Source organism: Myzus persicae, unplaced genomic scaffold, assembly GCF_001856785.1.
Source record: "Myzus persicae strain clone G006 unplaced genomic scaffold, MPER_G0061.0, whole genome shotgun sequence".
NCBI lineage: Eukaryota > Metazoa > Arthropoda > Insecta > Hemiptera > Aphididae > Myzus > Myzus persicae.
The window spans coordinates 102780-165320 of record NW_019104066.1 but is presented as its reverse complement, the minus strand read 5'-3'; the positions used below and the strand labels follow the sequence as shown (position 1 = coordinate 165320).

Sequence of the window (62541 nt, the reverse complement as noted above, 5' to 3'; positions counted from 1 at the left end):
CTATTTTTTCATTATTATCAACCTAAATATTACAAATTACGATCTCAGATCTATTGATAATCGACTCAATGTCATAAGACCCTTAATAGCAAATACACCAGAGTTTTTCACAATTTATTATTAGACCTATTTAAATTTTTAATTAGGATTAAAAAAAAATTTTATTTTAATTAGGATTTAGAAAGTAGCAAGTTGGTATTTACTATTTTTATTAATAAAAAAGGAATTTTTATGTTTGTATATGTACGCAATTCATAGCCAAGTCTAACGCCATGTGGTTTTGAAATAAAAAGTCAAAGGTGTTTATTTTATTGATTTTTCTAATCAATTAATATTTTTTATGTTAGTATATATAAAGAACTGTAGAAATTCTGGCTCATTAGCACATAGTATTGTTATACATTATACATAATACATTTAATATTTATTACAACAGTCAACAACAAATAAAATAATAATAAATTATATATAAATTATAATTTAGCATTATGTGAAAGAAATATTAACCATTTGGCTGTTTCACCGGCTAGACAATTTCTTTTTGAAGTTATAATGTTTCCTGCAGTGGAAAAAGCTCTTTCAGACGGAGTAGATGTTGATGGTATACATAAATATTTTTTGGCAAGTTTTGAAATCATTGGGTATCTTTTACCATTTTCAGCCCACCATGTTAATGGACAAGCATTTTTGTTGATACAGTTTTCCTTTAAATATTTTTCAAGCTCATTTTGTTGATTTACATCTTCACCATTTTCATTTTGGGGAAATAAAATATCTAACGCAGATACCATAGAGTTTGACTGATTAATAGAATCATTAACTGAAGAATCTTCATAATTTAATTGATGCATAATAAAATCTTTTAAGGTAATTAAAATATCACTATCATCATCAAAAACATTTTTATAACGTGGGTCTAAAAGTGAAGCAATATTTAAAAGAAATATAGAATCACTGTGCATTTGACTAAAAAATCTTACTTTAAATTCTTGTGACAGTGTTTCTTTTAATATTTTAATTTTATGTAGGTCAGATTCGTTGGGAGTCAAATAGTGTTGAGCAATGCTTTTTAAGATAGGATGTACAATTGATATTGTTGGGGTTGTTGCAGATGATAAGACTTTAGTAACAAGATCGAAAGGCTTGAGCACTTTAACTAACTGCTCCAATAGCTCCCATTTACTTTCGCCGAGTTCCAGTGATATTGCTGTTGTTCTAGTTGTGGTATTACGATCATTTAAAACTATGCTTACACATTGCCGAGACTCAATAAGTCGTTCAACCATTGCATAAATTGAATTCCATCTAGATTTATGTTATTTATGTATATTATGTATAAGTTAAGAGTTTAAAAAAATGTCAAAATTGATCATTTAAAAGCAATAAACAATAATTAATTAACTTCAAAATAGGTGCAACGTGCAAATGGTAATTAATATTTATTAAATGAAATAATTAAAAGTCATATACCTATTATAGATATTTAAAATATTGTTTTAGATTTCTAGAATAAAATCTTTTCATTTTTATTATACCTATTACATATTATTATGTTATTAACTTATTATAGTTTACCTGTACTGCCTGAAGTTTTGAATGATTTTCCACAGGCATTGCAAAATACTAAGTGTTTGTTATGTTCTTCATTACCTTTGGTAAAACTTGTCCAAATCTGAGACATTTTTTATAGGTAAAGGGTAAACTATCAACAGTTTAGTAACAAAATATAAATGATATAATATAAATTACGATAGGATACGTCGATATGTAATACGTATTACGACTATTACGTACTAAGTAGTAAGTACTAATGTAATGACAAAATACTGAGCTGTAACTTGTAAGAAGTAACTAGACTATCGAGTACAGACTACAACAAACTACAGAGTACAGACTACAGAACAGTGATTACTGAAAATAAATAATATTGTCTCATGCCTGTTATTAAATATTAATAAAAGTACAATTGACATCTGATAATACGTTGTAGAACGCAACACAATATTTATTTATAGCACTTCTGAACAATAACAATACACGCTACACGCGATATAATCATGAAGAGAAGATAACAAGATTAAATACTTGAAATTTTTATATAAGTGTTATTTATAATTTATATATACACTATCATAATCCGGATTGGTATTTTAATCCGGATTAAACGGATTGTTACTTTTGTTTCAATCCGGATCAATCCGGATCGGTAATCCGGATATGGATTGATCCGGATTTTGTGTTTAGATTTATAAATTTTATAGTACTACTCGTCCAAAATTTGGTTTTTATACATCGAGATATTTTAAAAAAATATTCCATTTTGAAAGAAGGAATTCAAAATGCATGTTATTAAATAAAAATAAATTCTGTTATAGATAATCATTTATCATACTAAAATCTACAAATTAAATTAAATATTCGATATTGACTTATTCATATAGGTCACATTTTGGGGATTAATTTTATCAAATCTGATCCAAGAAACTGACTAACAGATGAAAATACTGATGAGTATACTTTATTAAAATTACAAATTATTAACCCAATATAAATTAAATGCCATCAAGCGTCAAAAAAAAATCGTACCCAGAAAATTATTAAAATAGATTTTTTATTTATATTTATTTATAGATCTATTAAATCCCTTGTTTGCTAATTTGATAAATACATTTAAATGAATATTTTTTTCCGTTATTTAATTTCCGGTATACTTTGCTCTCTTGATCACACAAACCTGCGGATAATCAAATAATTCATCCGATATACTTGCTCCACTCTCCAGCATATCCGTTGCAATTGACTCGGTTTTCGGCTCTTCTATAATTGGTTATCGGACTTTCAGTAAGGTGATATGTACACACAACACACGGTATCTTTGACTATCCCCAAAAAGAATTATAGTCATGCACGGCGTGAGTCAAAAGGTCCGGTGACCCTGGAGGCCAGCAGCCGATGTAAAGCATCGGATGAATTATTTTGAATAACGAATAACCCTGCATGTATATAAATATGTTATAATAATATAAATAACATGGTATGATGCCAAATACTACAGACATTGGTGTGATTTAATATGCGGTTGTAAATATTTTTCTTTTCAAATAATATTATACTCTTGACTTGACCATTCAAATGCTTTTTGTATTTACGTAGGTATTTAATATTTACTTATTCTTACACTTTACTTCGGGTTGGTAAGTTTTCCAATATCAAATGTGGTGATGTATAACGCGAAAAAGCCAGCTTGGTGAGTTTCGTATTCAACATGACACTAAATTATTCTGTAATTTCATTTTTCTATATGTTTACAATAAATAAGCTTACAATTAAAACGTAACATTTTGAAATTCTTAAAATACATGTCTTGTTATAATTTATAGTATATGCGTTTAATTTTATTATGTATAGAGGATTCTGTTTCAATGTTTATGTAGGTAGGCGTTTTAATTAAAGATTCACCACTGTGGCCTTCTTCATTCATAAAATATATTTTGTACCTACCTTATATAGGTACGCATTATTTATTGCTAAATATTTGCGTTCTATACCTACGTTTATTACAATTTATAATTGCAGTAATCGAAATTAATTATTGTAGTTTCATGTATTATAGGTAGATTGTAATTATTAGTGTTTAATAATATTTTTCTTTCAGTTTGCATTATAATCGATATCGGTTCAATTTAGGTATAGCATTTGTTATAACTATCTCAAACCATAATTGACAGACAACAGTTAGCCTTTCGTAATTGTAGCAAAGACCTTCCTTTGATGTACGTATAGCCAGTAGCTGCTTAGAATCTGGGAGGGTCTAAGGGGACTATAGCAGCCCCCCTAACACGTACATATTTTTAGTTTAATTTTTAGCAAATATGTCGTGTACCAGAATCATAATAGGCTAGCTAAGCCACTCTTTATAAATTCATACTTATTAAAAATTATAGTTCATAAATAGAAAATTGAAAACTGATACCTACACTATCATAACTCGTAAATAAAAAGTATGTTCGGAAACGAGAATTTATGAATCATCAGTGAATATTTTACATGCTGAATCTATATATATAGGTACCTAACTTAATTGTAGCCTTGTAGGCATTTAAATAGATACGTTATTGGTGTCATAAGTACCTATATATATAGATATAAATTAAATTATAAAATATAAGTAAAATACTATACATTTTGTTTCGTTGTTATATGTTTTATAATTGTTTGGTTTAGTTTGTTTAAACTCAAAATTAGTGCAAGTAGTATTTTAAACTATGGTATTTCAATACCTAATTAAAATAACACTTAATTGTTTATTTAAAACTTAAACATATTTAAATTAAAAACAATAGGTATTAATAAGTATACAAATTTTTTTTTAAAAAATCAACAAAAGTCTTAACAATATTACTGCATAATTAAATATTAACTAATTGATTAGAGATTTGATTTTAGCATTTTCTTCTTTGTGTGGTTCATCTTCTTTTAGCTTGTTTATACTTTTTGCTTAAAATCAAAAATCATTAAAATTAATTCGTGCATTATAAATAGTCTTATTTTAATTCTATTATTTTACTAACCAGTCAACAATGTAGTTTTATCGACGTATTCTTTGACGGAACCAGCTTCGAAACCACGAGACAGTTTGTATATGGGAATAGATTCGACGGTTGATGATATCGGCTCCAAAACTGTAGCAATTATAAAATTAAAATCTAATTACCCACCCAAAATGCACTGTGGTTTTTATTTTTACGAATACATTTATAAATTGTTCTTTAATAAAAAAAAGGATCTAAGGTTATAAAGTACTGCTATAGCTACATATTATTTGTCTAACTATTAAAATAATACCAAAATTACCTGGTTCCAAATATTGACCATGTTTCATGTACATAGTAGATCCGGTCGACTCAAGTATCACGACGATGAGGAAAAATGACAATGTTCTAACGGCGATTTGCATTGTTATTATTATTATTTGCAAAATTGAAATAAAGTACAATCAACAATCCTATAAAACGTGCACACTGGTCAGGCGATCATTCATAACTTCTGCGAGACTATAACATTACTCTAAATTAAAAGTGAAAGGAAGTAGCGGTACTAGTAACTAAACTAGTTCATTCATATTATTGCATTATGCCATATTATTACATGTACCTACCTATATCTATAGTTGCCCATATTTGTAGGTGTCTGCTTAAAAAATATTGTAGTGTGGGTTTTCATATATATATAAAATATCATATTTTGTTTTGCCATCATTCAAAATAATAACCATAACAAATATAATAAACATTGCTGTTATAGGAAAATTATTTATTACACAACTTGATTTTAATTTTACTTTCTAGGTTTCAAAATCAAGAAAATATTGTAATCTGAATCAAAAATGTTTATAAAATGTTCTGATGAATGACAAATTAATTGGATTCATCAGAAGTGCTTAGAATAGGCTCTGATTTCAACAATAGGTGTATTAAAAAAAAAAATTAAAACTCGAAATTGGTATTAAATGAATTCAAGATGAAAAATCTAACTATACGTACTACATTATATTATTTTAAGCCGTTATTGCAATTAATAAGATCAATTTAATCATGTAAATATTTTTGTTCATTGATCATTGGCTTCACATATATGCATTATACACAGCAATTTGCCAGTAATTATATGCGCACTGCCTGTTGACTGTTTACCTGCTAAAAAATATCGTACATCGTTTGTTCATTTAATATAGATCAAACGGGACGAAGGGTACAACAAATATTGAAAAACACATAAGTTGTTGATACAACACATATCAAAAGAATTTATAATACCAAATGTCCAAATGGTGGTTGAACTTGAAAATTCAACAGGTTTTATAGGTAATTCACATAGTGTAATAAGTTGATACTATATAATATACATACTATAAGCTATATAATATATATGTATACAATTAAAAATATATTGGCGTATTAACAATTTAATTTTAAATAATAGTCATAATAATTATAATACAAAATGCGTCACATAGGTATATTGTGATAAAAATCTATCGGTTTGTCATAGTCCCCCTACACTTTCGTTGCTTAATACGGTCGTAAAATAAGTTTATGTTTTCAAACAGAAATAACTATTCAATATTTGAAAATTGAATATTACTAGCTTTAAGCAGTACGTCAGTATAAACAACTTGCGCCTTTGAATAAACCCAATATATAGTCCGTTTTTCTTGTTAAAATGTACACTGGTGTGTGCAAATGATGAATAATAATTTGACTTAAAGTTAACGGGTGATACGGAAACGATGCATAACCCAAAAATCGAACGATGCGGAACGTCTTACAAAAATGGTCGAAAAGAACAATAGTGATGCACAAACGATGTACCTATTAAGTACGCCCCTATTACTCAAACAAGGCACCTGATACAATTATTTTTTAACTATAAACTCTGAACTCATTCAACTATATTATAATTTATAATATATGGTTATAATTTATAATGTACCTATTATTGTGCCCATTATGTACCCAAACTTACAATGTATAAGTAAACGTATCATTGTTTTAATAAAAAATCAATGTATTCAAAAATAAATTTAATTTTAACACTAACTTGTAATATGTAGATATAGACTAGTATAGCCGTGTATCAGACACAGTTTTATCAATATATATAACACTAACTCGTTAACTACAAATCGAATACATTTAACTCTATAAATGAAATGGCAGGTGCCAGGTATTTAGTAGAAACTGGAAGTCCGGCTTAAATTCAATCAACATAATTATAGTATGCAGGTACCTTACACATAGGTGTGCTCACAGGTGTCTTGTGCCTTTACACAAAGGCCTAACTATTAATTAAACACCCCAATAGCCAATGGATTGATTGGTTTTCGATATTTTTTCGTTTGTACTATTCGTATTCTGTATGTGTGAATAATTGTATTACCTAAAGTATTTAGTTTTTAAAGCTTCACTCGAAATAAGTTCTTCAAGTATATATAACCAAATATTAAAAGTTCAAAGGTAATGATAATTAGCTTTAATGAAATTCTCAATAATCCAAATCTACAAAATGTATGTTTTCTATCAAAAAATACCCGGTTGTGTACAAGTCGTTCACCGAAAATTTGAATAATTTCTCAAAAAAAGGCATGTTACCAATTATTTGTACTGGTAATTAATTTTTATATTGTATTCTACATAACTCAGTTTATCTATACATACACTCTTATTTTTATTTAGATCAAGTTTTCACTGTAAGAATTTTCTGTACTTAATGGCTTTCAAAATTCTTGCGGGTCCTATAATTTTTAATGTGCGCCTCCGGAACCAGAAGTCTGCGCATGCCTATAGGTATCTATTATTTGATAGTAATTTTTTTAATTGTATATTTTATTAATATTATTATTATGTATCTGGTAATAAACGTGATAGGCAACTAAATCTACACGATATATATATTTAATTTTTTTTATTAAAAGTGTTGCCGGAAGGACCATTCATTTCATTTTTATAAATAAAAATGACAATATAACATCAATATTATAAATTTGGTTGGGTTCTATTTATATTACTTTTATATATTCCCTCCAAATCTCAGGATTTTATAAGTAAGTTACATTAAATTACTTTTTTGAATTGTTTTATTGCAGTAGGCAAGAGCAATAAATTATCCATTATTGTTCATTTTTTTTTTCAAAAACTTGATTTGAAAAATAACAATATCTTCTTACATCTACAGTATGGTTGAACACGGAATCTTGCTGTATGTAAATAAAATCTAAGGTGGCAGGGTCACTTTTTTTTTAGCGCACTTCTAAGATTTCGTAGTGCACAATGTGTGTCGTAGAGCACACAAAAATAGCCACTGCCAATAATAGATATATCATATATAGCCATATAGGTATAATAATATAGAAGGTGTAATCGATAATTATACACGTAAGACATAAGACATAACATACATATAGATACAACACGTCAACACCGCTAAATAATTAACCTAACTTGTTGATCGCGCATGTGAACAATAATCATTCAAATTATTGTCCATAATAGGTGGCGATTACTAAAACAAAGATTAAAATATTAAATATTCAATAATTAGTGAATAACTACACTTTTTATGAACAATGATAATAGTGACCGATTAAAATAATAGACGAATAATATGGGCACAATATTACAAATTGTAAATTGATAGATATTAGGCAATAGCCAGCAGGTATTAACAATATTCATCGTATTAAGTACTGCCAATACTGAATATTGATAATTGATTTATTGTATTGTAACATATTATATTAATATATTTTGTATTATACCTTTTATTGTTATTGAATAGATGTATGTTATTTGACTATAAATCGCTGCACAGTACTAACAGACGTTTCTAAACAAATCATTCCAACTAGATCAAAACGTTACTTGACATTTTGGTGCTGTTGATGTGAGGTGTATTTTTTGGGATAACCATATTTTGTACCGCAATATGATATTGGTTTGGAGCGTTAAAAATAAGTAGGTATCAATGTATTATTGTATCACCGTGGTGTACATTTTTAAAAATCTTGATTATTATCATACAAATGGCAAGGGAGTGAAAAAATGTCCTTGCTTTATCTTAACGAAAACATGAAATGTCGCCTCCAACTTAATCGATATATATATATTATGATTATATTCGTTTTTCTCATCAAAGCAACAGTTATATATATCATAGATAGTTTTATTCTTTGAAATCTGTATATTTTTAGTAATTTATCAATATGACATTGAAATTATTATTTGTACCTATATACCTATTGAAATGAAGCTTTATGTTTAAATATGAATATTAAAATACTTGTAGGTTATAGGTTACACAACAGCTTTAAAAAAAAAAAAAATAACGTGCTCACGAATATTAATAAAGATGATTTAAAATGTTTTTATCTAACTCTTGCACTTTCTAATAAAAATCAAAATCTCAAATAGAAGTAAATAAAATATAATTATCAAATTTGAACAATGTATCCAATTATTTAATAATTTAGAATATACATCATAAGTATAATAATATTTAAATTTACATATTTTAACAATATATTGCTAATTATTATAAAACAATTGATAGTAATATGTTAAATACTTATTTAGAATACAGTTAGGTATATCCACTAGTATATTTTTGTTAGTAATTATCTACTGCTAAATCAACCTTATTATTCTATTATTTGTTTGTAGGTTCTGCTGAAGTAATAAGTAAATGGTAATGTTATACATAATAAAATTATAGTTTAGATATTTTAATGATTCAACAAATTTGTATTAGTTTTAATGATAATATTTTGTAGTTTCTACTCAGTTACTTAAAAATGGAAATTTACACGAATTCTTCAAATTTAATAATCTAATTAAATTATGTATCATACAATATTCAACTAGATTATCAAAAAATTTTGTTTACTCAAATTCTAGACGGACCCCGGAAGCTATACATTTTTAAAACAATGGTTTCTCTAAATACTTTGTAGATGTAAAAGTAGCCGGTAGAATAGTAGATACTCTATAGTTTGGAGTACCTATAATATATTGAGTTACGAAATACTTGCGAAAAGCATTGCATTGAAACACGAGGAAAAGTAGTGAACTAATGAGTAATAACGTCAGCACTAGGCTTTATTTTATAAAAGTTATTTTTAAACTTTTTGAAATACTTTATTTACTTGATATTTTAATGCGAAATTAATAACGATAGCATATTGTGAAAACTACTAACCACTTAAAAACATTAAACATAATATATGTATAATATTCTAGGTTTGAACATATATTCAAACATATTTTTGAAAAACTATACTAAAATATTCATTACATAGGTAGTATTATAGATTCTACATATAAAATACTTGATAGTTTATAAAGGTTAGTTAATTAATAAAGTTAGTAGCAATCAAGTTAATTATAAAATATAATTGTATAAAAAAAAATTGAATTCACATTCTACTCTCGAATATAGAGTTATTATATGGATATTTTAAATGCCTTTTAATTGTTTAAACAATATATGAATTGATAGTCTAATCATTGAGTTTATATTTATAAAAAATCGATGGTTTAATGAATAATTTTTCAGTTGTTTTACTGTGTTTAAGCAAGAGGAAATCACCTCCTATTCAGTATATAGGCAATATTGTAAGGTCACACAATAGTAATGAAACATATTATACAATGTAAAATAATAAACACAACATATTATGAGTAAGTATGTAGCATATTAAGTAATAAATATTATGTACAAACTACTATAATGCTAGCTGCCAACAATCTAGTTTTTCTTAGTATTAAATAATAATTTTTTTTATAAAAGTTGTGCATTATAAATCATTTTTAAAACTTAAATTTATCTTGTTATTTTTTTTTTAAGAAAAATGTGAAAAAAAAGAAAAGCATTTAAAATTTTATTTTTTGTTAAATACTTGTAACCTATTTAAAATTGCAATTTTTTTATATTTTAATAAAAATAAGTATACCTTCTTTATAAATGCGGTCTTCGTCTATTGGGTAAATATTTTATGACTTATGCATTCTAACAATTTAATTTATAACAAATAGAATGTTAAAATGTACATTAAATAGCTACAAATCCTTAACAATCATTAATTATCTAAGAAAATAAGAATTCGTATGAGTTATGCTTGAATTGAACTTGAAAAAAATAAAGTTATTCTGCTTTATAGCAGCCGGTAGGTTTCAACTTTCATGTATAGATACTTCGTCGTCGAGTTGGCCACTACAAGGGATGTGTTAAATTTGGATTCAATGATCAATCATTACTACATACGAAAAATGATTCTGAGCGGAGATCGTGTCACTGTGACAGTCTCAATTTCTCATAGATCATTCTGTAATGATTAAAATTTATATTGATATTAGTAATTTATATTTCTATTAGTAAATAGATGTGTGGTACATTGTACTATTTGTACTCACTTTTGGCAAAAATATTGTACTTATATAATATAATAATTATAGTGTTATTATTATTAATCATTAAAATATTTTATCATACATTACTTTTATTCACTTTCGTTCGTGGTATAAATAGCTTAAAATTAGTTTAAATAGAGGTAGGTATATTTAAAAAAATGTATTGTGTATTTTAAATAACTATTTAATATTTATGCATACCTAACCTGAAGCCTATACCTACAGTTATTATAACCTTAGGTTACTGGTTAGTCCCTACGAATAATATTTTTTTAAATTGCAACATAACAACTTAAATTGTTTAGGTAGTAAATTAATTTTTTTTCAATTAAATACAACATTCACCAAAATTGGAATCTCAAATGTCTATAGAAGAAAATTGTACTTTTTTTGAAAATTATATTTTTGATGTTTACAGAATGCTCTAAAACTAATTTATGAACAACACTCTATTACATTTTCAAGCTTTACCTAAGCAAATTAAAAATGTATGTATATTTAACAATATAATTACTAATTATGTTATAATTATTAAAAAGCATTATTTGTAAAATTTTCATGATTTTGACTAATTTTGTCAAAATTTGAATTTAATAAGATTATGAAAAATGTTAGAAAATTATTTTTGATGTTTTTTATTGAAGTGATACTTTTTTTGCAGAGTAGATTTATTTATAATTTTTGTTTATCGATTTATCAGGTTTCAAATTTCAAATATAGTGTTTATTTTTGTTATCAATTTTACTTTTCTTATAAATTATAATAATATGCTTAATAGTTATTAGTTACACTTCACCCACACTCGTACTCGTATCACGCCCACTTTTTTTTAATTGCTAAAAATACAGTTTATGAGGAACTTTAAATAATTTTAAGCTTTAATAAATACCATACATTAATCCAATAAGTCAAGTGTCTATAAATAGCAAATAGAACCAAAATATTTTTTAAATTGTATGATTTACATATTGAAAATGCTTATATAATTCGGTGAAAAGTTATTTATAGTTATTACTGTTATATTATCACAATCTGCATAGAATATTTAAAACAAAATATTTAAAACAATGACTCAACAATTAAAGTTAAATTCTATATGTTATACTAGCTACCAATAGTAGCTTTGTTTTCCTCATATAATATTATTTATACTATCCTCATTCCTCATTATATAAATATCAGATATACAATAATAGGTTATAGGTACTACTGGTACTAGGTATGTATAGTTGTATAATATTTACGTCAACGACGGTTAACTTGTTAATTTTTTGTTTTGAAATACGTCATACAAATATACAATATAAAGATGTCACGTAACCACACTAATCATGATCGATGTAAGACTGTAAGAGGTAAGAATTTAACATTGTTTCTTCGTAGTCAGCTACGAACTACCCACTGAACTGGTTCCATATTTGTCTAAAATGAAGTTTTGTTTCACAATATAGGTCGTCATATCATCTAATATCTATACATTTACCTACACCTATATATAATTATTTAATTTATAATCAAAAGTCTTAAGTCTATAAACACGTAGAGTATATATCACAGTTGACACAATGGTTTTACATATTTTTAGTTTTTAAATCAGCTTATGAAATTCTTAATCATTAATACCCCTAAGACGCCCAAAGCGCAAATGGTATGCTTAGATTTCTATGTATAAATAAAAACAGCGTTAGGCATTAGGCCTGTTTGGCTAATTTATATTCTATATTTCTATGTCTATAATCTATAATATAATTACCTATATCTTGATAGTCGATACTAATATAGAAGTCGCTGTATAGACGTATAGTACTATAGGTATCTTGTATAGTACTAAGAATAACTGAAACTGAAAAGTACTGATCAAATATAGGACAATTATTATGTTTTCACTTTATTGTTCTTCAAAAAAATGTTTCTTTTTGTGTTTAAGATTTGAAAATTTAACACAAGACTCCACATAAATCTTCCTACATTTAACAAAAAAAGAAGTTTACCAGAAGGTCGAATTAGTTTTAATCAAGCGTTTGAAGTTATAAATTGTACATTCACGATTTACCTGTAAATTGACATATTTTCGCATTTTGTTGTTATTCAAAAAATAATAATAAGTATAGGAAATGATAAAATATGACTAGTTTTGGGCTGTTTACTGACATTTTCAGTTTTAAATTGTTTTAGTTTTTTTTTTTCTGTAAACGCTAATAAAATTCTATTCGCTGGGTCAAAGGTTGACAATCCGTCGTAACTATTATGAATCGCTGCAGCAATTATTATCTGAAGTCGCTATCTGGTCACCACTTGAGGCCGACTTTGTGCACCGGCTGCAAATGTCTCGACCAAAATGCGTTCCGATTTCGCCAGTCTAGTTGATCAGTGATCACACAGTTAGGCGATGCACCCGCGGATATGCAGAAGCAGAAGCTAGTTTCGGCGAGTACAGGCCCGGCCAAAATGGTCGTGGCCAGTCTTGCGACTAGGTATTCTATCTTCGTTGGTGAACGCAGCTGCAGTGATAACGCCAGTAGTTTCCTCAGAAAAAGTAAAGATTGAGATCGTCGTCTCGTCGATGCCGGAAGTTCTACTTTTATGCAAAACATTGTAATATTGGTTTGGCGAGGCTGAGACCGAGTCCTAGGTCCCGATGCGAGTTTGGACGGATTATAAAGACCTGACGACCCACGCTGTTGCAGTGGACGCTCGACAGGAGGATCCGGTAAGTGGTAACCCGAGGAGACCGCAGTGTAGATGGAACGGGTTCAGCGGTATCAGCGGTCAAACCTAAATGCCGCTTTTTGTGGAGATGGACGAAGGAAATCATTCGACGTTTTGTTGTTGGGCTTAAATGGTTGATATTATCTGGAATATACTTATACCAGTTGCTGGCCTGTACGAAGTACTTGAGTAAAATCATGAAAATTAATTTAATTTTAATTTTAATCAATAATAGTTTATAATGTAATGGGGTATTTTGACGCATAGTGATTGAACGATGCCAGAAGCCGAAGCAATAACGCATCGTTTGGTGTGATATGGATTATTGAACAGTATTCGTTGAGGAAAAGGGATGTTGACATCAGAAATAATATATAATATGACGTTTATCTAAGCATGGCTATTAGGCTTTAGAGTTTTAGACCCTAAGTTGATTTACACAGTTAATAAACGTTTTTGATGTATTATTTAACTAGTTTTTATTTGATATAATATAATATTATAATTTAAACGCGTCAACATAGTAGTGTAAAATAGATTTATGTGATTAGTGGAAATCGTAACTATATAGTACTATACTGCTCTGAAGGTGTACTTTCCGTTTATTTAAATACATATGAATTTATTATATTATTATTATCATTATTTGTAAGTTGTAACCTGTGTCGACATTTTATGAGGAACCTTTGAAAACAAAGTTTTGATACCACCAAAATCATGAAAAAAAAATGTACTCAAAAGCATTAGTGCTTTCCGAAATAGTGAGTGTCTTACGTTAAATGTATCACTCCGTATGCATCGTTTAATTGTTTTAGAAATGTTATCTCATCTTAGAAAGTACATATTAATAATATAAAAGGTCCAAATAAGGTCCAATCGTTCCATGTATAGTATTTTAAGTCCACCTATACCAGAAAAGTTAAAACTTATTTTTTTAAATTAATTGTGTAAGTACGTACATTTGTTTTGAATTTTCGTAGACACTATTGTAGTTGTATTATTAAACTAATTGGTTTTCTTTGAGCTCCGAAAGCTTATTATTATTTGTTATTCGAGTAAAACTAAGTAAAACAAAGTATAATAATAAAATTTAACTATATAAAGCCCCACATGACACATTAATACATTTTATTAAACTGTATGCTAATAGTAGGTATTATTGTTATACTTATAATAAACATGTCATTGAGCGGTTTCTATTTTATGTATTTCTACTAATTCAAGTTTACCAGTAAGTATGAATAATGTGTTTTATGTATACATAATCTTATAATATATTGCCCCCGTTAATTCCAATATAGTGCAGATTCTATTAATATAACTTCAAAAATAAATGGTTGATCAATGGTTTCAGATTACATAACATGAGTATAGGTTTTTAAAATATGATATGTGAAATATTACTGAAATACTATAGATCGATATCAAAATAATATAACACAGATGAGAAATATTTTATAATAATGTTTGTAATTTGTTTATACTCGATCTTCAAGTAATACTACCATCATAGAAATTATCAATTAGGATTCCATTTTATTTTAATTAAATTATAGGTTGGTACATTGTAAAAGCAAAATGGATAAGCTTTATTTGTGAATCACAATTATTTTTGTTAAATTAATGTTGCATTTTGTGAAATAGGTAAATTTTAAGTATGATTAATATTTATGGATAATTTTCAAATAATTTATTTTCCATTTGTGTTAGCTCAAGATTCTTGATAATTCAACTCAGATAGTCAGATTGTTTGTGAATAGTACTGCAGAGTTTCGGGTTATCTATTACTTATATACTTTAAAGATAAAAGGAACTAAAATACATTAAGTCTGTATATTGTGTACTATATAATGGGATTACAAATAGTATACAGAGTACAGCAGTGGTTCTTAAACTTAGTACGTGGACGTGGACCCCAGATGCACCACAAACCCCCTACCCATTTTTAACAATAAATCTCAATATATCATGTTCATAAAGTTAAGATATATTCAGATTTAGAGGGGGCGCAAATTCGAGGCTGTTGTTTTTTTAGGACTTGGGGTGATGTTTTAGATTTTCTAACTTTGTAAGGTGATATATTTAAAATTATTAATAATATTAAATAACGGTCAAGTAAAAAATATTTTTAGTAATCCCTAGTAATCGTTTATTCTAGATTGTTATAGACTCAGCTTATCCCTAGGGGTGACTATTCAAAGCCATGAGCGGATAGGTATTTTTTTACCGGGATATATTTATTAGGGCCACATATAATTATAGGGCCTATACTACAATGTATATTGCACAATCAATTGTTAAAAAAATATAATTAGACTATAGATTATAGGTATAAAGAGGGTGATTCGTCAAGCATAATTACCCCCTTTTTTCCTTTAATAATGATTTATTCAAATACTGATTTTAAATTTAGAATTTTTAAATATACTCAAAGAAAATGTTTTCAAATTCTTGAATTTCTTAGTACAAACTACTTAAGGAGTGTTTTGTGGCGATACAAACTTCTGTTTTTCAAACAAGAACCCTTCTTTTTTACTGTAAATATTTTTAGTGTATTATTTTTTGAAAATGTTGATGTACTTATAGTACAACATTTGAAAGAGTAGTTTCTTAGTTATTGAAATATAAATGGATAAAGTAATTAAAAATAGTCTTACAAACATATCAAATAGATGTAATGTTTTGGAACCAGTATTTATTATACTTGGGCCATTTTACATTTTTACAAATTATTTATGTTGATAGAGTAATATTGAATAATATTGATGACTAAAACTTTCAAATCACCATAGCCCTCATATTTTATAAACCCATTACCTAACCTAAACTTTTATCCTTAGGACACAAAGTGAAATAACTATTCGTACGAATTTCGATTCTGATACGTCTGATATCCACTGAATAATTTACTGTTGAAAAGTGGTGTCCTCATTTCGAAAAAAGAAGTTTGTATCCCCATTGAACACTCTCTAAATAGTACAAAATACATCAAGAATTTGAAAATATGGTATTTACTTAAAGATGTACTTACATTCAAAAAATCAGATTTTAAATAACTGCAATATTGAAGAAAAAAAGGGGTGAGCACACTTGTGAATCACTCTGTATAAAAAAGTCCACTAAAAGCATTTTATATTTTCATGAGCCATAATAATCATACTGTGTCACTAATGTGTTGTGCATGTTATCACTTAATAATACAAATATTTTACCAAGCGGTGATAAGCTAACTACAGAAAAAAAAAATAAACATGTAATGTGTAGAAGGTAGGACATACCTACAAGCTACAACCCTACTACAGTTTACGAAGACGAGATTGCTAAGTAAACACCTGAGTGGCCAAGTACTTATTTAGGTATTTTAAATTGCTTTTGGAGGTATTATTTAGTAAATTATAAAGTAGCTTAAACAACACATTGTTTTTCGTTATATTAAATTAGGTTAAAATATATTGACCATACAATATATTAATAATACTTAATTATTTAAAATCACAAAATTGTCTACCTAATCAACTAAAATCGCTCATTAGATTGTGTGAAATTGAACATAATCTGAGTTTTTAAATAGTTTTAATTGTTAGTATTCGATCGTCCATAAAGTGACAACTTCACGCCTTTACACATTATAGTTTATACTGATCCAAACTTCTGAATACGATGGCATTGGCATACTATGCATTCACATGGGCTATCGGTAGTAATATCATTAATTATTCATTTAAATTTAAATATATTATTAACTACGTCATACTTGTTAAAAATACAAATACACTCTACAAGTAATTAAATTATTATTTTCAAACACTTAAAATAAAATGTTTTTTATTTTTTGGTCAATTTAGCTTCTTTAGTCTTAGGATTGGATTTAAGAAAATAAAAAAATGTAAAAAATTACAATCTGAAATTTATTTGAATTCCATGATCACGTATTTGTTGTTTGATTATTGTGCTTTATATAATTGGGTAGGTAATAGGTATAAATAATATAATAATAATTTTAAGTTTAAGAGTTAAAAAAATTGTACACTTTTAATTTATTTAACAATTTTAGTTATTACTACTTACTAGGGCTCGGATTTAATGTTAATACATATTTTCACTATGACATGATAAACTAATTTCGGCAAGTGATAAATTGGTTTCACAAGTATTTGATCTTACATATTTTTACATTTTTTTGTCATAAATACATGTTCTTATAAATTTCACAATTATTCAATTTTTTCTTACATTTTTAGACAACTTAACTGTTTTTTTCATAATTTAGAGTGATTGAAAGCTCATCATGAGTAAACCAATAGGTACTTAATAGTTCACGATTAAGACTTGTGTAGTATACGGTTCGTCGGTGGTTACTAAAGTTAGGACTACTGGACGTATTTTTGATGTGGTTGTACTTATAATTATTGTATAAAGTAATTTTGCAAAACGATCATTTAAATAAAAAAATTTAAAAAAGCATGTTTTTATAAATTGTGATCAAGATGATTAGGTAAATAATCATTTTTTTTTTTTTTTATACCTTATACTCAGTTTGAACTCTTTAGCACATTATTTTGTATATAGTTTTGTTGAATAACACATACTTTGGTTATATAAATTCATATAAATCAGAGCCTTAGACTATTATTATATATTCAATATTTCAATTTTCAATATATACCTATATAGTATTTACCTAAGTTATTTAAGAAACATAGTTAATAATAATTATAAAATTATCATTTACATCATTTTATTTCTAGGTTTTGAAGGTATGTCAATTCACTATACAGAATTTCTCAAAAGGATGGATGCTTCCCTCGCGTTTGTTGTCTCTGTTATACATCGTAAGACATAGTCAATTTTCGTTCACTAGTTTCAATAATGTGCTGTTAGTTTTTATATTAGGGTGAATTGACTTATTATCAAACATTTAGGTAAGAACATTATCTGTACTTAAGAGTTGGTGAATTTTTGATATTTTAATTTTCCACCAAAATACGAGTATGCGAAGTATCACAAATTAAAAATGCTCATATATATCTCTCTTGAAAACGAAAATATGAATAATTCACCGACTCTTCAGCACAGATAATGTTCGTATCTAAAGTTTGATAATAGGCCAATTCATTCTAATATCAAAACTAACAGCACACTATTGAAACCAGTGAACGAAAATTGTCTATGTTGTACGATGTGTAACGACTAACGGAGACAACAAATGCATCGGTAGAGTTCTCTCAATTGATACTTAATAAGTGTTCGAATTACTTTTTTTCTAAAAGTATTTGGAATGTATTTAAAATATAAAAATAATTTAAATAAGTAGGAATGTGAGTATTTAAATACTTAATATGTATGATTGAATTGTTCTAGAAGTAACCCGTGTTAAAAATATATGAAGTTACTCATACTATAGTCGTATTTGTCTCCACCAATAACTTTTTCTAATTAATTATTATCTGATATTTTTTTTCAAATTAATCTTTTTTTTTTTTTATTTTACACAATAATATATACAATCTGTACATTTATGCACAATTAGCATGTTTGATGAAGGTGGCAATAATATGAAATACGTGATATGAAGCCATCCACTTGACTGCATGTTGTATGAATCTAACTATATATTAAACATAGGTACTGATTTTTTTTTCTTCAAATTAATCTATGAGAGAAATTATTTTATTTTGTTTAAGAACTTTAAAAGGAAATCGGTGACAGTGATTTTTTTGAACCCCTAGATCAAAGTATTATAGGCCATATTATCCTGGCACATTATTGGCACACCTGTGCACATGTCTATTTGACTATACAGATCGAAATATTTGAAGAAAAATATACAGTTGTAGAATTAAGGGTTTCTAAGTCCAATCTATTTGTTTTAATTTAAAGGATATGCATGAGAAAGGTATTTCAGTAAGAATCAATTTAATACAATTGCAATTTAAATTCATGATTGAATTATTCACATTTCCTTGATTTAATATATATTTTTTAAACAATGTACCTGTATTATAAATTTAGTTTTAAGGAAATGAAAAGTGATTTCAGATTTGTACTCCTTAAGTTTTAAATTAAAAAAACAAGGATATTACACAGTATGGCATTCAACACACATAAACACACACTGTAAGTACTTACTTTAAAGTATTTCTAATGTTTAGAGTATGTATGATTACTGTTCATATATAGGTATAATGTATATAGGTAGTATATATTTGACAGTTGACATAGATACATATTAATTATTACTCAAAGTGCCTAGGCGTGTCTTCTTTTGAACAATAAAATATGAACTCCTTTATTTCTGTAGCAGTCAAATTAAAATATAAAAATCAGGGAAGTCGCTCTGCTGTATAGAAGGTATCGAGTGAACCTAGTCATTGAGTAGGTCGCTGAAATATTCATGAAATGGATGTGTTAAATTTGAACTCAATAATAAACCATTGAATACAAAAATCGATTCTAAGAGGAGATTGTGTGACAGCTTCAATTTCTAAAGGTTGAGTTATTAGTTAAATAAATTACTATTTACTATTAGGTAGTCATTTTTTTCTATTTGTATTTAGTAACACGGTAATTCGGTAGGTTGAATGAGAGATTTTTAAAAAGCATCGCCCATTTTATATTTAATTAATTATTATAATGTGATACATTAATCTTTTGATAAACATATAACATTGTAGTATATTTTACAATCGTTTTCGACGATTTGGGTATCTGGTATCTACACAATTCCATAGCTTTTCAGCTTGTCTACAATCAGTAACAGATTTATGGGGACATCGATGTACTTATATTTAAAAATAATACAGTCAATACTTGTTTAAAATAAAAATAATAAATGTGCAGAAAAATGTCTAAAATCCGCCACTGTCTAACACTTATTATTTCGGAAGTAATATGTCGATATAATTATGTACTTACTGAAAAATTAAAAATCATTAAAAAAATGTAAAAAAAATATAGGTACAAATTAGATACCTAATCATAAAAAATACGCCACATTGTTTAAATCTCGTGATTCGCGTTTTGCTAATTATACGACTATTCTTAAGAAGTCGACAACTTATATTATTCTAACTTAATTCATTTTCGCTCAATTTTAATACATTTTTTTAAGAAATGTTTTAAAAAATATGACCAAGAAAATGGTGTATTGAAAATGAAAAAATTTAATTTTAAAAAATTTTGAATTTTTGAAACAAAAGTAGTACTGACAAAAACATACTTAAATATTTAATATTTTTCAATACAATTTTTTTATGGCATTGAAATATAGAATTCTTAGGTTTTGCCTGGGGCCCCATAATAGTATCAGCCCTGGGGACTTCCCTATCTGTCCCCATTAGTCAAGGAACTACGGACTAGCTAATGTAGGTAATTCCGCCATGTATAGCCATGTGCCCATGTCGACACCTACTACATTGTTCAAAACTCCCATTTTCACTAACCTGCTAACTTTAACATAATGTACCTTCAATTGTTATCAAATATCAATTTAATACGAATTATCATATTTTAGTTATTTTTTTGTTGTTAGGAGAATTTTCATTTCTCTTTAATATGTGCATTAAAAAAATATATATCACAGAAAGAGACGAGCCCTGAGATCGTGCCTCCCTTAATATGGACACTTAATGCATCCTACATTACATACCTAATGCATCTATACTATCGAATGTCGATATAGGACATATGCAATGGCCTGCCACTTTGAAAAAAATAAAATTTAATAGCATAAACTTTTGCTGTATGTCTGTATTTAGTACTATAGTAGGCAATATGCAATAGGTGTAATAGGTATATACTTAAATAGTTAAATATAAAGTAATACAACTAAAATTGTTTTAAGTAATTGGTATATTAAAATGTCATGTCACCTATTGCTCTACAATATTGTCTACCTGCCCGATTCCCGCTTGTACAGAACTACAGAAGTACTTATAGTATCCCGACGACTACCTGTTATGGAGCATTATAATTTATAGTTCCGTAATAGTTTAATACTTGTTCGGTAATACTTTACGTTGACTTCTACATGAAATAAAATATTATTATTAGGTAGTACCGTCGTAACCACGGCCTACCGAGGGTGGAGGTACTTACGAATTACTACCTATTGTACATAAGAAAGAAAACCCGTCACCCGGCGCGTGGTCACACTGCGGTCTTTGGTTTTTTCGTCACCGGCGGTGGGAGCAAAACCGTGGCGCGCGTCCAGCTGTCACGGAGTGGGAGTCGGTTACAGGACGATCGCGGGACGGGCGCAGGGGACAAACGAGAACGCATCTGCGGCGCGTCAACAAAACAACACGGTCCGCTTCGATGTATATACGCGTAACCGGCGGTCGTTAGTGCGGTTTTTTTTTATCGTTTTAACTTATATATATTTATATATATATATATATATATATACATGTGTATGTATATATAAAAGTAATAATATACGCACGCAAAAGTATTAATATATATATATACAGCCGGTGTTTTAACTTTTAAATACCGATCTACCGTCGCAAAGAATCATAAAATTTTTTTTTCATTTTAAAATTATTCGGTACATTTTTCTATGGTGCACCGCCCGGCAGTTGTAGCAACGTCGAGATAACACTTTGAAAATCGAACTCCTAACTCATTCGTCGACGACCGTCGCGAAGGAATAAAACACCCGCAGTGCTGTTCCCAAATGATCACCATGAACAGCCATTCGAACGACATCGATTACAGTAACGGGTACATGGAACCGGAAGAGGAATGGGAACGGGAAGGGCTGTTGGACCCAGCGTGGGAAAAACAACAAAAAAAGGTAAACGTTTGTGATTTTCAAGATTCTCGGCCGACTCGAGTGCTATAAATTATAAGTAGTGTAGATCGATGAGGTTTTTACTTGACCGCGCTATGATGATCCGCTGCGAGCCACAGTCATTTGCCTTGTAAATCGTAATTTTAAAATTAGTTCCCTTGCTAAACATGCAAAAGGTAATTGAGTGATAACAACATTCTCCAATGCTCGGGTATTTTTCTTTCATCAAAACAGACTTGAGATTTAATTTGAATACTTACTAAAGTTTGCACAGTGATAACAATATCTGGTTTCGTGGCTTCAACAGCTCAAATTACATAATAGATATATGATATCTAAATTTAGTTGTATTAATACATTTCGCTAGTAGGTACCTACTTGTTAAGTTATTATTGAAAAAAAATATAAACATTCATACAACAGAACAGTAGGTTTATTACACTAACAGAATATTTTTTTTGGTTACTTTATACTAACATTTAAGCAGAATTATAGTCTTGTAATAGATATACCCCAATTTTCAATTGTTATCTAAAATGTTATCACATTAGTATGACAGTTTATTATTTTGGATTATTTTGCCTGATTTTTATTTTACAATTCAATATTGATTTTAATGCCTTGCAAATTAGGTACTTAAAATAAATTATGGTAATAAATGGAACCCAGTGTATTCAAATGTAATTTTAAATGTATTTGAGGTATAACCTTTTGTATTTTGTAAATGGGTTAAAATTGTGTTACTTATAACAAATAATCATAATGTTGTTATAAGTGAAGTGTGGGGGAAAACCAAGGGAAAACCCCTCACAGCTAACCTTGGTACCTATCACAATTTATTTTTTGAGACTAGGTAGATATTTAAAAAAAGTTTTATCAGTTATAAAGGAGATTTTACTTAAATGTTGGCTTATTTTAAATTTCTATGTCGAGTTAATAACTTACCTAACTAATACTAATTGGCCTGGTATATGTTGTTTAATTTCACAAATGAGTTAGGTGGGTACTATTTAATATACTAACTGAACTATATAGATATTAACTACCTATTATAAATTGTAATTTATTTATGAAATAATTACATACATATTGACTTGATATGAATTTAAATAGTCCTCTTAGCTCTATAATACCTACCCTATAATGGTATAACAATGTTCTTGTAAGCTAAGTATTTTCAAAATAATTTTTATTGGTAGGTAGTTGTCATTTGTTATTGTAGACTTGGCTCACAAAAGTTCTAATCCTACACACCACCTATATTTAGTTTTGAAATGTTGGCAGCTTTTCCAGAATTAAATAGACCTAAAGTCTCTTTTAAAGTTGAGTGTTTTAAATTATTATAACATTTATAACCAATATTTCTTTACTAATTTGTTTATCAATGCTAATTCAATTTATTTGACTGATATAATTTAATTAATGTTACCAACTAGGTAATTTATGTTATTGATGTTAATAAGTCTCTTTACTTTAATTGGAAGTAGGAATACCTAATTATATTATATTATTATTTTTAATGACTTCTACCTATGCAATTTAGTATTAAATGTTTGACATTTTTTTTACTGTTGACTGTGGGTATTTACTTTTATTTTTTTAGATGAGTTAGGTGATATCAGTTAGTTAGATAATATAAAATACTAATTAGCTTTAGGTACCATTTAATTTGTTTTCAATTTTCCAAACTAAGTATATACCTATTTTTATTAGATTAAAAAATATTTTGTTTTAAGAATGTTATTTATTGATTTTTAATTACTTACTTTTTGGAAAATCAATTCTAGAAGAAATTAGTAAAACTCTAAATGAATTTTAATTTTGAATTATTGTATGGAAAATAAACTATTTATTAAAAATCATTACTGCATTGGGTATCAAAATTAGTTTATCAAACATTTTAACTAGGTTTTATATTTTAGTAGAGATTCAAATTTGGATTACTTAATAGTTTGATTCCAAACTGGAATATATTCATTTATATTTTATTTTATTTTCTGTTTAAGATCCTATATAAGTGTTTCTGTGTACCTACCATGTAGTCTAGTTTAACTGATCGAATATAGTGCCAACTGAACCGTGACTGATCTCCTAAGGTTTTTTCATGCGTGAAAATCGAGGCCACTACAACGGTCAGTCCAATCTTCACGGTGCTAACCTCTAATATTTTTTCTCTACTAAGGATATATCATATATTATATTGCCTGTGTTGATTGTATACATATACATACATCTATTCATTGTCAAACTATACATAATATATTATGATGTATGTGGTGAATCAGAACACTAGGTCAATTCATTCATATCCTATTCATAATAAATAATAATAATAATAATAATAATAATAATATGTAGTTTTAGTTTTTTAGTTGGGTCAACTTATTAATGTAATATTAAATATTAATAGGTAGTGTTGAAAATGCTCTTAGATGTTACTTAGTGTAAGAGCAATTATCCTAATGACTTAAAAGGTTATCTGAGATGTAGGTAGTAAATAAATTAATTGTGTTTAGATTATGCAGTATTCTTTTTAATTTTTCTCGTATATTAATTATGAACATATAATTTATTTGACCTTTGACTGTTGTGCTGATTGAAGATCTAAAAAGTTCTTATTTATTTAATCAGGTAGTCATTTAAAAATATATAGACAATTGACCTAGTACAATATTTTTTTTTAGTACCGACTACCTTATCAAAAAGATTGGTATTTATTAAAATGTTGATGGACTCTTGTAAGTCAGTAAGAATGTGTTAATGAAAGTTTCTTTTTTAGTATAAAGATAATTAATGGTGTTTAGTAGGCATATTGTATTAAATATTGTTTGTATCTTTATTTAAAAATCAATTGTGCTTAACAAACTTGTTGATCATTGTGTTTTACCAAGAAACAAGGCTGTCCAAGTATATTTTCCATCAATTATTGAATAATGAAATTACAATCGTATTTATCTTTTAGTTAATTACACTATTAGGTATATTATTAATGGATAGGTTATATTGATTTGGTAATATTATGTTGTGTAAACTTTGAGTTTTAAAAATGAGATAGATGGTAGGTACCTATATTTTATTCACATACAATTATTATTTTTAAATCTGTAAAATTTTAATTTTTCATTAGAGTAACTGATAAGTTATTGCAAGAATTTATAGATTTTATCGTTAACTCATATTATATGACATTGTATAGAGCCATAGAGGTTGTATTAAACGATTAATCGGATAATCATCAGTCAATAGGTACTTATTTTAGCGGTTCTCAACCTTTTTATATTTCAGTGACTGATGAATAAATGCAACTAAAGAAGGGCCCTTATTAAAAACTAATGAACAGTGTAAAATTGAATTGGTACACTTCTTATTAGGTACGTCAAACGTCGATATCTCAATTTTTACATAATCCGAACTCAATTGAAATCCCCTTGAAATGATCACCATTACACTAAAACTAGAACTTTTTCTATTTCTCGTGATATCACTAGTTTTTTGGATCAATAATAACTTCATTTTGTTTTTTAAATTATTTTTTTCACGTACCACCACTTTCTGTGTACCACTGATTTCGAATCACTGACCTATATGTAGGAGTGTTCTGTTTAGCAGGTTCTATCATAATTATATCATTACCTACTATGGAGTTCTAAAGGTGCCTTTACGTTGCATCGTGTGTTTGAGCTTAAATAAATTCAACTTATAGGTAATGTGGTATTGATTGTGTTAGCTATTAGTTGTTGCTACCAAAAATCAAATCAAAAAGACTGTTTTTAAGTTTTTAACCTAATTTAAGAAATCTTAATGTTAATTGATTTATTGTTTACTACGTAGACACGTCGAATAGTAGTTGTATTGTGATAAGGTTATTAATAATGCCTCTAATATAATGTTTAATGTATTATATTATATTCGTTAAGTATCTCGTGACCCCCAATTTAAAGAAAGCATTAATATATATATATTAAAAATGCTGGAATCCTGTTTTATATTTTATATTCGGATTTCAGATTCTTCTGTAATCTTACACGAGTGATCCAAACGTTCTAAACTCGTGTTTTCACTGCTCGTTTTTGTCTTTCTTTCGACTCGATCACAATTTCAATTAGTTTACTAGTTTTCGGTTTTTTAATGTAAATAAAATATTATATTTAATTATTGTCAATAATAATGTATACGTGAATGCACTGGTATAATGTGTGCTTATAATAATAATTATGCCTACAATACTGTGTATGGAAGGTTGTGAGAAAAATGGAGCACTCTGTAATTATTCCATATTTTAGCTATAGAAACACGTATCAAACTATGTGGTATCGAAAAGAATATCAAAGAGAATATAACTTTTGACCACCCACAGGCCACAGGTGGTAGGATTAATAAAATTTCAAACTATTGAAACAAAATCAATTTGGACTTTAAATGGTAGCATAGGGTATATTATATACGATGCTAATAGCTTTAAGCTACTTGTATTGATAATATTTATGTTATACTTTACAATGTACCTATATTAATTTATAAAAAGTATTTTTCTAGATATATCTCTATTATATTGTAAATAATTTAATTATTATACCTTATTATTACTTATTAGATTTTAATTGTGTTTGTTCCAAATTACATTTACATCAATATTCGAAAGATATATAAGGGTTGGAATACATTTTCTGAAATTATTTACTTAATGACGTTTAATAATGTTTAATTGTTTATAAGGATAAAATATAGTCTTTAGTCAATATGTAATATATGAATATATTTCGCAACTGTAGTTACTTTTTGTAGGTATACTCATTTGTGTAATTGGTACTTATCTATGTGTATTGTGCTGTTTATACTCAGGTAATCTGGTATTGTGGTGTATATGAAAAAAAAACGGTGTAGGAACTTAAGATTAGCTACTTTTTTGGAAAATCTAACGTTGGTAGTTATGGTTATCGTGTATCGCGAAGATAAAAACAGAATGACAAATGACTTCGCCAAAATGAATATAATTAGGTACATCAAAGACTGCAGGCCTAAATTAATATGGTACTCAGCACAATATGTCTCGCAACGTTTTATTTCCGCGATACGCTCATCGCCTCCCGTTTCCGCTCCAGCGGTTATCTGTTGTTACGCCGCGGCAGCATTGACGACGAATATTGACGACTATGTACTGGAAGACGGACGCGGACTGGTTCCTTCGGCGCTCTCCTTCATACCCCCTCCCCCCAATCCATTCGATGCGACGACATTGAACGCGTGTTTGATTTTTCCTATTTTATTAATTCCGACAAGAAAATAATAAACGCCTGCCCGGCGAGTTACCTGTGCGATCGTTTCCGTCGGGCGTCGAGGGCCTCCGCGACGATCATCTACTCTATGTATAATACAATTATATTATATACGTTACACGTATGTGAATCATCTTGTTTACGTATTGGTTAGGGCTAGAAAGTTAAAATTATTCATGTTCTTCAAATTATGTATAGGCACCTAAAAAATGTTATGCTCTGGTCGTATTATTCGACAATGATTATTGTATGTTATATTATTATAAATCATACTATGTTATATTTTGTCGCCTTACCCCTCACGGCCTCACCTCATCAATTTTATGGTTTATGCTGAAAAGACCGACCAAATTCTGCCTGCCTGGAGGGAACGGATTACAATTGTTTTTAAGATTCTATTTTAGTGAGGTCTTTCCTCGCTCATTGTAGGATTTGATTCCTGATGTCTAAATTAAAATTCTATTTTGATTTCTCAAAATATAATAACAGTTATTCAAGAACCGATATTCGCCATACCCTACTATCTAGGAAATAATTTCGATGACGCTTTGAAGTTTAAACTGACCCCAATTATTATTCAGTATTTTAGAAGTTTTGTCGAGATGCTTAAAAAAGAAGTTCTTGTTTTTGGTTTCTCTTGATCGTAGGAGGTGTGGATATCCGTAATATTGTATGTAATGCTGCCGGTCACCCTCTGTAAAGGCCTAAACACATACGTATACGACGTGTAAAAAAACTTCTTTGCTTTGTGTCACCGCCACTGTATCGTTGCCAAGTGGGATTTGCTTTCCCTCCCAATCACATACATGTAGAAACGAAGACTACGGCGATTTGTAAGCCGGTGTTGCTACTTGTTTGTTACGTCATTGTCGCGTCAGAATGCAGCCGCTGGCCGTTTTGATACCGAAAGGTCGACGACGTGTCCCGCCGCTTCGGCTTCCGTTATCGCGTGTTTACGATTTATCTTCCACTAATTTCACTCGTTCATATATCACACGGGCGCGGTTGTGCACATTCAATATTATAGGTACTGTTATATTATTGAGTTCCGCCCGTCGTGCTGCCGTACCCTATTCGTTGGATAACAATATATAATATTATTGTTGTTAGCGTTCGTTCGTTGTTATCGTTTGGTAGGTATGATGAAAAACCACACTCGAGGTTTGGCGAGCTTCTCTAGTGCCATCAGTTGCAATCAAAGATAATATTATAATGTTTAAACCGTTAAACCGTTAAAACGATACTTTATGCATCCAGTCATATAATCGTATGACGTAAACAGTATTATTTCCAACAAAAATAGGCTTAGCATGTGTCGACCATTTATGGATGAATAAGTTGATCGTAATAGACCAAAAATTAAAGATTAATATAGCTTCCTACAACGTATAGCCATCCGCACGGTCACTCCGAATTCAAAAATACTGATTGGGTGAGGGGGTACTATACGATTTAGTTGGTGACTATCACTAATTGCTGGTTCTAATTTTCTAAAGTTCTGTTGGAGTTAAAATGTCATCTACTTTCACCTAATAACTGAGATTTCTTCAATTTCGGCTTCATCGATCCGATGTCTTTGTCATATTATCGTTTATAATAATGGTGAAAATGTACTATATATATTTTATGGTACCTATAATATACATTTTGATATTATTAATATTTACTATATATTTTTAATTATGATACGCATTTTGGTAGATTTGTTTTATCGTTTCGATACGAGAATCGTGAAAGCTGTTCCCATGCTCATACTTTTTGGGTGGTACTAGTTTCGTTTTCGCACGAATTCTACTTTAGTACAATAATACAGTGTACAATGTACACCACGTTTTGCCATACGCAGCTGGGAAACGAGTGAAAGTGACCTGCATTCTAAATTATAACAGAAATAAGTATATTTATACAAAGTTATTTCCAATACACAACTTGAGTTCACGGATAAGCGATTTTGTAACAGATTTTTTGATATTATTTGGTATTTACACTGCTATTAAATAGTATGTTTTAAATTTTCGTTTCCATCCTAAATTTATGGCTGAACATTGTTTCAGTAAGGAATCCTGCAAAGCATGTTTCGAAAATTAAAATCATTAAGACTGGTGTACGGTCAAAATTAGTATATTTTAATACTAGCATAATTGGTTATTTGCGTAGAACAAAATTAATCGGGTTTTATTTATAAATTATAATAATTGACGGTAATATTTTTTACACGTTTTGTAATTTTAATGCTAAAAATGTTGAATCTTATAAATAATAAATAATTCACTAAATACATATACCCCTGCCTACCCCAACATTATTTTCATGAAAATTTATCCTCGTTTTTTTGATGGAAAAGTATGACTTTAATGTAATAATATAAAAATATAGTTAGCGGAATTAAATATACCTAAGTATTTGTTAATATTGTTATTCAAAATAAATACATATAAATATTTAATATAAAATGTATATTATAATGTAGGTACCTAATATTTCAATAATTCACCGAGTTTAACATGTTTAATTGTTAAATATATAAAGTTACTATTAAAGCTTCAATCATTTGCATGACTCATGTGATGAATAGTTCGTATTGTCTATTTATAAATGTTAAGCTATATATAATACATGTATGAGATATATCAAATTATTTATATCATCTAGTTCTCTGTGGAGCAGATGAAAATATAATTTCATCAAGGTCCGTCCTAACGAGATGTTCGTCATATTGAGAGATTAATTTTGATTTAAGATAAATGATACCTTGGCTTATTTTCTATAGTTAAAAACTATAATTATAATTATATTTTATAAGTTTTATTTAAATTATTATTACTATATTTATAGACATACTGATAGGTAGTTACACATATTAATTGATTTAACTTATTTTTGAACCAGATATTTAATTATAACAGTATTAAATGCATTGTACTATTATTGACAAAATAATTTCTATTATAAGATAAATCTTTCTATTTGCATGAATCAGTCATGTTTGGTAGTTTTTGTTTAAGTGTATTGACGTATACAAAGGGGTTCTTTTAGCTATAAACACCCATTATCTTTAATAGTATTATAGTTTTTAGAAATATTTAACTCTATTCTGTAGACCAAAATTTTGCCTGTTATTCCTGGTCAATTCCCTCCACTAAGCAATTCCGTTAAGCTCAACTAATTACCAACCAGTTCTAAATTCGATTTTGATAAATTAAAATTCTTGGAAAAATATTCAGCTTCGAAATATGAAATTAAAAATGATGCTGTCATTCAAGAATGTCAATACTTTTCGATATAGTTATATTGTTGTTGACTTTTAAAAGAATCGCATAGTTTATTGGCATACAACGATAATAATAAGTGGATTATATTTTACAGTATAATACTTAAGAATAATTTTTACGATAATTAATTATTTATACGGATTTGTTCAACGGTCCCAATTATACTATTATCGATAACGATAAAATAGCCTTTATCCTTAATAGAGTATCCACTTAAAAGTTAAATTAGGATACTTAATACTTGTTGCTATTTATGACAAAATGAGTTAGGTTTTTAGTTGTCACTTGTTACTTGTTAGGCATACCACGTATATTACAATTTTACAATTATAGGTTGTAAGAATTTGGTTAAACACAATGTAATAATTGTCATTGTTACTATAGTTTTTGCACTGGTGAAGTGTGGTTATTTTTTCTCGGATAGCAGACAGTGTTTAGACCATGAGTAGTTGTGCCAAATAATCTGTAATAGTGACAAGAAGCGGACACAGATAATACTTAAAAGTGGTCTTTATTATAGATTATCAGTAATATTCCTGAAAATTGCGAAAAATAGAGAAATTTACTGTAAAATTGTTTGTATTTGTGTGAAAATAATTACCAGTTATAAAAGTATTTTGTGATGTCCTATTAATTATTATATTATTATTATTATTCTAATAAACATAAATTGTTGTCATAAAAAATAAATTGAATTAAGTTTTTATTTATTTTGCTATATTATTCGAATTTCGTCCAAAACAGCATTAATAAATCTTCATTCATCTTTTGAATTTCATGTACTTTATGTAATTCATCGAAACTATAACAAAAACTTACGAATTGTAATTAAATTTGTTTATATAAACACTAAAATGGTGAAAAGTTACAAAAACTAAGTTTCGCTTTAAATCGTACTAGTTATTTTGTACCGGATTGATAATATTTTGGATTTATATTTAATATTATTAATCTATAGCTTAAAGTATTTGGTATCAAATAATTGAACGAATCGAGACGAGTGATCAACTATACTTTATGTATTGGGTATCAGTTTTTATTTTCTGTTATTGTCGATTTTGTATTTAGAAAATAAAAACTGTAATTTAATAGGCTCTTTCAAGTTGTAACACATTTTGTTACGATTTCAATCATACCCAACGAATGAGTTTATGACTTCATGGGGTTGTATTGTAATCAAAATTATAAAGTGTCAACTGACAATATTGATTTGTATATTATTCGAATTGGGTTTGAACTCTGCCCGATTCGGACGACCTGTGTTTAATCTTTTAACACGTTTCAATCGTAATAAAAACAATAAGGTAATTATAAATATTGTTAGTAATTTCGTTCAGATTTCGGAAGGATCATTTCCAGACTTCGCATCGATCGAGCAACGGAGTATTGATTATTAAATAATAACGTATTCGTGTGCTTTTGGCATTTTACATTGGTGTGGTAAAAACAAACGTGCGTATTTCATTTTCCCTTCGAGATTTTGGGGGACAGATGGCATATTGCAGCCTATCCAACACACACACACACGCACATGAGCATCAAACACACACGTACGCATTCACATATACATTATTATATTATATACATAGAACGATTGGGGCGCCTGCAGCCGCCTCTGATATTTATAGCTTTGCCGTAGATCCAGTCGGCCTAGATCCTCGTTTATTTCTGTGTGACGGCGGCCGGCGGAACATTTAAAATAGACGCGCATGCGCTACGCCGACGCTATTATACGAACAGCAGGCCGCGGCTTTGGTAGCAGCAGCGCATTATGTTACCCCTCGGTGGCCGGTGACCAAAAATGGGCCGACACGTCGCTGCCGCCGAACAGCCGCCCTCTGTTCGGACGGTCGCGCTAGCACGTCATGTCCCGCGCTGACGCTGTCATACGCGTGTCGTTTTCCTCCACCCCCTCCCCCGCGAATTGTACCTGTTGCTCTCGTCATCGCTTTTCTCCCCTAGAAATCGCTGTCAGTCGACCGGCTTTTTATTTCATTGATATTACCAACGTATTTCCACAAATCGTCACAAATAGATTATAATTTAATATAATCAGCGTTCTCTTTCATATGAACATGAAATGATAATTTTATTGTTTTTGTGATTTATACATAATTATTCAATGTAAAAAATGTCGTTCATATATGCCTTATCCAAAAATGTAGATGGTTAATTTTCGGGGTGATTGGAAATAAATCAGTCGTTGCTACGGTATGGGTCACGTACTAGAGTAAACTCAGAGGAAAATGAAAATAGTTTTGCCCTACATTATTTTCTGTCATTATTCGAATCCACGATCTATTATCTACAGAACCTCGTATAGTCAACTCTGTTATCATTATATAATTTAAACGCTGTATATAGTATATAGATAGGTACTATATAATATAGTTGTTAGTATCATGGTTCAGTCTTCGAAATCGTGGTCAATACTTTATTGCGATATCGTACGATGGTTGAGTATATTGTATTATTTCCGAGTATTATTTTCAAATTAGTAACGTAGCTTATATTTATTCGTCAATCTAGTGCGTACATGATATTGTATACTCCGTGTAGAAATACCAGTTATAGTATTCGTTAAGTGTACCTTAACATATTAACTGTTATTATAGAAGCGATGATAAAATATGTCGTCGAACATGCTTGTACGTTTATAAATTATAACATAAAAAAATATGGGACGACCTACCACCGTCCTCTCTCCGTCTCTTACATTGAGATCTACATAGTGCATTGGTCGTATACTCATTACTTGTTGTATAATAGGTATATACACCGAATAAAATGTTATATTATGCTCACACGAAACACACACGTGCACGTACCCTTCTCGCAGTAGATCTGCGGAGGTGAACAATATTATTGTTATTATTGTCGTTGAATTACCCAGTACTTACGCGCGGGTGGTGGCGGCGTCCGTGTTTGATACAATACGTGCTGCGGGAAAAAAACCACCAAGATCACGTTTCCCGCGGCGGACTGCCGGTGGTGGTCACATTCCTAAATAATAATCGTACTACGCCGGAGTGGTGCGCGGTGGTGGTTCAAAGTTGTAGAACCGGCACGTTATCGCCGACGACGTTTTCGTTAATCAAAACTCAACAACGCGACCTATGATGTTGTATTTTGTAGTTTGCCGTCGTTTCGTTATCCCGAAAATGTACTCACTATTTACTTTATTCTACTTCTTCGATTGTTAACTCCATTAAATGTCTTTACAATCGTGCAGGTCTCTATAACTTTAACCCACGTTGCTATGTAATGTGTAAAAACCTTAACCACGCCCGTGGAGAACCCCAAACACAGCTATTTATTATACACACCGATAACTACAACTCACCCCGTGCATTATTATTTTTATTTCGTCCCCTACGAATTTTGTTTCGGAACAATTAATCATATTTTGTTTTATAATAATAATAAGTATATAATATGATAGGTTAGGTAATAAATACAAAGATAGGTTAGATGATAGGTTAGGTAATAAATAATTACAATCTGTGTAATAAATTACCTTTACTATTTATCGATGCTGTCCATCATCGTCGTTGATTTGTCAATTCAAATGTCAAACACGATCGATATTCGTATGTTTGATATAGTAGTACAATACCTAATACCTTACCTATACTATATACTTTTGAGGTATAACGTGAGGGGGAGAAGGGATTCGCCACCGAAAACGTCGATCCGCGTTCCGACCGTTCAAAACTTTCCTATCCGAATCCAAGTTAACATATTTATTGTAGCTCATAAGTCATATTATTATTATTATTGAAATAACGTCAACACTTAACACGACGAAGCGTCGTTTTTGCTAACACACAGGAGCGAGTCGGTGCTCGGTGACGAATCCAATCATGCTGTTTGTGTTATATATCTATTATTTTCTCGGTGTCGAATTACACTTTTGAACATATGACGCGTTTGGTGTACACTCTCTTCGGACACCCCTTCCCACCATTATTTGTACATCACGTACGCACATGTCCGTTAGGGAAGAGTAGTATAACCAGTTGTCATAATTACCACGTCCTTGAACTTAAACAATAGTCGGGTAACAGGACTAGTTGAGAAGGAAAGGATACGATTTCTGGCTGTATATTATACATATACATTATTGTATATCTATATAATATATGTATTATATACACATACATTATACACTTGGGCATTATAAATATCATACAGGATATGCCTTTTAGGAACCATGTGTGATGATTCCGTACAAAAATATTATTTCCCCGTTACGAAACTAGTGTATAATAATATATATCACTTCTATAATACTACTACCGACTATTCTCGACAATTATATCGTCATTAGTATTTACGATGTACTCGGGATAGCCCCGAGCACGTTTTTTTCCTTTTGTCTTATTTTTATCAGTTGAACTCGTTAAAGGCGACAACGTGTGGACGTGATAGACGACCTTCAGGTTACCTCATAGTATATACCATATACATAGTGTTCGCTACAGTGACACAAATATTTTTAGAAAAATATACATATGTAGTAAACATTTACTTAATAGATCCGGAGCGTAAAAATATCAGTGCGTTTTTGTTAGTAAAAAATCAAATATTTAAAGCATCAATAGAATATACATACTAGATATTATTATCATATTATTATGGAGAAATGTTAAATACTAATCGATTATTCTGAACTCTTTTAATTTTTAAGAGACAAAATATAACCATATTGCTATAATTATAATTTATACCAAACAACTCTTTTGTAAAAAAAATGCCCAACTGAATATTATATTATTGTCATAATTTAGCTGTAAAAGACTTATTTTTAAAATCATGTTACGTGTATAATTAGGCAGTTCAAATTTTAAGTTGTTGACAAAAAAAAAAATGTGTCGACAAAACGGTTGAAATTGTGTATGCTGCTATTAAAAAATAAATACGGTTTTTGAAGGAACTTTACCCACGTGGTGAAACGTGTTTTAAAATAAAACTATTCGCTAAGCTGAGCCAACATCCTAAAATATTTATTGGGACGCTTTCCATGTTAGTGTATCATAGTATAAATTCATGTGCTCTATTTTATTCTGTTGACTTTTTGAAAGTGAAGTATTGACTTGTATTTTTTTTGTAAAATCATCAAACATATGTTTATAATAATATGTAGGTACTTTTAGTTAAAAAAAAAACATGTGTTGTGTTCTGATATAATTTTGATTGCAATTTTGATTGCAATATTATACTCAAAAGTTAAAAATATTTTTAGTTTCTACCATGCAAATCATTTAAAAATACATTTCATTGATTTAACTTCACAATTCACAGTAGATTCTTGTCGAAAAGACAATGTAATAAATATTTTATTTATTGTATATTATATTATTTTGTCTCAATTCACGTTAGTAATTTTGAATCGTATTAGAGTTCTGTTCCGATGTTACGTGATTAGAAATATCTACCTATTTTATTATTCGTTTAATAAATGTGCTTGTGCATCGATTTGTTAAACATTAAATCTGTATAATAGTTATATATACGCATTTAAAGCTAGGTCATAATTTGCATAATAATGGACAGCTGTAATATGAATATAATATGTATTGACTATTGGCTATTAATATTTAAATGATAACATAATATGATATTGTTATTATTTGCTATTATATTGTTATTTGATTATTATTATTATTTATAAGATTGTTTAATTATGTTTAGATTTATGATAGTAAAATCAATATTTACAGATTATAAATTATTATTATTTTTAAAACATGGTAATTCTGACAGTGTTTTATTTCTGCTTGGCTTCAGTGCAGATTTTACTTACCTATTTGGTATTCAATTAATATAATTTAATGGTTTGTCAACGTTCAACGCAAATTATTGTGAATAAAATTGTTAAAACGTTATTATCTTTTCTTCCCTGCGCATATACCACCTAAACTATTTAATTCAATACTTAATACTTCAATTAACCGTTGTGAGTTAAAGTTCAATTGAAATAATAACACATGATTTTTGCTGATTATTATTCCATATTTCCACCGTATTATTGCACTCAGACAGTTATGACTAGTCTACACGATATAGATGAGGCGGATTTTAAATACCTTTCAAGAACTTTTACCATTACTTATTGAATCAAACCATTAAATCCACTTTTAATCATATTGAGACCATTTACTCTTTAGTTATCATGAACTTTCATGAACTATAATATATTATATATTCATCTTCTTATTTAATACCTCTGTTAAATTCCGTCGAAAATATTTATTTATATAATATATATAAAATAGGACTGAACTACCAGTGGTGTGTGAATTTTTTGATGTTTCATTCTTTTTTTAGATTTTCTTTTTATTCGGCCCCGATTAATAACAGTTTGGGCAACCGCAATTTTTATCTATGACATTAAGTAAAATTTCTATTAATTAACCAATTAAATTTTCTGGACTTGTTCCCAAAATTAAGAATTTATTTCTGCCTACTTCAAAATATAACTGAAATGCATGTATATCATAATATGTAGTCTGGATACATGTCATTGATAACCATCAACATAACTTTCGTTTCTAGATATTATGATAAACATATTTACATTAAGTAATGTCACGGTTTGAAGTTTTTTCATTTGTTTTTAATAATTTTCTTGGTACAATCAGTATTATAATAAATAATAAGTGATGAGAGTATATACATACAAAATAACACGTTTCGACAAGATGAATTACCGCAAAAGCTTTATAAAGCTGATCTGGAAGTTGTTTATTAACGACCGCCATTGGCCTGCCCTTTTGAATTGATAAATCTTCTAGGTATGAAACGTCTAGAAAACGGGAAACTAATGTCATTGATTAAATACACATATGTGTAGTTAATCAATGCTAAAGTGGTGCTAAAGCATCTCTAAAAACGATCAACTAAGTTGTTATCTTGATTCGTAACTATTCTACAGTAGCGAATTCCGGGAACTTGTTTGTTATTATAAAAAACCGTTCTGATATAATAATATAGCCGCTACATATTATAAAAAACAAATATTAAATCGCATATTATACAGTGTGATTCATCAAGCATGCCCACCACTTTTTTCTTTAATAATGCAGTTATTTAAAATCTGAATTTTGGATTTTTTAAATATACTTAAAAATCATATTTTAAAATTATTGAGAATTTTTGAACTGCTTAACGAGTTCCCTGTGAAGATACAAACTTCTATTTTTCAAATGAGAATCCCCCTTTTCAATTGAAAATTATTCAGCATTTCAGCGGATAATTTTTCCTCAAAATTTGACGTATCAAATACAAAATTTGTTGTAGTGGTAGTTTTTGAGTTATTTAATTTTGTGTTTCAAAGATAAAAGGTTCGTTTGGACTAATATGATATAGGTAGGGTTGCCTTATTTGGCTAGGGTCTCGTCGGGGCGTTCTAGGAATTCTAGGATCGAGTGTATAAAAATACTCTATTTTGAAACAAAAATTTTCATTTTCATTTTAGTTTGTAAGCAAATACATCTGGTAGATTTCCTTACAATCGGGGTGTTTTTTATATCATATTTTCCGTCGAGAAAATTAAGCGACTGACTGGCAATTGTTGACTTATCGCAGTTATGCCGTGTATCCGTGGCCTACGCTACCAAAAAATGTCATGAATTGATAACAATAACGATGGAAATAACGATTTCATTGAATTTTAATCATATTCCTTTAGTCTTACAAGATTCTTAGAAGAACAAGTAAAAGTTGAAAAAAAATTTTTTGTTTTCGATCATGATTCATGAATTGGGACATTTTAGTCTTTTATCAGGACGTCAGGACAGAGATCTCAATATCGGTGACAGTCCCGATACATCGGGACGGATTGCAACCCTAGATATAGGGGTTGTGGTGATTTGAAAATATTAGTCATTAATATTAATCTATCATCATTAATAATTTGTTAAAATAGCCCAAGTATAATCAATTCTAGTTCTAATATTACGTCTGTTTTATATTTTTGTAAAACTATTTTTGAGCATTAGTATAAACATTTTAATAACTCACAAACTATACTCATTTAAAATTTGACTATGTACATCAAAATTTTCAAAAAAATTATCCACTAAATAATGTACATCAAAAAGGGGGCTTTTCATTTGAAAAACAGAAGTTTGTACCGCCACTGCACACATTTTAAGTTGTACAAAAAAATTCAAGAATTCAAAAAATTGTCTTTAATTACCTATAATTAAATATTCCAAAAATCAGAATTTGAATAGATTCATTATTAAAGGAAAAAATAGGGGTGAGCACGTTGGTGAATCACCCTGTATGATTCGTATTGTCGCATCTACACATACCAAGAATATACAATTTTTACATTTAGCTGGTGTATTTTTTATTTTAATTTATCTCTAACATACCTACAGCTTTTAATTAATATGCATATAAAACCATTAAAACTTTCTTATAGATGTGTAGGTTTGTATAATTGTTTTTTTTTTTTTACTCTATGAATGAGGTCGTTGGTATTTTTTACGTGCATACCTCATTAGTTTCAGAAACAAAATGCCAATTCAGTATATTATTATAATAAGTTTAAAAATCGCAATCATGTATGTATAGTAATGCCTAATTGTGCGACTGCCGGTTGCTTTTAAAAGTACCTATACACTCATACACTCTACATATAGACGACGACTACTATCGTTGTTGGTTGACATTTTTATGTCGTTCCGTGACGTTCGGCCGTAATATAGTATAATAAAGTATACATAAATATAATAATTCTTGACTTGTAAGAGACCGGTAGATAACTATATTTTGTAGTCGAAAGACCGCTTTTGCGCGGAGTCAAGTGTTCTCGGATATTTCTCTGGACGTTGTATTTATTTATTTTTTAAATTAGACACGGTTCTTAGACTAGGTCATAAATGGGTCATGCGTGCATTTATCGGGCCAATGGCAAGAAGGAGGAGGAGAGAAGTACTAACTATTCCGTCCGCGAGAGAAACTGGTGTGTTGTTTTGTGTCAGGTGGCGGGCTAGCTGCAGCGCGCGTCTGACGTAGTCGTGCGGTGGTATAATGACCTCTGTTCAGAAATTCTTATGCATATTATATGTATTATGATATTCCATTAGATATAGTACTATCTTTATATGTTACACCACTATGGTAATTGTTGCCTTTTATAAAATGATAATATATATTTGTAAAATTGAAATACATTTATTGTATTATGTAGCAGTGGTTATAAATGAGTGCATGTAATCTGCACCAAACGTACTAATTGATGTCCGAGCCAAATATGATATTTTCGGACGATTATAGGTCCTCGCCGGCATTCCAAGGTCCGAGACTAATCACGTTATTGTTCCTAAGTGCTTTTTGGTGGGATTAAAACAAAAAATATTTTTCTACCTATAAATCCTTTTGTTTTTATTACCGGCTTTACTTTACTCAACAGCTCTTTTTTTTTTATTGAAATTAATCCAACTGTATATAGTAAAGACGTCAGTGATAGGAATCGCCATTCGACCGTGATACGACCGACTCGACGTTTCGTTACATGAAATGTGCCTCGTTTGGAGTAAATTCTAGAAAAGAAGTTGACTACACTAAAAACCACTGTTTATTTTGATGAAAAAAATATGTTTTTATATTGGGTCTTTAACCTCAATTGGAATTGTATTGGCTATGAATGCGAGTTCTATGGCAATCTTTAGGATGTTAAGTCTCCTTATTTTTAAGAATATTATAGAATAACACTTTACTGTAGTCTAAGATCATGCAAATCATATAAATTAAATTAATTTATATTTTAAATAAAAAGTAAATTGTTTTTTATACCATTGATATTAAAAATAGCTATTCATTATTATTTATAATATTTTTCTTACAACTAAACAATGGTTGTTTGTAGAATGCCGGGAAAATGTAGGTACTGTTCTATAGACTAAATTAAAAATTTCAACAATAATAAATGGCTATTATAAATATTTTTATAATACACTCACTTCAAAATCACTTGGTAGGGGGAAATGGAAGATTTTGAACAGTAGAAAACTTAATTATTTTCTCATGGAATACCGTTTATCACTCTTCTTGAAAATATGTACTAGATGATAAAAGTTATCTCAGATTTTGGTTTAAAATTGTATTTAAAAACTAAAATTTATTGTAAATTCACTTTACCCTATTTAGTGAAATCGGATTGTGTAACGCGACTAATATATAATATTATACTTACAGTATGTACCTACTAAATAGTTATTGCTTTCATTTGTGTAGATATCTGCCAACTTATTTTAATCATAACAATACATACATGATTTAATATCTAAGTTGATGTACAAGTTGCTGTTAGTAAAATATTATGTATAATATATATATACTATGTAGGTACTATAATATAGTACTGTAATATTCCGAACTATAATAAGCCACTCGAAATTCATAAAAGTTTTTCTCTTTATACCTACTCTTAACATGTCTTAGCAAAACTAAAATATTTAACTCTACTGTATGTTTGTCTATCGTTCAAATTGTCAATAGTTCCAAAGTGAAAAGCGTATAATATAGTGTAATTTAAACATGCATTCATTAATTCAATTTAACTATTTGAGTATTCCGAAATAATTTTGAATGCTTTGGTCGGTAGCCAACTCACAACTACTTTTATACCTCCTAAAGTTACTTAATAAATAACGCTTTACGTATGAACGGTTCATTATATATATAACATTGGCCGTCATCTAATGTAACGTTTTTCCCTAATTATTTTAAAATTTAAACAGACGACTTAATTGTTCAACTCAGTTTTTAGTTAAATTTAATCTAATCAATTTTAACACATTTTAATACGTATAAACATCGCAGACAAACAATATTTTAATTTAATGTATAATTAATTGTAGCTTAGATGATACATACAAGTTAAACACCTTTTACTAATACATTGTATTAAATATGATGTATTCCAAGCAGTGCCAGAAATAAATTAGTTTTACAACCTGTATTTTTGACAGTGGACAGTGATCAGTTATCGCGTTTTGGGGTAAATTTAATAATAATGTTTCTGACGTTTCATCATAAAGTCTGTAGTTTGTTCATGGGATTGATGTTGAGCAATAGTTGACGGTGACGACCAGTGGGTGTTAAGGAAACATCGCACTCGTACCCTATAGTTTTCGAAAAAAAGGTAAAATTTGCAGGAAACCATTTTCGAACGAATTAATTTAAACATATTGCGATTATTTGGATATATAATCCAGAAAATAATATAATTATTGATGACATATACATTTAAACTGCTTATTTTTTGTGTCTTATTAAACTTGCCTGTAATTGTGTAATTAATGTAAATTTTGAGTTTGGCTTCATGACTATCCCTAACGCACAGCGTTACTATTTACCGACATATTTAAACATTGTCTTATATTACTCTGGGGAATCCAAATATGTTTAACTCGATTATAAATGTTGGAATGATAATTGATCTTGGCGATTTTTAGTCAGTGGTTATGGTAGCAAATATTTTAACATATCTTTAACATGTTTCGCAAAATACTATATTCATTGAATTTAACAAAGATGTATTCCATATTTACCTAAGATTCTATATAGTTATAACTTATAAGCTTTAAAACTTAAAAATAAAATTACTAAATAATTTAATATTAGAGTTGAAGCTGCATTTAAGCACCCTCAAAATTGCTTGTGTTTTTTATGTAGTTTTTTTATGTTATAACTATTGTGTCGTCTCTGAAATAGATTTAAATATTATTGGTAACTAACACAATTATTTCAATAAATTTGTCTTTTATGTGGATATTACTATTATTATTTCTTAATTTATAGTATACATTTTAATTCTATAATATCATGGCTCATGGAACATAAATAGATATAATAAATCATAGATTATGACTTCCGAGCAAATGGTGATTTATTGTACATAATACAATGACATTTTCTGTCATATTTGAGTGTTTAGCCAATTTAAAATTTAATATTTTGATACATTTATTGTATAATATAATATTGCTATTGTTTTATTCTCACTTCTCACTTCCTAGATGATTGTATAAATATTTTAGGTAACTTCTTAGATTTGCTTAAAGAAAAAAATTCAATAAAAGATAAAAAAAACACAGGTAACTTGTTAAATAAAAATTATATTACACCACCACCACGCGTAAAGAATGTTTGTAGTTGTGATTGAACGGTTTCAAAATGTAAATGTGAAACTATAATAAACAATTAATACATTATAGTAATTTTAGGTGTAAGATGCCTACAATAAATTCATTTAATATACTTGGTTAGGCAATGTCAGTTGTTTATAAAATCTCATTATTATAAAAATAAAAGGTAATTTATGTAAATTCCTTGGTCATGATATTATTTAGTTGTTTACGTTTTAGTTTAATAACTTGATGTTGCTCACATTGTTGTCTACGTAAAAAAACTTCACGAACACTGAAAATGTATAAAACCTTATCTGAGTTAATTCTAATTGGTTCTTCTAAACGTACACATCAAATTCTTAATATCCTAGAATTTTTCTTTCGTCATAATAATTTACCAACATTAAAGCTATGATATTACATATTAGTAAGCATGCAACTGGGTGGTGGTTATTTAAAAAAACGGGTGCTGTGTAGATTTTTTTCGACTGCATTAAAAAAAAAAAATATTGCATTATAGTAAATAAGTATACCATTTCATAACAGTGTTTCCTCGGTTCATTCAACAACGAGTTATAGTTTTCAAGGCAATGTCAATTCGTTCGTGAAAAGTTTTGCAAAAAAAAACATAGTTCCTTTATAGGGGGGAAAAATTCAGTCGATTTAAACGGGAAGAAAAATTTCCATTTAATTCAAGGCCACCTTAGAGATATATCATTTTTCACTGTTTGTAGATTGTGAATAAGGTATAGAGTGTTTTATGTTATATTAATTTAATAATTATAATACACCTGTGACATAATTATTGTAGACAAGACAATAAGACCTCCCGTCGACGCCCGTGCTACATAAAAAATAAGTGTTGTTTTTACGCAATTGATAGAGGGAAAGAGTTTATACTACACAGTAATGTCGGTGTACAATGAAATATCTATCGCGTTGTATGATAATTGAGACTTTTTATTCTGCACTGCAGCTGTAAACAAAAGTAAAGAATTGCACTTATATTTTAATGTTTCGAGTTGATATCTTGTGTGACATTTTGTTTTATTGTATGAATGCACATGTTTATTGATGCACCCATCGACATTATACTAATAGCACAGATTATATTAATATAATTTAATATAATCTGTGCTAATAGATAAGTAATGAGTGTATGGAAAGGTCTATGTAACAACATAGAGGGCGCTTTTTGATAACTTGATTACTCGTACGCACGGTAATGCGAGGTAGCAGGGTAAGATATTAAGATATTTAGATTATTGTGTTTTTTCGTAAAAACAGCCTACATCATTGCGAGATGTTGTTATGCAGCCCGCATGGTTAGGTTAGCATGCATGACTGTTGTTATGCACAGTTCTTGTCTAATAGTGTAAGGTCTAGATTCACTAGAAAGTGAACTTAAAAATCATAATATAATAATTACAGCTACTGTGATTGAATATATATTAATTTATTTTAATATTATACTTAGTAAGTTTATTATTATTTATATTCGGAATGAGATATATATATATTTATGTATGAGATGACGAATGGTTATTTTTGCTAAAACCACACCTGATTGGCATTCCAGTATTTTACTGATATAGACGAATATACACAACATATTCTATAGGCATATTTAATAAGCAGTTGCTGTGAGTTATGAATTCTTAGAATGTGCTCACGTCACTATTAGATATTTCAACTATTTTACTTTTTGTAATATTCGTACAACTATCGTTTCTTGATCATTTGTGGTTTGCTTTCGCGATTTGTTCGAATGAAATATATTTGCTTACAATAATATGAAAATAATTTGTAAATCGTAGTTATTGAGAAGATGATATTGTATTATTAGTATACTATATAATTGTTATTCACGTTTAATAGTCTAAAGTCTCGCTACTATTTATTTTAATTATTTAGTTAATGATGTATTATGGGAATTCACTTTTTACAGTGGGAATTATATACATAAAGAGTCATTTCCTTTATTATACCTACTTACCTACTTATAAATAATACACGCTTTCCAGTTATTAATGCGTAATATTATTATATTAAGTGTTTTATTATTTTATTCCTGTATGAACGTATAGATTGTAAATTAATTTTGGTTACTAAGCTTACATAAGTAATTCGAAAATATATGAAAATACAATGAAATTTAACTGTATGTAAACATATGGTTGTATATTGTAAATGTTACATCGAATAACATATTGATTTGAATAAGGTAAATATATATTTTTTATTCTATTAGTTATTCTATAGGTATAAAACAAATCCGATTAAAGAATAAATTATGAATCTTTAATTATTTTTCTAGTTTACTCCACATAAAGTTAGTCAAAAACATATTTTATACTTAAATAACGACTACAACTTAGTAAAATATAATTCAGTTATGTGTATGAAACTTATACGTACTTAATTATATCCTTCTACTAAAAATCTACGCTTATATAACTATTATTTTTGACATTGATGAGGATATTAAATAAATAATAGTAATAATTATTATCTAGGAGGTATTTATACTTAAAATTATTAGTTTATAATAAGCAATAATAATAGTTAAATGTACTAATATTGATATTTTTGCTGGAGAATGCTCGAATTGTTTCATTTTCTTTTTAGAAACTGTTGTCTATCACAGACATAATAATAATATTAGGTTTACATTCTTTTCCACTTCACGTTTTTAATTTTGATTTTTATAACCAGAATCGTGTTGGAGAAAATAGTAATCTAATTTTGTATAATAGAATTGCACAATGGAAATTAATTTGTAATATAGAAATTTTAAAACATTGTTGGTGACTTATTACGTTTCCCCTCTAGTTAATGATCATGAACTTTGTGTTGAACAATCGATTTTGGAAAAAAAAGAACTGTGTAATGACTATAGAGTTTTGTCATAATAATGCACAATAGCCTAAATGTTTTAAATTTACTTTGACCTCGGTATGGAGGTAAACATACCTTAAACCAAGACACTTAAAACGTCAAACATTGTACTGTTATTGTTTTGTATCAATATTCAATGTAAGTTCATGCTGATAAGCGACTTTAATCTGTAAATTATAACGGAAGTGGAATAATGGAATTGCAATTCTTTTGAGTTATATTCAAATATTTATATATATCATGGGTTCCCGGTACATTACAGTGAATATTTTAATTGCAATGTCTTTGCTAGTTGATAATTGATATGAAAACAATTACTTAATCTATGACCTAATCCTAAATGATTTATTTGAATTTTATTTCAAACGCATCATTAAGAATATAATTTAGAAAATTCAAAATATGTACAATGGCTTATTATAGTTTAGATAGTCAGATGATTGTACAACGAAATAATCTTTTTTTAGTATGACTGTACAAGTTAATAAGTTCAATGTTAAAGGTTAAACAATTTTATTGGAAATTTGGAAAAAGGTCACATAGATAAGATATTGTTTGTACAACTGCTGACAAACAGACAGAAAGTTACATAATATTTCATCCCCTACAAAATATTTTTAAACAATTTACACCTCTTTAATACATTTTGTATAGATCATATATTATAATGAATATTATTATTCATTAATCTTCTAATCATTTTTCAATTTTAACTTCCATTTCTAGACTACTATATAGAATATATTATTATTTTTATTATTTAATTTATTTGACAAAATGAAGAAAAAAAATGCTAAGTGCATAAATGAAACTTTAAGTGTGATTTTAAATATTTGAATATTATTTATAATACGCTTATAATGTGATTCCCCACCTCCCACTTATTCAAAGCACTTCGGTCATTGTGCATTCCTGTATTATACCTTAATCTAAAGTACTTAGGTATAACAGGTACTTTACATTTATATTAAAATTCAATCTACATGAAGTTGAAAATAAAATTATATTTAGAGAAGGTTATGCGATGAATATTATTATTTTATGTATTGCTGCCTCAACTACGATCGCATAACTGTGGTAACCGGATTCCGTGTGTTTTATTCTTGATAATTTTTTCTCGACAATTTTCGATAACGGGTATGCATGGCTTACTGCGGCAAATGTACTAAAGGTATATGATTCGGAATTAACTAGTCATTTATAAAAACAACCTTATTAGGACGTATAAAATAAGCATATTCAAATGGTAGTTTACTGTAAAAATTAAAATACCAAACATAGTATTAAAGTAGCCAATAAGTGACAATGTCGTTTAATAATTATTAATATTCTTTTGTTCGAGATTTGTTTTTATTTCCTTAATCGTACACCACACCCCGCCAACACCTCGGCAAACACCGTTACCTGTAGTCGAATTACCCTTTAGATAATAACACAGTAATACACCTTCACACACTGTTCGTGCGTTTATCGCAGTCGATTTCTACAGAGTTTTTATGTGCAATAAGTAAACTTTTGATTTTAAGTATTTTACAAACAACTTTTTTTATCATGATTCAAAAATCTGAGGTATAAATATATTTCACTAAATTAATGTCATTAATACATTTTACAGTAGTAGTTAGTTAAGATAGTTAAGTTTATAAATATCAATTTATTTACGATTTATTAAATTTAAAATTTAAACGAGTGGATTATAATTGTATCTATTGTTTTATAATATTTCAATTACGTATATACTTTTACTTTTATATTCTATGAATCTATAGTTATAATATATAATACAAATATTGACATTTTCTTAAAGAATCAAGAAAACTTTTGTTCAAAAGTATGGGTTCTTATTAAGAAATTGATTTTTATAGTATACTTAATATTAAAAAACAAAAGTTGTTCAAACCAAATCCATTTATTATGGTTTAAGTTAATTTGAGTTATCCTGTTAATAGACTCATAAATGACACATGTCTGTTATACGTATGACTTAGCATCTCAAGGAGAAAGTTAAAAAACAAACAATAAATAAAGTATACAATTCAATATTTATCCTATGAAATTTAATATTGTCACCGTTTTGGAATAATCATAGACCTTATACTCTGAGTATAAGGTCTATGTGAATAATATAATACCTATAAGAGTACAATTTATAGAGTATAGGTGCTAACAAAAGTGAAGAAAACTTAAGACATAATCCTAAGTATTCAGCCAAGTTTGGTTGGTTAACTCTTAAACAGACAATGGAGGACGGACACCCAGTATATTATATGAAAAGTGAATGCTGATGCCGAACTCTTCCGTAGATAGACTGACTGCGTGACCGCAACATAGAATTATTGTAACAATAATCGTTTATACAATAATTGCTGATCTATCGTTTTTATATAAAATATATATATAGGTATGCTCCACAGTCTCTTTAGACTCTCCTATATATAGAGACTCGTATAGAACTATAAATAATAAATATTGACGAACGTGAAGTTATATAGAAAGTAAGATTTGTATTTTGATTGTTGTAACTATACTAACTACTATAATACAACTGCTTAAGCAACTAGTTCGAAACCGTTTAGTCATATTTTCTCCAATTCAAATATTCCCGTTATCGTTTGTATTATATTGTATACAGTAACCTATACTAAAACAAATTCATACTAGACTTGTGTTCATTTTAAAGCAGTCACTTGCCCACCTAAAATATAATTCAAATATGTTATCGTTTTATAATATATTATTATTTTTCGTGTTCGTTACTGCAACAACGACTGACAGCAATTTAATTTCACTAAATTTAATTTAGGATTCTAGTTTGTTCTTCAAATTTTAGTTATACTTTTATATCACGGATAATATAAAACTTACTGGCCCAATACTAAAATAACAATTATAAGTAGGTCACAATAACGAACATCTGTTAATTATATCTACGTTAATGTAGTTTAAATCAATGGTCTAGATTCTAAACAATTACATTTTTCAAACATACGAGTAATACATCGTTCCTAATAATAAACAACGTTTATGATATTATTTAATAAACTAATATATAAGAAGTTATTAGTTTGAAACTCATGTAAATATGCAGCTTATACATTATAGCATTTACCTTGATGTATGATATTATTATTAATGGGCATACTACTTGTTTTAAAATGTCATCTTTTTTTATAAAATGTTACTGGATTGCGATGTATAATTTAAATTTTTATCTTAAAATATTAAATTAAGAATATATTACCGTATTATACTGTTAAGATTATACAGGGTGATTTTATAAGCACGCTCGCCCCCCCCCCCCATTTTCCCCTTTAATAGTACGTCGATTTAAATTCTGATTTTTAGAATTTTTAGGTATACCTAAAGACCTAATATTTTTTGTACTTCTTAAGGACGAATGTGTTAATACAAACTTCTATACTTGAATAAGTACTATAAATGAGAACTCTTTTTTAACTGCAAATTAATAATTTAATAAATGAATGATATTTTTGAAAATGTACCTAAATCAAAATTTTAATGATTATTTTCTGAGTCATTAAAATGTTCATACTAAGGATAAAAATCCTTAAAAATGGTTTAGCAAAAATATAAACATTATACATACATAGTCAGATAGTATACTAAATACATATTAGGTGTAGTATTTATTATACTTAAACCGTTTTTAGAAAGTATTTATATTAGTACAAATCCATATCTACTTAACCCATTACCATAGACATATTATCATTAGTACACAAAGTTATACAACTCAAAAACTATTCGCTCGTATTTTGATTTAGATAGGTGCGTCAAAATTCTCAAAAAAATACTTGCTGAAAAATTAAAAGTGAAACAGGGGGTTCCTGTTTGAAAAACAGAAGTTTTTATTGTCACAGAATCATTCTTAAGTGATACAAAAATATCAAGTATTCAAAAATTTGGTATTTTGTCGGATTTCTAGAAACTATGTATATATTGTATTGTATTGTTTATGAAATCGTGGTCAATGATTAATAACGAGTGATTTAATTGTTTTCAGACCTTTACGGCATGGTGCAACTCGCACTTGCGCAAAGCGGGAACAGCCATCGAGAACATCGAAGAGGACTTCCGTAACGGGCTCAAACTCATGTTGCTCCTCGAAGTGATTTCCGGAGAGACATTACCAAAACCCGACAGGGGTAAAATGCGCTTCCATAAGATCGCCAATGTCAACAAAGCACTCGACTTCATAGCCAGCAAGGGCGTGAAATTGGTATCGATCGGTGCCGAAGGTACGACAAGTATATTAAATAGGCCTCGGATGTCGATCAAGCCTAGTGAAAATTACTTGATAAACCGTATTAGTATAATAGTATGATTATTACAGATATTACCTACTCGAGTAGGTATAATTAAATTATATTACTTTTGGTTGCTGGAAAAGTGTATTTTAGTTGGTTTAGAAAAAAAAGTCATTGCTCGTCGACATCCGTCTGCTTTTATATTTACCAATCATATACATTGATAAATTGCAGACCGGCCGTTTAATGTATATATTATTGTGATGTATGTGTTAATGTGTACCGCCCGTTTGTAGAAATTGTCGATGGAAATTTAAAAATGACTTTGGGTATGATATGGACGATCATCTTGAGGTTCGCCATCCAAGACATATCTGTGGAGGAAATGACTGCCAAGGAGGGTCTGTTGCTGTGGTGTCAACGCAAGACAGCCCCGTACAAGAACGTCAACGTGCAAAACTTCCATCTCAGGTGCGTTTTGTGCAAGTCTAAATATTTTAAGATTGCGCATAACTGCATTTTATTTTAAGTTTATTATGGACAGTCGGCATACGAGTCCGTCCTTCAAATTATAGATAATTTAACTATTGTTTCTCACCTCGGCCATATTTTCATTCCAGTTTCAAGGATGGTTTGGCCTTCTGCGCCCTCATTCACCGTCACCGGCCCGATCTTATCGATTACCATAAGCTGTCTAAGGATAATCCTCTGCAGAATTTGAACACCGCGTTCGATGTCGCCGAGAAGTACTTGGACATACCCCGCATGTTGGACCCAGAAGGTACGTTATCGTATGCTAGTTCGTTATCGTATAATGTTGAGAGACATAATATTATAATTAATACATTTATTACTATTGTAGTATTGTGACTTATTGTATATATTTCGTCGTCTCCCTCGCGCGTCATCCAGTTAGATGAATACACTAATATATCCAATAAATTATAATGTTGGTATTATAATGGTCATCGGCGCTATCTTCGTCTTATTACAAATAGAATATTATATCATCCGTGAATTTATCGCGGTTGTATATATTAATATGTTTTAAATGAAAACTTTTCACGGTCGTGTTTTGTGTAGATTTGATAAACACTCCGAAACCGGACGAACGCGCGATCATGACCTATGTGTCGTGTTATTATCACGCATTCCAAGGGGCGCAACAGGTAAAAACGCGTGTACATCCCGCTTTTGTCCCGTGTAAACCAACACTAACAAACTCTCAATAATAATAAATGTCTGCGTTTTGTGTGATAGTTAAATAATTTTAGAATACATTTTCTCTCCACGGTGTATATATAATATATATCCATACTATGCTATAGTTACTTAACCACATTTTATAATAAATAGTGCCGAATGGAGCATAAAACGATTCTTCGCTACTATCTAATTATATTGTGTGCGTACATTTTGCGACAGACTCGTTATTAATAAAAAAAAAAATTATTTTTTTGTGACGCCTACATTGATAGTTTAGTTTTTGATGGCGTTTGAAGCTTTGGAAAACGACCTGTCTCCGTCCAGCTAGCCGTAAAATAGGAATCCCCATAGTGCCGGGTTGTAAAATTGAAATCCCCAAAAGTGACGGGCGTATCTCCTGCTCAACCAGTCACTTAACTATAAATCGGTCCTTACAAAACATACACTTTTAGTTACATATTATATTCATATATTATTATTACCTTGCATGACGCGTCAACATTTTTCTTTCATGAAATTGTTTTCCCTAGAATAGTTTGTTCGTTGCATAGATCCCTACATTACCTTTGTTGTGATCGATGAACGCAGAAGCGTGACAAAAATAGTAGTGTGACTCTTGCGGGAAGGTAATTTCAATCTTAGGCGAAATCTTACCCTCTCCTGCAACTCGTGCCGCACACGTCGCCTGCGACTGTATAACTCACTTCCCACCCTTGCCATATTATAAACTATTGTAATATCTAATAATAATTTGTACAAACTAAATGGCGTCGTTTCAATTTTATTTTTTTAAATTAATATTTTCACACAGGTCTACAATTTGAAGATTTTAACATGCCACATACTTATAACGTACCTATAACAAGTAATCACAATAATATGAATACCAAAAATATAATTTATTTTATATTACAGATAATAATAATATGATGATACTATTTAATATGGTATTTATATAAATAATTTTTAAATTTATAAATTTATACAATTATTTTAAGGTAAAATTATTGTTATTATAATATAATTATTTTAAAGTACAAGCTAGGTCAACCACTAACGTAAAGTATTAGTGATTGATGATAAAAATCTGGGATTGGTAAAATAATTGATTATAATACAAAATACATTTTAAAAACTGCAGAAAACATTTATTAACTAGCATAAAGGTTGCAGTCCAAAACAAAAAGCCTCAGCCCAATAAAATAAAATATTCTTTTAAGATATGTCATGTGACCCTGCGCTGTGAACAATATTATTGTTTATAATATACTTAATACTATAGTACAATTTTGATTGCTTTTGAGTTTTGAGTGAATCTAACATGTGCATGTTTGTTATAACATTAATAGATATGACCAATACGGCAATGCCAGACGAAAGAGCCATAATGACTTATGTTTCATCGTATTACCATTGCTTTTCTGGAGCCCAGAAGGTAATTGTGCCTTTTACTTTGTTAGCTTTTTGTGACTAATATTTTAAGAGGATGTCAATACACAATTTGTTTACTCTCTCTGATCCATACAGAACATAGTAAATTTCTGTTTAACAGAATCAACAGCGTGAATCAACAGAAATCAACATTACTTTTGATATTAGAGTGAATTTACCTATTATTAAACTTTAAGCTAAGAACATTACATGTATCCCTACTTGGTTTTTTTACAATATTTTAATTTGTTTACAATTTATAAGCATTTTTAAATTGTAATAATTTACAAGCTTATAATTTTTATAAAAAATAAAACACCATAAAATAGCCAATCTAGGGATATAGGTAATGTTCTTAATTTAAAGTTTGATAGTAGGTGAATTCATTCTAATATTTAAAGTAATAACTAATCATTGGTTCTGCTAATAGTACATTAGCTATGTTGCTGCTCCTGGGCCGGAGAGAGAAAGCAAATGATGTGCTGACATTCTGTTAACGGAATTGAGAATTAAAATTGCATAATTTTTGACTTTTTATAGGCCGAGACTGCAGCAAACAGAATCTGCAAAGTACTCAAAGTGAACCAAGAGAACGAGCGTTTGATGGAAGAATACGAACGTTTGGCTAGTGACGTGAGTATATTATTTACAAAGTAGGACTTTCAGGGAAGAATTTATGACGTTCAATTTTTACCATCTGTTATTTAGCTTTTGGAATGGATTAGGCGTACATTGCCGTGGCTGCAGAGCCGACAGGCTGACAATTCGTTGTCAGGTGTGCAGAAAAGGCTTGAAGAATACCGCACTTACAGACGTAAACATAAGCCCCCACGTGTAGAACAGAAAGCCAAGCTTGAGACAAACTTTAACACGCTGCAAACAAAATTGCGTTTATCCAACAGGCCTGCATACATGCCAACTGAAGGAAAAATGGTTTCTGTGAGTAAAAGTCCATCTAGTTGTAATGTTTTTCTCTCTTTCCCTTCCTCACGGGAAATCTGATTGACTGAAATTGTTGTAAACTGAATTTACTAGGACATTGCCAATGCATGGAAAGGTCTTGAACAATCAGAAAAGTCATTTGAAGATTGGTTGTTGTCCGAAATGATGAGATTAGAACGTTTGGAACATTTGGCACAAAAGTTCAAGGCGAAGGCTGACACTCATGAAGATTGGACACGCGGCAAAGAAGAGATGTTGCAGAGCTCTGACTTCAGGCAATGCAAGCTAAACGATCTAAAGGCTTTGAAAAAGAAACATGAAGCCTTTGAGAGTGACTTAGCTGCACATCAAGACAGAGTTGAGCAGATAGCAGCTATTGCACATGAATTAAAGTAAATTAGTGATTCTTTATTATTAGGTATTATTGCTGTTTATTATAAATTTATAATTATTTTTCATTTTTTACTTAATCTCAGTACTTTGGAATATCATGATAGTACAAGTGTAAATATACGCTGTCAACGTATTTGTGACCAATGGGACAGATTAGGTAGCTTGACACAGAAACGGAGAACTGATTTGGATGATGCAGAAAAAATATTAGAGAAAATTGATATATTGCATTTGGAATTCGCTAAGAGAGCAGCTGTAAGTACAACCAAAAAAATAGTCCTGAGTACTGGGCCTCAACATTGGCCTTAACATCACCATCTGATTTTGGATCATTTTTAATAAGTTATAAATGATTAATAACAAGAGAAATTAAATTAAATGCTTTATTAACATGCTAATTTACTATGAAAATACAGATTCTTCTTTATAAGATGTAATAAGTCTTTTTGCCCTAAACTGAATTAGAGCATCTTATACTTTAATTATGTATGACACATACAAAAAAAAAAATAAATGTTGGTTTTGTCTCTGAATATAATTAAAAATTAAAACTAACTTTAAATTTCATATTAAATTAGCCTTTCAACAACTGGTTGGATGGTACACGTGAAGATTTAGTGGACATGTTCATTGTACACACTGTTGAGGAAATCCAAGGATTGATTGATGCACATGGACAATTTAAGGCTACTTTGTCTGATGCTGACAAAGAGTACAACTCTATCATTGGACTGGTCAAAGATGTTGAGTCAACTGTACAAAAATACCAAATACCTGGTGGTCTTCAGAACCCGTACACTACTTTGACTTCTAGTGTATGTATAGTTTTTGTAATGCACATTATTTTTAACATTTGTTTCATGTGTATCTGTATATAGGATTTAAGCAAAAAATGGTCTGAAGTGAAACATTTAGTGCCCCAAAGAGACACGACCCTCCAAGCTGAACTCAGAAAACAACAAAGTAACTATTAAAATGTTTTGCTGTAAATTATGTATGTGCAACATTGTTTTATAACTGATTTTGTTTTGCAGACAATGAGATGCTACGTCGTCAATTTGCGGAGAAGTCAAATCAAGTGGGTCCTTGGATTGAGAGGCAAATGGACGCTGTCACGGCCATCGGTATGGGATTGCAAGGTTCTCTGGAAGATCAATTGCACCAACTGAAACAATACGAACAGAATGTGTTTGCATACAAGCCACATATTGAGGAATTAGAGAAAATCCACCAAGCTGTACAAGAGGGTATGATCTTCGAAAACAGGTACAGTCAATCGCTTATTATACAGAAAAAATTTACAACAGCCTATTCCAATAATGTATTGTTTATTTGTTTATAGGTATACTCAATACACAATGGAGACACTACGTGTTGGATGGGAACAACTATTGACGTCCATAAATCGCAATGTGAATGAAGTAGAAAACCAAATATTGACCAGAGACTCCAAGGGTATAACTCAGGAACAACTGAATGAATTTAGGGCTAGCTTTAATCATTTTGACAAGAACCGTACAGGCCGATTGGCCCCTGAAGAATTTAAATCGTGTTTGGTGTCCATTGGCTATAGCATTGGAAAGGATAGACAGGTAAATCATATTTTTTAATTGAAAGTATATTTTATATGTACCTTAACATTGAGCTTATGATGCGCAGGGTGAAATTGATTTCCAACGCATATTAGCTGTAGTTGACCCCAATAGCACTGGTTACGTGCACTTTGATGCTTTCTTGGACTTTATGACTCGAGAATCCACAGATACTGATACTGCTGAACAAGTGATTGATTCGTTCCGCATTCTGGCAGGCGACAAGGTACAATCAAATTATTTTCTATAAAATATTTAGAATTTGTTTTTTAATTCCACGTTAATTTCATTATAGCCATACATTTTATCCGATGAACTAAGGCGGGAACTTCCACCAGACCAGGCGGAATACTGTATACAACGAATGGCTCCATACAAGGGTGTCAATGCTGTACCAGGAGCTCTTGACTACATGTCATTTTCAACTGCTTTATATGGCGAGTCGGATCTGTAAATCATCAATATTTATAAACAAACAAAAAAAAAAAATAATAATATTCAAACAAGTAAAAAAAATTACCAAGGATTATTAACAACTAGATTATATCAAATGAAGAATAAAATTCATTCTGAAATTTTTTAATTGGATCATCTACTAGTCACATCTACTATTTACACGTCCGTCCGCGCGTATTAATAATAAAAAATATAATGAAAATCGTATTTATTATTGCTTTAAACTTCTTAAAAACAATAAAAATGAAAAGGCATATAAAATTTAAAAAATACTCCTCCCCACGTATTACTTTTCAAAGAATTTTCATTTTTTTTAGATATAGAAGATATTTATTATAGGCTTATTAAAGAATATATAATTTTTGGCCTTGACGGTTTTTTTCTAATAATTTAATGAGATACATCAGTTTTTTATGTTTTATTTGTTTATTTATTGCCCTTAGAACAATTTAACATTTTGACTAATCTTAAAATCTTTACACATATCTTCAGGACCAACTATTGCCAAAACCTATATATTGTATTATATTCAAATTAATCTGTTGTTCAACTCATTGTGTTGTGTTTTTCAAAATTATGAAAAGTATTTAATTGTTTTGTCATAAGAGAGTACCAAAATATTCTTGCTCAACGCACATTTATTTTTGTACAATAAAGTAGTTAACTAAAATTGAATATATTATATAATTTTCACCAGATACTTTGTTATTTTTGCTATGTCTTATGCATATGTACACTAAATAATAATCATATTATGTAATTTTTTTGCGTTGGATTATTGCGTTGAAATATCAGTCAATTGTTTTTTTTCTTTCTCTCTCTTTCGTGAACACCCTATTTACCATCGTTTTGCCGCGAATGATAACTCTCATCTTATTTATTCTTATTGTATAGTGTGTATTTTATTTTTAGTTATTATTATTATTATTTTATTTAATGTATGATTATTATTATTGTGCGCGGAAAAAACATGATTTTATTTTTATTTATTTATTTATTTTTTTTGCAAAATTGTATGTATTTTCCGTTGCGCATTCGCTGCTGCGTGTGTCACGCAACTTTGAGATGCCATAAGAAGAGTAATATTTTCTCCCCCCTCGACCGAATAATATATCTATGTATTGTAAGTTATAAGTTGCATGTACGCAATGCCACCCAATCGGATGTGACCAATATTCATGCGTCTATCCTCCCACCCCAGTCTTGAGAAATATTGTCTCTCAAATATGTTTTAATCCGATTAAATTCCTATGTGAAATCTACGACAGAAGCGTGTATTTACAGTTAATCAAATAGTTGATATGTTAACGATGATGTTTACTAAACACATTGTAAAAAAGAAACAACAAAATGTATTTATTTAAATATATACCCGTTGTGTTGTGAGAACTATTTATTTGTTGTTTTTATTTGCTATACATTCCTTGTTTGTTAAAATTTCCTAATATCTACCACGGGAGTAGGGGACTTGTTGCACTCAAAAACCTAAAATATGAGATTTTGATATTTTTACAAAAAGTATGACTATCAAGAACCCGTAAGTAGTTTGTCGTGATAACTGGTTAAATCACTATTTAATAAGAGTAAAATTAATTATTGTGAACATTGAATTTTTTTATTAATTTAAGTATTTTCGGAATACCTAATATGTGTACACTTTTGTATCATAATTTCTCATGGTAAATATTTTTCAACAGATTTTTAACACATTATTATAATATTATCTATCTACTTAAACGTCAAAAAATGCCTCTCATAAGCCACTACCCACTGGTAATGTAAGAAAGTTTTTCTACCATAGATTAAATATTAAACAATCAATTTAATTGGTTAAGTTCTTAAGTTAATTTGAAAATGAAGTAACTAGTTATGGTAAAACAATTTAAAAAAAAAAATGAAATAATATTGTAAAAATAGAAAAATGCGTAACACAATTGTTTTGTATTTTAATTTCTCTTTTAATTTTTAAAATTTTTTTTGTGTCTGTTCACTTTTTGGGGCAGTAAAAATTAAATTGGATTTTAGTAGCAAATTAGATATAGTGTGAACTTGTAGGAGTAGGTCATCAAAAGTAAAAAATTATTATAATTTTCTTAATAATCAGGAAAACAAAAAAAAAAAAATTAAGAAAAACGGGAATTTTTATTCAAAACCATATTTTTGACAAAACAATACTTACATTTTTCACCAAATTTAATGTTAATATTAGTATTTTGTGTCCAGAATATAATTTTAGAAATATGTAAACGCTGTTTGAGCTATTTATAGACATCAGATATTTTTCATTTTTATTCTGCAAATGACAATAACAATGTTTTCAATCAATCAAAAAGTTTGGAAACTTAATACAAGGTTTTTCATAAGTTGTTATTATAACAGTTTATAAATATTACAGGCATATAGTCAAGATCTTTTTATTATAAGCATTTAAAGTTACAATTTTGACAAAATTTATCAAAATCACGGACATTTGCAAATTATTTTTTAGGTAAAAATGTATATTATAGTGTTAATTTTTTGTTGCTCAATCTTGAAAATAAATTACGAAGTTACTCATAAGCAGTTCATATTGGAAAAATAAAATCTGAACAATTTATAAGCACAATTTATTCTTATAGACAATCTAAGTTCAAATTTAGACATAATTAGATATTTTAAATTTTAAACAAAGATTAATGATTTTAGTTATTTAGTTATAATTTAAAAGTATTATTTGTAGGACTGTAGGTATAGGAACTTGAAACCTTTAAATTGTACTAGTATATTTCATACAACAACGACATTTTCATTTTTTTTTAAAATTAATTCAACCTACTAAATTAGTGAAAATTCGGAGTCTTCACTCAGAATTGTTTTTCTTGTGTATATATTACTTATAAGGTTTTTGCATGACACTCGTTCGCCGCCCGAAAAATGTTCACAAAAAAAAAAAGAAACGAAATAATGACGTTGAAAAATCAATTTACTCCCATTAATTCTCGTTTCGGACAGAATCTAAAATAACTGTCAACCTTTAAATCATAAGCAATTATATTTAAATGTTATCGTGTTTGAAGTTTCCCAGTCACATCCACTTAAATTGTCTTGAGACAATTGCCTCAAAAGTGCCTTATCTGCACGCCACTGACGGGACTAGCTTATTACATTTGCAAATTCTCTGGATGTAATGAAATATTGTAGGTAGAATTATATATAGATACAGTTTCTTGTACAAAGACAAAAGCCTTCAAACTTGAATTATTTTTATTTGCATATTAAGGAAATGTAGCTAATTGAAATCATGTTTAAAATGATTTCATTGCATTTTCCCATGTTATAAATGAAACTCTAAAATAGTTATGTTTTAATTGCAAGGCATTCATTCATATTGGGAGTCACGTCATACTCAAATAACGTGTTATGTTTAATTTGTTTTTACCATCGTTAACTAGGTTAGTCCAAAATCTGATTGCTTAGGTTAGGTTTAATATTAGGTATACTGGCGGTATACATTATTTTTGGTGTCTATAAAGAATAATATAGTTAGGTAACCAGGTGTAGTAATTAATAATTATGATATCACTCGTCTTTCGATACAATACGATGTATAATAAAATATGATTATGGATTTTAATTTACTCGTATGTTTTAATAAATAGTCAATTTTTAGTTTCGAAAAATTATGAAAAAAATCTCCGGGAAGTGTACGTGCAGTGAAATATAAACACGTGCCCAATATTCATCATTTCTTCAAAATTAATAGGTAAATAAATTCTAATACTAATTATTGTACAAGGTTTATAATAATATGTCATTGTAAATATTTTTGTTTTTTGCAAATCCCGCAATGGCCCCTGCTGCCGAGGGTTAAATTTATTAAATATTAAAAATATATATGCGCACCTAAATACTAACTATAGTCGAAAAAAGAAACCACGTATAGGTACATTTTTAATAGGTCAGTTGGTGCGTGTAAAATGTATGCCGATGTTTAATGCAATGCTCGAATGTATATTATAAACGGCACATGAACACAATTGATTTTATATAAGGGTCATACTTTATTGCGTTCATTCAAGTGTTGTTTACGAGTTTTAATTGTGCCAAAGGCGGGGTCGTGGTCGGACATGTCGTACATCAAATTAAAAAGATTGGACCGTACATGTGTAGAGAGAACTAACCGCGTTATCCCCACTGTGTTATCTCAAAATAGGTTCTCGTGTAGGAGCAAAAATGATTATAATATTTTTGAATTACACATTTTATGCTCATACTAGTATTAAATCGTACGTCAATTAGATTTCCATAATGTTCAATATACTTGTGGTTCAATATTTTACGCTCGAAATGTATCTTCAAGTGCATTATTGCGTTGTCATTTTTTACGGTTTTTACTGTTATTCATGGATAATTGAGATTTCTTAGACTTCTTCAAATATTTTCCCTATTGAGATTTATGCAAAAACAAAATTTACAGCATATGGTAATAACAATAGGGTCGATGAATTCGATTTCGTCCGAACACTTAAACCGTAATGTTGCGCCTACTGGAATGATATATTTTGCGATATTACACGTCATATTTTAGCTCTGTGTTAGGTATTCATTAAAAGTATATCCATAGGTATTGTTATTTTTTTCACATATCTATGTAATAATAGTTATTCTCGAAAATCTATTATATTAAACTTTAAAGATAATAGAGCTTTTCATTTTTTTTTTTTTGAAATTCACTATATTTTTTTATTATAATGTATTATCATTTTAATATAAAATTATTTGTTTGATTTATATTTCATATATTATTACAACAAAAATGATATTCTAGGGTAAAAAACACATTTAATGGGGTACACACTAATTGTAAAAAAAAGGCTGGAAAACGAGCAGGTATAATTCGACTTAAGAAAAAAATATTTTAAACTGTCTAGTGTACTTTTAGTACGTTTAGACTGCTTTGTAGATGATATCAGAAGTCAATCTAGGGAAATATTTGTTTTATTTACCTACGAAAAACAATGTTGCTGTTTGATTCGTATGTCCGATGCTCACGATTTTCAGCAATATAATTGTGCTTAATAAGCTGATTGCTAGATTCTATAATATTTTGTGCTGTCATACGTCAACCTTGCAATAAATTTTCGGAAATGGTCCAACGTACGACTTATACATGATTAAATCAGTGTATTGTCCCCGAACTTTAATCTTATTGTATTTTATCATAATATGTAGTAAGTACAGAACTTTAGCTATACGTTTCCCCGAGGGAATTACTGTAGGTATTGCATTATTATATTATACTATATTTTATTTGTTTTTCCGATGCCAATAAATCACTATTATCATTTTTTAGTAAAATATCTATTATATTTTATTTTATAAATTATGAATGTGGTAAGGTCACAGAACATAAAAGGTAGATCACCTATTACACGGTAGGGAAAACGTTGGACTCACGCCAAATGTACTGTTACAGAATTTAAAATTATACCATTTTAAAATTAAATGTTGATTTGGTTTTGCAGAGTTTCAAATATATTGGGCACATGATTAAATATAGAATTTTAAGTATTTTTAAAAACACAACGAAAAAAAACCTACAGGATTTAAATTATGTTTTAGTAAATAATTGTAGGCTTAAAAATGTCGAATAAACAAATACAAATATTTGTACGTACATTCAGCATTTCCGTTACACGCATATATGTTTTAATTTGATATTATTTTCAAAATATTTATTAACAAGTGAATTATGTGGAATAGAATTGCCTAATAAGTAATAGTTATATTCAAATGTTATGGATAATGTATTAACACCGGTGGAAGATTGTATGCAATTTTCAATGTCAGTTTATTATATATGATGAGAAAAAAAATCATCGTGGTTTTGATTAAAAAACAAGCACAGTAAGAATATGACTATTAAAGAGAAGTAAATGATTTAATGGTTTGAACAATACACGTACCTTCGAGATTAAATTAGTCCGGATATCGGGTAATAATAACATGGTAATTAATACACAATTAATGTGTGTAGGTACTATACGCGGAAAATGTACCTCCTCATCGTGGTGTGTTAGTTAGGTTAGGTTATCATTGAAATCACTCGGTCTAATTTTTTCGAAAATCCGACAAAATGTCGGGTATTATGTGGCTTTGCGCCTTCTCCTACCAATGGGCAACTGTCAAAATATTTAACAACAAGTTGAAAA

General features: G+C 29.0%; 1 protein-coding gene across 3 annotated transcripts; it reads left to right on the top strand.

Moving 5' to 3' along the window:
- Positions 1-21955: 21955 nt before the first annotated feature.
- On the top strand, positions 21956-57742 carry LOC111038278 (alpha-actinin, sarcomeric). Of its 3 annotated transcripts, XM_022321318.1 has the most exons (16): positions 21956-22470; positions 50087-50321; positions 50627-50801; positions 50951-51111; positions 51414-51509; positions 52886-52971; positions 53508-53600; positions 53676-53906; positions 54003-54301; positions 54386-54557; positions 54881-55117; positions 55181-55265; positions 55337-55568; positions 55645-55894; positions 55962-56120; positions 56190-57742. In XM_022321318.1, the coding sequence occupies exons 1-16, from the start codon at positions 22351-22353 to the stop codon at positions 56346-56348; spliced, it is 2790 nt and encodes a 929-aa protein (XP_022177010.1). In that variant the 5' UTR covers positions 21956-22350; the 3' UTR covers positions 56349-57742. The 3 variants fall into 3 exon arrangements, with proteins under 3 accessions (XP_022177010.1, XP_022177008.1, XP_022177009.1); XM_022321316.1 differs by lacking the exon at positions 51414-51509 and having other exon boundaries at positions 21957-22470; XM_022321317.1 differs by lacking the exon at positions 52886-52971 and having other exon boundaries at positions 21957-22470; positions 51414-51499.
- Positions 57743-62541: the final 4799 nt, after the last annotated feature.

Excerpts from the sequence above, each read along its gene's own strand:
- LOC111038278 (XM_022321318.1), top strand. The coding sequence starts at position 22,351 with ATGATCACCATGAACAGCCATTCGAACGACATCGATTACAGTAACGGG. Across the intron at positions 51,510-52,885 it reads GGCGCAACAGGTAAAAACGC|ATATGACCAATACGGCAATG; the intron begins GTGTACATCCCG and ends TAACATTAATAG. Across the intron at positions 54,302-54,385 it reads GCTATTGCACATGAATTAAA|TACTTTGGAATATCATGATA; the intron begins GTAAATTAGTGA and ends ACTTAATCTCAG.